The sequence below is a fragment of the Heteronotia binoei genome, chromosome 2, assembly GCF_032191835.1.
Source record: "Heteronotia binoei isolate CCM8104 ecotype False Entrance Well chromosome 2, APGP_CSIRO_Hbin_v1, whole genome shotgun sequence".
NCBI classification, from domain to species: Eukaryota; Metazoa; Chordata; class Lepidosauria; order Squamata; family Gekkonidae; genus Heteronotia; species Heteronotia binoei.
The window spans coordinates 87,669,351-87,741,439 of NC_083224.1; the positions used below are offsets into that span (position 1 = coordinate 87,669,351).

At 42.1% G+C, this 72,089-nt stretch overlaps 2 protein-coding genes across 4 annotated transcripts; one reads left to right on the top strand and one right to left on the bottom strand.

Moving 5' to 3' along the window:
• Positions 1–11,535: 11,535 nt before the first annotated feature.
• MTCH1 (mitochondrial carrier 1) lies at positions 11,536–31,889 on the bottom strand. Of its 2 annotated transcripts, XM_060231523.1 has the most exons (13): positions 31,692–31,889; positions 30,744–30,828; positions 28,857–28,963; positions 26,741–26,818; positions 26,241–26,298; positions 24,171–24,222; positions 21,475–21,538; positions 18,772–18,803; positions 17,912–18,005; positions 16,699–16,746; positions 15,207–15,274; positions 14,421–14,496; positions 11,536–12,824 (listed from the first exon to the last, which is right to left on the bottom strand). In XM_060231523.1, the coding sequence occupies exons 1-13, from the start codon at positions 31,848–31,850 to the stop codon at positions 12,753–12,755; spliced, it is 993 nt and encodes a 330-aa protein (XP_060087506.1). In that variant the 5' UTR covers positions 31,851–31,889; the 3' UTR covers positions 11,536–12,752. The 2 variants fall into 2 exon arrangements, with proteins under 2 accessions (XP_060087506.1, XP_060087507.1); XM_060231524.1 differs by lacking the exon at positions 18,772–18,803 and having other exon boundaries at positions 21,479–21,538.
• A 6,328-nt stretch (positions 31,890–38,217) lies between these two features.
• On the top strand, positions 38,218–59,656 carry FGD2 (FYVE, RhoGEF and PH domain containing 2). Of its 2 annotated transcripts, XM_060231527.1 has the most exons (15): positions 38,218–38,536; positions 39,518–39,598; positions 40,778–40,926; positions 46,229–46,385; positions 46,957–47,095; positions 47,671–47,729; positions 47,842–47,988; positions 49,930–50,022; positions 52,541–52,620; positions 53,088–53,118; positions 54,489–54,581; positions 54,917–55,051; positions 55,323–55,469; positions 57,794–57,937; positions 59,358–59,656. In XM_060231527.1, the coding sequence occupies exons 1-15, from the start codon at positions 38,285–38,287 to the stop codon at positions 59,568–59,570; spliced, it is 1,920 nt and encodes a 639-aa protein (XP_060087510.1). In that variant the 5' UTR covers positions 38,218–38,284; the 3' UTR covers positions 59,571–59,656. The 2 variants fall into 2 exon arrangements, with proteins under 2 accessions (XP_060087510.1, XP_060087511.1); XM_060231528.1 differs by lacking the exon at positions 59,358–59,656 and having other exon boundaries at positions 57,798–57,932.
• Positions 59,657–72,089: the final 12,433 nt, after the last annotated feature.

Consider the following 72,089-nt stretch of genomic DNA (forward strand, 5'->3'; position numbering starts at 1 on the left):
GGGTTTTCATGGCAATAACTGCGGTTAAAAAAACTTGAGATCTGTGATCTCTGTTCCATCTAATTTGACCCTATCACACTACAATGATAGTCAAATTCAGAAGTCATGTGCATGTTCAAGTAAGAAAACAAATAAATCCTTTTAGAACAAATGGACGTAGGCTTATATATATATTGAGGGAGGAAGGGAGAGAGTTAAAGCATAAAGTAAGGAGGTTTCTTTTCCCTATTTAGTTTGAACATGGTTTTGCACAGTTTTGTTTACATTGGCGAATTGCTTTCTTTTTAAAATGCTGATTTATTTGCCAACTGTATAGATCAACTAAAGTTCATTCTTCAGAAGACTGAACTCCTTGAGAAAATTTAGGGCATACTGTAGGACTAGGTGCAAATTTGCTTTCCTTTTCCCTGACACCTGTTTTTATAGGACTTAGATAACCTTTTACCCCCAACGTATTATTGCCAATTTGACTCAGTTCAGATTATTTATTGCCTCCTTCATAATTCCTATCCCCATGGAAAACAGTTCTTATTTAAAAAGGAAAGAAAAACAATGGCCTTACAAGCTGTTGTTTGTGCCATGTGCCATTCTATTCCAGCTATGCCCCCCAAGCTGCTCAGTGCGAAAGTATCAGGCCTGACTCCACCCTCCCCCTCCAGCTGGGATCTGCGGTCTTCTTGTCTACGTGCTGCCTGTTCTGGCACAGTACAACAGGAGCAGAGAAAAGCAAACATTCCTATCGCTCTGGGCCAAGGGTGTGCTCCATAGCCTCAAGAATGGCTCACCTGGGCAGTGCATCATCCTCAGTCCTGTTCCAGGACTGGGTATAGATTAGCCTACATAGAATAGCACACAGGTTGCTTGGGCACCAAATGATCAATTTTGAGCTAACTAGGTACTTTCCCGTCATTTGCTTAGAATGCAACTTTAAAGAAAGTGGAGAGGCTGGGATCAAAACAAAATTTTACTCCCTGAAAATTTTGCTTAGTGAATTTTGATGTTGAATAGTCATCAGATGATTTCTAAATATTCAGACATTTTTTGAAAACATCTGACAACACTTGAAAATTTGATGTTGATGTCCCTGATATTTAGCATTTGATAATTAGGACATTTTAATAAAGGAACAGGGCTGCATTAGAACGATTCAGGAAAAAGTTTCAAGACAGATAGGACTGTGGAATATACTACTACTACGTATTGTGTTGCTGTACATTTTTATCTTGCTCTCATTACATTTCTACCTATGTTATAGCATTTCTAGCATTAACATGTGATGTTTAGTACTTCTGCTTTGTTTTGGATTTTTGCAGATGGAGTCCGAGTGCATTGTTTATTAGCTCTTTATTCTATTAGTTATATTCACTTACATTATCTATCTATCTATCTATCTATCTATCTATCTATCTATCTATCTATCTATCTATCTATCTATCTATCTTATCTATCTATGACTTGTATCCCGCCCTTCCCACAAGTAGCTCAGGGCGGCTTCCAGCAATTGATCAACATAAAAATTAAACAATATTTAAATATATAAACCATTAAACATTTAAAACAGTTAAAACCTTAAAAACCAGTAAACGTTCCAAATACATATAAAACATAAAACAGAAGTCTGGCAAGCTACATTGAGTTCTCATCTTAGCTAGGTGTAGGCTAGCCGGAACAGGGTCGTCTTACAGGCCCTGCGGAACTGGACAAGGTCCTGCAGGGCCCTCACCTCCTCCGGCAGCTGATTCCACCATGTAGGGGCCATAACGGAGAAAGCCCTTTCTCTGGTGGATTTCAAGCGGGCTTCTTTTGGCCCAGGGATAGTGAGGAGATTTTGTGTTCCCGACCTCAGTACTCTCTGGAGAACATGTGGGGAGAGACGGTCCTTCAGGTAGGCAGGTCCCAGGCCATATAGGGCTTTAAAGGTAATAACCAGCACCTTGTACCGGACTCGGTATATCACTGGAAGCCAGTGCAGGGTCCGAAGACCCGTCCGAATGTGTCTCCACTTTGGGAGACCCAATAACAGCCGGGCCGCGGCATTCTGCACCAGCTGCAATTTCCGAGTTCGGGACAGGGGCAGCCCCATGTAGAGGGCACTGCAGTAGTCCAACCTCGAGGTGATCGTAGCATGGATCACTGTTGCTAGGTCGTCGCGCTCCAGGAAGGGGGCCAACTGCCTTGCCCACCTAAGATGAAAAAACGCGGACTTGGCAGCAGCTGCTATCTGAGCCTCCATCTTTAGGGAAGGCTCCAATAGCACCCCCAAGCTCCTGACCCTGTCCGCCGCTGTCAGCGGCGCACCGTCAAAAACTGGTAGGGGGATTCCCCCTCCCGGCCTGTGGCGACCCAAGCAAAGGACCTCTGTCTTCACAGGATTTAGCCTCAGCCCACTCAGTCTGAGCCACTCAGCCACGGCCTGTAGTGCCCGATCCAGATTTTCCAGGGCGCAGACCGGCTGGCCGTCCATCAGTAGATAGAGCTGGGTGTCATCAGCGTACTGGTGACACCCTAGCCCATACCTTCGGGCAATCTGGGCAAGAGGCCGCATGTAGATGTTGAATAACAACGGGGAGAGAACCGCCCCTTGGGGCACACCACAATCGAGTGTGCACCTCCGGGATAGCTCCCCCCCAATTGCGACCTTTTGTCCCTGACCTTCCAGGAAAGAGGAAAGCCACTGTAAGGCCAACCCCTGAATCCCCGCGTCGGCGAGGCGGCACGTCAGTAGCCGATGGTCGACCGTGTCAAACGCAGCCGACAGGTCTAACAGCATTAGCACCGCCGAGCCACCCCGATCCAGATGCCGTTGAAGGTCATCCACTAGGGCAACCAACACCGTCTCCGTCCCATGTCCCGGGCGAAAGCCGGACTGAAATAGGTCAAGGACGGAAGCGTCCTCCAGGAAAGTCTGTAACTGCGTCGCCACTGCCCTCTCAATAAGTTTGCCCAAAAAGGGCAAATTTGAGACCGGCCGATAGTGTGCCAATTGGGCCGGATCCAAAGATGGGTTTTTTAGGAGGGGACGGACCACAGCCTCTTTGAGCGGCGTTGGAAAATGCCCTTCCGTCAGGGATCTATTTATGATATCCCGTACAGGATATCTGAGATCCCTCTGGCAGGATTTAATAAGCCAGGAAGGGCATGGGTCCAATTTACAAGTTGTTGGGCGAGCCGATAAGAGAATCCTGTCAACTTCCTCCAGGCTGAGGGGGCTAAAGCCATCCAGAATATAATCCGAAGACAGGCTCGGGGCCTCGGTTTCGCGAACTGTCTCAAAACTGGCAGGGGGGTCGGGGCGGAGTGACGCGATTTTATCTGCAAAAAATTTCGCAAAAGCCTCACAGCCTATTTCCAATTCAATAGAATTTGGTCTGCCTTATGTAATCTGACTTGAATCTCAGTGAGAAAGGCAGACTGTAAGTAACAACTAAATAAATTACTAGAGGCAGCTGAGGTAAATGGGGCAATTAAACCCCCCCCAACCTCTGAAACATTTTCAAACAGGTTGAACCCCAAATTATACAGCTTTAAAATATAACCAATTTTGACATCACAGCTGTGACTTGAAAGTGAAAAAGTACTTCAAGTGATCATATGGATCAACACATGAAGTTACTTGCATACTATTGCTGAAGCGTGCCACTATGTACAGGAAGCAGGGTAGGTGCAGCTGGTTCTAAGTTATAAGCCTATGACTATGGATTGTTTTCTCCTCACCATTTGTACCACAGAGATTTGTAAGCATATTGCTAATAACTGGTATTTAGTATCTGACAGTATGCAACAGCATTTAATATTTTATCCATGATAGCTTGTAAGATTCTATATATACAGCAGCTGTCCAAAATTTGGGTTTTTTTGGGTGGGGTGGGGTAGAGAGAGAATACTAGTTCTTGGATGTTGAAGTTACTCTCACGGTCAGATTTTAAGTTTTCAACTGCACATAGCAAAACTGGAAATGTGGGAAATTTCAAATATTAAGTTCATCTCTCCTCTGGCTACCTTGAAAAACATAAATCTACTTGTGCCTATTTGGTTTTGTACAGTCTTGGTAATTACCATGATAACTTTGACATATGTATATTGGCTATACTCTTAGCATCCTTTTCAACATGTACAGACAGAAGCTGTCAATGGGAGAAATACTGATTCCAGATAAGCTTCAGCATGAGGGCTATGGAAAAAAAAGATGTTAACTAACCTGTGTATTTTTTGACAGTTAAGTGAATGAGTCTGTGTTTGACTTTCTGAGAGCAACTAACATGCACATCTTTCATTGTACACTAGGCCCATTTGACCCTTTATCACCTACAGAGAATAAAGGCACATCTATTGAACTGTGCACTGGAAAGTATCCAGGGGCAGTTGTTCTAATTCTGGTTACAAACAAAAGAACTGCAAGCTGTCACAACTGCAGCAAAAATGGTAAAGTGCAATATTTCTTAGCTACAGCCTCCCGCAACACAGTTGCTCTCATCGTGCTGGGGGTGGGGGAGAAGAGCGAGAGAAGCCATTTGCAGTGCGAGATGATCTGCCATGTACTTCATCACCAAACGGAAGTGGCTGCCAGAACCAGATACAAAAGGGGAAGGAAGCAGATACAAAAGGAGAAGAGTGGAGGCTGCTGTCGTCTCTAGAGGCAGACCATAGAGAGCCAACATTAGGATATGAATATGGAAAGAAAAAATTGCATGCATTCTGTTACATCAGTTCCACAAACTTTAGTTCAATATTACGGAGGGGAGGGGAGGAAAAGATGCTTTCCTTTTACCCTGCTCCCTAGTAAACATGTGGGGATAAAAGGTAAAAGTACTCAGCAATTTTGTTAGAAAGGGATCTCATATGGCACTCAAGCATGGTCATCTGCTCAAAAATATGAGGTGAAGACTGCCTGAAAACTACATTTTAACTCTTCCTGTGCCCCTTATGCCCAATAATGCACAGGTGGTTTTCCACAACAAAGCTATAGATAGGCACTATAGGAAGAGTATATAAAACAGCCTTATACAAACAGTCCATTTGAAACAAAAAATTGTCAGATTTCCTGACCCCATGCTCCTTTAACTGAAGATACCAGTGACTGTGCCTAAGCATTCATTGATGCAAGGCACTGAGCTATGGATTTTCTTCAACAAATTCAGGGAATTTCACAAAAGAAGGCCTTGCTATCACCACAATGTTAATGGTTTTGCTGACTAGCTAACTCATCATCAAGTCACCAAGAAAGAAACAAAGTAGCAAAGGATCTCTGGAAGTTTAGGTCAACTACTCAAAAGTTGGCAGTTTTCCACATTGGACCATTTACAAAGGAAACCCTTGAACAAAACATGTCCCTGGTGACCTAGATCCATGATACAGTAACATCAAGACTACCCTCCTGTAATGCACTCTATGAAGGTCTCCCCTCAAAATCAACTTGGAGAACCAGTTGGTGTAGAATGCTACAGCTCAGGCAGAGCATGCATATTAGCCCCATTCTGTAGTCACTTCTTTGGCTGCCAATTACTGGGTTCAATATCAAGGCATTGGCTATAACATTCATAGCCCTACATGGCCTTGGACCCTCAAACCTGCAGGACTGCTTCTCCCCCATGCTCATCTGTGACAAGCTTCACTCATCTGGGCAGCAGGACCTTCTGAAGCTGCCACCAAGCAAATGACAAAGATCAATAACTTGTCTGTACAAGGGAATTCTCTGTTGGGTCCCCACCCTATTGAATTCTCTGCTTGATGAAGTCAGGAAGGCTCCCACTCTCCTGACATTTTACAAATAATCTGACTATTCAGGATGGTATTTTTGCAAGGGTAGAAGATGAAGAAGAAGATATTGGATTTATATCCCGCCCTCCACTCCGAAGAGTCTCAGAGCGGCTCACAATCTCCTTTACCTTCCCCCCCACAACAGACACCCTGTGAGGTGGGTGGGGCTGAGAGAGCTCTCACAGCAGCTGCCCTTTCAAGGACAACCTCTGCCAGAGCAATGGCTGACCCAAGGCCATTCCAGCAGGTGCAAGTGGAGGAGTGGGGAATCAAACCCGGTTCTCCCAGATAAGAGTCCGTACACTTAACCACTACACCAAACTGGCTCTCCTGAGGGTAACGGCCTTATGGAAGTGATTCAGGAAGAATGTTTTAATAAAGTGAAAGGGAGTGGAATACTGTGTACAGTGTGTACTATCTGTCCCTTATTCCTTTATTCTATACTCATGCTCACAGACCAATGGGTCATAAGCAAACATTCGTTATGGGACAGAATAATACAATCTAATGATACAGAATCTCTCTCTCGCTCTCGGCTTGACTTCGCGAATGAAGATTTAAGAAAGGTGCAGTAGTCCACGTCTGCTACAGGCTCGCTGGTGGCTGACAAGACCAATGCGGGACAGGCAGGTCTGGCCAGTGGCTGCAGGGAAAAGTCTGATTTGGGGTTGGTGCTGTAGCAGTACGATTCTTCCTCAATCTCCTTTTGTCCTCAAGACCAGCTATACGTGCGTTCTCAAAGGAAGAGACAGCCTGGTGGATGGTGTGCCTCCATGCTTTGCGATCTGAGGCTAGGTCAGACCACTGGTGATGGTTAATGCAACATGTACCAAGGGATTTCTTCAAGGAGTCCTTGCACCTCTTCTTTGGTGCCCCTCTATTTCGATGGCCGGTGGAAAGTTCGCCATACAGGGCAATCTTGGGAAGGTGGTGGTTTTCCATCCTGGAGATATGCCCTGCCCAGCGCAGCTGCGTCTTCAACAACAATGCCTCGATGCTTGTAACCTCCGCCCGCTTGAGGACTTCAGTGTTGGTCACAAAGTCACTCCAGTGGATGTTAAGGATGGTGCGAAGGCAGCGCTGATGAAAGCGCTCAAGGAGTCGCAGATGATGACAGTATAATACCCACAATTCGGAGCCGTAGATGAGGGTTGTCATCACAACCGCTTTGTAAACATTGATCTTTGTGCCTTTTTTCAGATGCTTGTTGCTCCACACTCTTTTATGCAGTCGGCCAAATGCACGGTTTGCCTTTGCCAGTCTATTGTCAATCTCCTTGTCGATCTTGGCGTCTGAGGAGATGATGCACCCCAGGTAGCTGGACTGTCTTCAAAACTGATTCACCCACAGTGATGCAAGGAGGGTGATAATCTTCCTGGGGTGCAGGCTGGTGGAGAACTTCTGTCTTCTTCAGACTAACTTGGCCGAATAGCTTGGCAGCCTCTGCAAAGTAGGACGTCATATGCTGCAGAGCTGATACCGAGTGGGAGACAAGTGCAGCATCATCAGCAAACAGTAGCTCTTGGATAAGTTTTTCCATTGTCTTGGAGTGGGCCTTTAGTCGCCTCAGGTTGAACAGGCTGCCATCGGTGCGATAGCGGATGTAGACACCATCGTCATCATCTAAATCTACTGCGGCTCTTTGAAGCATCATGCTAAAGAAGATCATAAAGAGCGTTGGCGCGAGAACACAGCCTTGCTTTACACCTGTGCCTATTGGGAAGGGCTCCGAGAGATCGTTGCAGTGTCTAAGTTGGCCTCGCTGGTCTTCATGTAGCTGGATGACCATACTGAGGAACCTTGGGGGACATCCTAGACGTTCCAAGATTTGCCACAGGCTGTTCCTGCTAACGGTATCAAAAGCTTTGGTAAGGTTGACAAAAGTCACGTATAGACCCTTGTTCTGTTCCCTGCATTTCTCTTGGAGCTGCCTGAGAACAAATACCATGTCGGTGGTGCTCCTGTTAGCTCTGAAGCCACACTGGCTTTCTGGGAGGAGTTCTTCTGCAATGGTGGGCACCAGTCTAATGATACAGAATAATATAGTCCAATAATACAGAAAATAACCAAACAATCAGGAATTCTAAATATAAAATATTCCATTAAGAAAAAGAATAATTAAAAACCATAGATAAAAATTTGCCTCAGCAAGTGTTACACTTGGACCAAATGCTTTGAGACATGTCCCCACTTCAGAATATATACTGTAATCCATTTTTCTCTAGTGAGTTCATGCTTCTTACAATCCATAAAAAGGTGCCAAATAGTGTCCAGATTTCCTGATTTACAGTTGCAAAAGTGTTCAGAAAAGGGAATCCTTAGGAACCAGCCTGCTAACTCCCTCAGTGGTAAAACATTTAATCTGTCCTTAGTAAGTAATGTTCTGTATTTGAGGACAGTTAAAATTTTACAATAGGCAGAGTCTTTAGAATAGGGAGATCCAGATACTACAAAAAGGACATCCTTGGTGCTCTACAGCTGGTGCTCCATTTGTCAAAGCATAACATTCTGGACTTAATCAGTTTACATGCAGAGGAGTATTCCATTTGCTTTAAAGTTTCAAAAGACAAACTCAGTCTCTACAATCTATCATCAACTAAATTTTGCCAAGAACTCCAGAAACCATCTTTAACAAGTAAATGTAAATAACACTCCTCTGAAGAATGAAGGATTTTTAATCTAAAAATAAATGTGCAATCCAGGTTTTAGCTTCTAATGATGGTTCTGCAAATTCCAACCAAATTGCTGGACCAAAGGTACACATTGGTAAATTAGATATGGTGTGCAAAAAGGAAATTAAACAAGAATCAAATTTCTCATTAACGTTAACAGTGGAACTACCTTAGCTTTAAATAACAGCTGGCAAATAATTGTCTCTTGGCACCCAAAAGAATCTCAGGAGGGCTGCTGAATGTACAGATGCTAACTTCATGACAGCAGTCATATGGTCCATCCATGACATGTTATAAGAGAAAAGGACACCTAAGTACCAAAATTTGTTAACCTTCTCAATAAGTGGCCATCCATATTCCATGAGGTGACAAGATGGAATACCTTTACAGAATGTAACGTGTCTTTTGATAACAGTAGTGTGTACAGTACGTACTATCTGTTGTTGTATGTATTATCCTCTAATGTAATTTCTCCATAATTCAATATGTCGAGTTAATACTTTAGCTTTATTTCAGCTTGTTCCAAATTGTTACTGAGTTTTAATTTCTGCATCTTAATCCTATTACACTGCTTGTCAGATGTGGGGATTCAGGGGTCCGCCTTACAGTGGTTGGCCTCCTTTCTCTAAGGTCGGGGACAAACGGTGGTGATAGGGGAGGAATCATTCCAAAGGCACCCACTTATATGCGGTGTTCCACAGCGTGCTGTTCTGTCCCCAATGTTATTTAACATCTATATGCGCCCCCTTGCCCAGATTGTCCAGAGGTATGAACTGGGATGTCACCAATATGCAGACGACACCCAGCTCTATCTATTGATGGGTGGCTCTTCAAGCCGTAGCATCTTGGCTCAGGCTGAGTCGGTTGAATCTGAATCCAACGAAGACCAAGGTTCTCTATCTGAGCTGGGGTGGTCTGTGGGAGGGGGGGGGGAGATTCCTCTGCCTGCTCTTGACGGGGTGCCACTAATACCGGCCCCTAAGGTCAAGAGCTTAGGTGTGCTCCTAGAGCCCTCTCTTACAATGGAGGCTCAGGTAGCAGCCACTACTAGATCTGCCTTTTTTCATCTTCAGAGAGTGCGGCAGTTGGCCCCTTTCCTGGAGCATGACAACTTAGCAATGGTGATCCATGCTACGGTCACCTCAAGAATAGATCACTGTAATGCTCTCTACATGGGGCTACCCTTGACGCTGACTCGGAAACTACAGCTAGTGCAGAACACTGTGGCACGGCTGTCAATGGGGCTCCCTCGATGGGGGCATATTCAGCCAGTGCTGAAAGAGCTGCACTGGCTACCTATTGTGTTCCAAGTTCCTTTCAAGGTGTTGGTATTGACCTTTAAAGCCCTCTATAGTCAGGGACATGTCTATCTGCGGGACTGCCTTTCTCCACATGTTCCCCAGAGAGCACTGCATTCAGGGACAAAAAATCTACTGTCCATCCCTGGACCAAAGGAGGCTAGGTTGCGTTTGACACGGGCTAGGGCCTTCTCAGTGGCAGCACCAGAACTGTGGAATGCTCTCCCAGAGGCCATAAGGGCCCTGCAGGATCTTTCTACTTACCAAATTGTTCCAACAGGCCTTTGATATCTAGCCGGGAGAGAACTGCCACCCCACATCATTATAGAGTCACTATGTGATCACCATCAGAAAAGAAGAACTCGCTTATATTGCAGTAGTACAGCACCACAAAAAGGTTTTAATTTGTAACTATGTTTTATTAGTTTTAACTTATAAATATGAATGCTGTTAGCTGCCCTGAGTCCGCTTGTGGAGAGGGCGGGATAGAAATTTAAAGTAAGTAAATAAATAAATGAATAAAATAAATAAATAAATAAATAAATGTTTCATCCTGTTGACTACATTGACTTAAATAGCATAATCTACCTTGAGTCTCAGTGAGAAAAGAGGACTACACTAATAAATAGAATTATGCTAAAAGTTCTTGTTGGATACAAGCCAGTGACCTGTCTAAAGGTCAAGGTACAGACAAACTGTGGATCAAGGCTAATTCCCAATACAAACGACTCTAGCAGCTACTTGGAACACCATCTTGAGGAAGGTGGTGGCACGGGCAGAAGTAACAGATGTGGCTTGTACCTGCTGTAATCTAGATCCAAGTTATGTATGTGCATGGGGGGGGTGTGAGTCACTGTCCTTCTGAGTCCTGCCTTCCAGCAGAATTTGAGGAGGCACTGCCTACTTACTGACTTGCATTTCCATTGCCCATTCCTGATGGTTGCCCTTTCAACTGTAAGCTGTACTTATTACCTCCTGATCCATGCTGCTTGGGACTTGTTTGAGGTGGAAAGTTCCATTAGCAGCCCCTGCTTCAGATTTACAAGCTCACAAAACATTTAGATTGAAATCCTATGCACTCTTCCTTTGAAATTTCTATATCAGGGGTGACAAACGGTAGCTCTCCAGATGTTTTTTGCCTACAACTCCCATCAGCCCCAGCCATTGGCCATGCTGGCTGAGGCTGATGGGAGTTGTAGGCAAAAAACATCTGGAGAGCTACCCTTTGCCACCCCTGTGCTATATAAATCAATGGGATTTACATGTAAATATGCGTGTAGGACTAAGTAGCTAGCCCACTGCATTACACCAACTCTCACTTGGTTGATCATTATCTCTGCAGCCTGAAGGTTATGCTGCAATTTGTGTACTTAACTAAAGTTGCTATTTATAAGCTAGCCTACATTAAAGCTGTGTATTAAGGCTGGAACTAATCGAAACATTTAATGGCCCTGAGCAGCTAGCAATTCAGAAAAAATTACTAAAATAGAATGTATGCCTATTTCATAATGTTTGAAAATCCTGCCCAGATTGTAGTAGTAGAAAAGGAATCAATAACACCCATTAAATATAAGAGGCTGAGGACACTTTCATCTGAATGAAAAGAAGTCCTCCGACTGCATCCAAAGTACCAGTTTCAAAGTTCTGCTCATGTAACAGAACTTTCTCCCTTTTTGCCAATTGTGCCTCCCCAAAACATTACCCAAGGAACAGCCTCTCCTCCTCCTGGTACAGCATTGGCAGTGTGGGGTAGAGTCCTAACTAGTGGGATTTGGCTCATAACATGACATTAGAAAGGTCAAGAAAAGTATTTTCATAATTTTATTTCAGAGTAAAGTTGAATTATCTTGTAATTAAATCCATTACAAAAACAGACCATGCATTTACCTTTAACATAAAACAGCATCAAAGTGATGGTGAGTTAAAGGGTTAAAGAGACAACTATTACCTCAGGTTCCACAAGAGTTATTTCACAATCTGCCCAATACGTGTGCATATATGCTATACAGATGAGATCTCTAAGGTTCATAACAAATTTATCCAGTTAAGTGTCAATGTCCAGAAGCAAAAAGACTAGGGATACCAAATTTGGAAAATGTGACCACATTCCTTTAAGGAATTACTGCAGTTTTCCAGATATAAAGTGCTGATGACAGTTTCTTCTTGGGCCACCAAGAATGCAGAAGAAAGGCAAGGCAGTTATCTCTCACTTAACTGTATGCAACATTACTAAATTTAACACACTTGCTCGGGTCCCAGAAAGCATTTCCAAGCTTTGTTGAAGTTAAAACAAATGCATTTAGAGTTATTGTGTAATACATCCACAAGTACACATAATACAACAAATAAACACCAGGGTGAGTAGGATGGGGCAAATCATTACACATCTGTTCATAGCAGCACCTGAACCTGTCTGATTGTGTCACAACCCTGTTAAGACATTCCCCATAGTATTATAACTACAAAAAGCTACTATACTTCAGAAACCATCACTGATCATCAATTGTGGGATCTTTAGTTCATTTAACTGATGAAAAGCACATCTAAAACATGCATTTAAAAGCTGAGACAACAATATTCTAGGATGGATTAAAATGCTGCATCAATACAGCTCATGTATCTATCAAATTTCCTTCTAGAATAGCAACATACATGATCTATGATACAGAGCAGAATCATCTGGACAACTATGCCCCTTGTCTCCTAGAGACAACTGCTCTCTGTTCCTGAGGCCTGACTGCTAATGGAACAGGTGCACAGTCTTGTCTATTGCTTCCCCAACTTGCGCCTCCACTACCCCAGGAGAAAGGTTAAGTTCTAGCTAAGAAAAGCTGCCCCTTTCCTCTGACTGGCAAAATCTTACAGTTATATGGTTGCCCCAGTGCAGTTAGAAAGCCAATCCAACCTGCTGGGGAGAAGAAAATCTTGATCTTCATATTTGACTTCAAAAATTAAAAAATGTCAAAGCAAGTTTGTAAGTGTTTCTTCTATATCAGTTTGCTTGCCTCCCCCATTCCTGATGAGATTAATCAAAAAGGAAGGTAGCTGATGGGGATGCTCTACGGAAAAGCAAGCTGGAGCCTCTGAACAGCTGCCCCTAGGAAAAGAAGAGGAAAAGATTTAGGGGAACTGGTTACAGATATCTATCCCCAAGAGTAGTCTCCCAACTGATGCTACAATCTGAAGCCCAAGGCTTAAGCAACTGGACTCAGGTATGAAAGTCCAAGGCCCTGTATGACTAAGTGAAAATCAAAATCTGCAACTCTCAGTGGATTAATGGACCAAAGCAGATACATGATTGTATTATGTTATCTACTGGAGACAAAGATGTTAAGAGGCAAGCATTCCCATTTATATAATTAAGCTCTTCATGTCAAGCCCAAATGGAAATTAAGAGTGTCAAATGTTCTACACCTTTCTTCAGCCGGTTTCTACTTCATTGCCTTCACCTAGACCACTTTTCAATATAGCTCATCACATCAGAAGGCCAGCATTCATTATTCAACAATTACCTCAAGCGAGACTAAGTCTCATAGATCTTCTCAGCAAATTTATCCCTAGCAAACAATAAACTAACAAGAACTTGTACACTTAGAGTGAGTAGATATCATAGTCTGTATTGTAGTTCATTCCCAGCAATTACTTTGAAACCCTCTGCATAAAGCCTATGTTAGGAAAAATCAGTGACTCTGCAGTCACTTTACTTTACACAAGTTATTTTATTTTAATTAAAAATTTATTCAGTAAGAAAAAGTTGAATACAAAGCTTTACAAGTTCATTTCCAGTTCTATAAACAAATCATATAGATGTTAATTCCTCCATGCTAGTCAAAATAAAATTCCATTTATCAAACTGATTTGACTTTTTACCTTGCAGCATACATGTTAGATTACTAAACTAGAAAAGGAACATAACTTCAAGTAAAGAGGAGGGGTTGGAGAAACTAAAGGAATGACTACAGTTCATGCAATAATTGTACTGTTAATCTGTACTGCTAACAAGACGAACAATGAGCCTTTGTTATGCTTGAAGGACAGACCTGGCACTCTATGCCAACAAAGTGCTGCAATTTTAGATGGTCCTCAGATAAGTGCAGGAAAAAAAGCAAAAACAAATCCTTACAAAAGCAAGAAGCATAGAATGTCCTCCCTCATGTAGTAGAACAATGAACTTGGCTTTGCTATTTTGCCTCATGACAACTGAACATCACCTTTCATTCAAAGGAACTCTGCAGTGACAAAAGAACACAAGCTCTGGAACACTGCACTTACTTCCTTTAGTATACCAGTGTCCCTGTCATCATTCCTGTATTAGAAAAGTTGATGTCCCACATGCTAGGTGACAGAGTGGACATGGGAGAGGTCAGGAAAAGATCTGCACTATGGAGTGGGATACAACCCTTGGAGATATGTAGGATTATTATGGATTTGGGTGAGGAAGGAGACTCACTTTGATTTTAAAAAGGCAAAATAAGGGAAACCTGTTGGGCTTCACATCAGTAGTTTCAGGAATATTGAAATGAAGGGAAGGAGATGATCGCTTACAAGTACAGATGAGAGAAAGGCAGCTTTACCCACATTTGGGATTAATCTAATACTACAAACAAAAAAAGCCAACATGCTTCTTCCCTCCTCTTACAGGAGACATGATCGTCAAGACTCCCTTCTCAAAGTAAAAATTGTTGCTGCTCACCTGAGCACTGAAATGTCTCCAACAATGAATCCAAGAGGAAAACACAGGAGCATATGGAGGGAGGCCAGCACGTAAACTACACAGCAAAAAGAGAGCAGTCAAGTAGAATACACAGAGAAGAGCTTACTAAGGTAGCAAAGAACAAGCAGTGTATATAGAATACTGAGCATAACAGGATAATTATCTACCTCTAGATACTCATTTATTCAATTACAAGTAAAGCACAATGCAGATTAAGTTCCTGCACTAAGAAAATATTAAAACAGCAACCAACACACACTGCCTGACTGTTCCACAAACTACAGATTCTTTACAATTGCTGAACTTAAAACTCATCCACCAGCTGTTTTTATAAAAAACCCCAAGGTTGCTAAATTCAGAAAGACACATATAGCCTGCTTCATATTTATTAGGCTAAAAATGCAAGCTGTGCTAATAAAAATATCTGTGGGCTATTTATATATATATATACATACAGCAAGCCTGTCATCCTCCTGAATCCTTCAGAGCTGTGCCTTATAATGCATATAACCTTCCAGTTTGAAGGTATGTTTTCTTTTTTCATTAAAGTGAACTATTTATTTATTTATTTCCTTCCTTCCCTCCCTCCCTTCATACCCTGCTTTCTTCCCAGTTGTTCTTACATTGTTCTCTTCTCCTCCATTGTGTGAAAATGTTATGATCTCTGGTAAGGAAAAACTATAGGTGGACTCTACCAAACAGGAAACAAGTTGCTATATTTCCATTTAAGAGACTGGAGGTTGGGGAAAGAGCAGAATCACATACCCACAGTTGTTCACTGCCATGAGATCTCCCACAAGAAGAAAAGGGTATGTCAGCATGCTCACAGCAATCTGAAACAAAGCAGTTTTAAGGCTTTTTTTTCTGCGAAGTTGAATACAAAATGATCAGGCAGAATCCACACTATTGAAATGAAACTAAAAAAGGACAAACATGTATTGCACCCTCCAAGAGCAACCTTTCTACCAGAGGCAGGTTAACTGGAAAAGACCATCAGAATTATGGAAAGTTCCAGTAGTAACATCTCTGATTGATAAACTGGCCTACAGTACTGGCCTTTTAACTATTTTATGCTGGTTTTTATTTTTATTACATTTATAACCCGCCCTCCCCCAATGGGCTCAGGGCGGCTAACAACAGTTAGCTATTTAGTATTCTTTTGATGGTCATGTTCAATATCTTTTAATTCCAATTTTTATTATCTTGACTGGGGAAGGTGGAAGGCACCTCTAGGAGCCAATCTGGTTGACAGCATAAGCTATAAATGTTGTAAATAAATGTTATTTACTTCATTTGTACTCTGCCTTTCTCCCCAGTGGGTACCCAAAGTGGCTTACACAGTTCTCCTCTCTTCCATTTTATCATCATAACAACCCTATGAAATAGGTGTGTGTAATTGGCCCAAGGTCATATTACAAGCTTTCGTGGCAGATGGGGGACTTGAACCTGAGTCTCCCAGATCATAGTCCAACACTCTATACCACACTGGCTCTCAATATTCAGATTCATCAATTTCTATTTAAAATATGGAATACCTGGAAAGAGACCCACATATTAAAAGGGTAGGAAGATTAATAGCTGGGTTTCAGCCTAAATGTTGCACATTGTTGATTATGGGTTTATTTGGATCTGTACTAGCAGTACAGCTGCTTCTCAAGCTTTAGCACTCAGAGGCCATAATAGTCAGCAGCATTTGGATGTAAGAATGATTTGCAAATGCAGATCTTTTAAGTCATCTAACGTGAAATGTGTCAAGATGGCCAGGTTTTAAAGAGCAAACAGTTGCTCCTTTTATAAAACCCAGACCTTTTAACGTACAAGTGGAAGAGTTAGAGATGGCTGGGGCCACTTTTGAAAAAAAGCAGGAGATTCAGGCAGCCTGCATATTGTACAGAAATAGTTCGCACAAGTCTGACTCTCTGAAGGCTTCGGGCTAGCAGCAAAGTTAAGGGAGTAGATCATATGGTAACATGCCATAAACTGGTATTCTCTCATCTTTTGTAGTTAGGCACACTTAACAAAAAACACTGGCAAGTATGCCACCAGTCCCAAGTATGAGAAATCAGAAAGCACTACTTTAAACCACAGTATCAACACTTTAAACATCTCAGATCAGAATTCCCCCCCCCAATAACTTGTTGCCACTTATTGTTTAAGCCAGAGTATACATGAATGCACACAGAATTCATCCAAGTGGCTCATACAAGCGAGCCACCGAACATCTGGAACTGCACAATGGGAATACTTGTTTACATACCCCCATCACAAACTTGGTGTAACTCCGGATCACAGAGGCTTGGTTGAACTGAAAGAACGTAAGAACATAAGAGAAGCCATGTTGGATCAGGCCAATGGCCCATCCAGTTCAACACTCTGTGTCACACAGTGGGCAAAAAACAACAACAACCCCAAGTGCCATCAAGAGGTCCACCAGGGGGGCTAGAAGCCCTTCCACTGTGTCCCCTCCCCAAGCACGAGAATACAGAGCATCACTGCCCCAGAGAGTTCCAACGATAAGCTGCGGCTAATAGCCACTTATGGACCTCTGCTCCATATGCTTATCCATTCCCCTCTTGAAGCAAAAGAAAGAAAGCGAGAGAGAGAAAGAGAAAGAAAGAAAGAAAGAAAAGATTGTCTGATGCCTAGGCCACTGTACAGACTAAGTGAACACAGGAAGATCAAGTGATCCATACGGTTATAAAGAGGCAAACACAAACTGGCAGAGGGCTTCCCGCAGCTCTAAACTGACTTGTGCAGGCAGCAATGCAGTTTTGGTTTCTCAAGGAGTACCCATGGAGCTTGGCCTTTTGCAATTACAGCTTCTCTAAAAGGAAGGCCAAGATCCCAAGGTCATTGCATTATTCTATGCAGGTCAGCCTACTCTTTCACAGAATGAGCCTTTGGTCACACTCCACACCTAGCTTAATACTTGAGGCCATGCACAACAGAGAATAGATTTCATGAGCCATGCTAAAAAACAGCTTTGAGAAATAAGTTTGAGTCCTTTTGGACTGAGTATGTTGTACCTAATAACAGAAAATTACGGTAATCTGAGCAAAGCAATGCTATCCAAAAGAAACCTTGAGCACAGGCCAAAAACAGCTGGATTCTTTAATAGCAAGGCATAGATATAATCAAAGCAAAAACTGAAGCATAGATACAATCAAAGCAAAATTGTTATTCTGATTACTTTTGTCATCAATCTATATTCATTTTAAATGGTAGAAAGAAAAAAGATTATGGCTCATTTAATTCTGATGTCATACACTTTCAATTGAGATAAGGTTAATAAATCTTCAACCAGGTTCCTAATAAATCAGTGAAAATTTATTTCTTCTATCTCCTTTTACTGCCAAATGTCTTATTTTTTTAATTCAACTATTAATTAGCCTGCTAACATCGTCAAAGTCACACTCATGATATGAACAAAAAACCCTAGCCCCCCAAAGTTTAAAAAAGCTGCCACTTACGTTGTCATCTACTGCATAAGTGTTAATGAAGTGAGCCAGAAGGTTGCAGCACCATAGGAAAATAACATCACCTAGAATATGTGGAATTAAACCTCTGGGGGGGGAAAAAAGAACTCTTCAATTAACCTCAAAAGATTTGTAGATTCCACAATCATGCCTACAACATTATAATCTCATCTTTGTATTTAGAAGATAGAACTCATATTGGAGATACAAAATGCTGAACTAAAGTATTAGATCAAAATCTGGGCCAACAACATATACAAAAGGAACAATGTGAAGTTTCTCACTTCCTTATAAACTGTTAGTCCTTCAAGGGAGAAAGGAGAAAAGGAGCCCAGACTAGATGTCTGTGCACTGAAATGCAGAACTTCAAAGAGATAGCACAGCAAGTGTTTTTGGAGGAATAAATCATTTCCAAGAGGTAACCTATCATGGGAAGAAGGAAAGGGTTTGTTTTCACAGTATTCACCTACATGGCAAGAAAAATATTACCATGCTACCAGTATTATATACTTCTCTGTATTCAACAACAGTATAAATAGAATTATTTTTAAAAGGAGTCCACAAATGTTAACAACAAAACAAGTTTGGAAAAGGCTTGCTTAAGTTACAGGAATATCATCCTTAATTATCATTATACCTCCCAAATGAAGTCCATTTTTTTAATGGAAAAAATTGGACAGGAAAAAATGTGATTTGCTTTGGAAGAGGAATATGTAAAATTTCCACAAGGAACTCTATGATGGAACATAGATCAACTTTAAAAAGATTACATGCTTTCTTTATATTAAGTCCTTGTACTATTACGGTGGTACTAAGAAGTCATTAAGTCCAGCAATATTATCATAATCTATTACCTGGAATGATACATTTTTTCTTGGTGGAGATACTACCAAATGAAAACACAATGCTATCCAATTCAACCTAGTTGTTATTTGTTTAAAACCAAAAAGCTATTAAGCTTGTATTAGATGAGACAAGGACCAGTTATTCCAAGGGAGGCCGTATCAATGGGACAGTGTTCAAATTAATCTACACAGTCACAGTAATAATGGTTATATTAAATATTTTCCATACCAGGAAACAACAAATTGCGCAAACTTGTAAGATGTATTACAGGCTACCCAGACAAACTAAGATACTTGTAACATCTTTATTTAGATTATGGAACAAAATATCTGCACCACTCAGTCCAGTATTAGATCAAGGATATCTTTCAGTACCATTGCGATGGGAGCACTATTTAGGACACATCATATGATACAATGTACAATCATTTCAATTTTCCTTGGTCATAAATACAAAAACATTCATCTACTAGTATTCTAGAGTATTTTCCATTGAGGGATGATGCAGATGTAGTCTTACACTCAAGTCTTGTAAATGTTTTTGGAGTAGGTAATCTTTCAGATACTTTTTCAACATTTAATTCAACAATACATTATAAAGTAAAAACAGAAATTCCACAACTGTTGGTCTTTACAATTTCATATTTCCAGTTAAAGAGTAATATTATGTCTAAGAATGAAGGAAAACTGAAATGAGAAATGACAGTATTTTAATTGCTGCTACATAATATGAAGGACTGGAAAGAAGCATTGTCAAAAATGTATAATATGTTAATAGGTATGAAAAATGTGTTTGATAACAACAAACTGTAAATGAAAAAACATGTTGAATACCCTAATTTCAAATGTAATATGACAAATTATTTGACTTGAGATGTTGCTCTTCTGTTACATATAAACTGGAGAAAGCAAGATTATAAACTGATGTAACTATTAGTATTTAACAGCTTATCAATTAAAGAAATATTATCAAAATGGAAGTGAAAAGTATTGGTGCTTGCAAAACGTATAGTTAATGCATTACAAAATTAAAATGTTTTGGAAGAAAATGTTAAAGTAATTAATAATAAAGTATATTTTACTACCTAATCCACTAAATATCTTAAGGGTTCTAGTATTGAGAACTAACTGAGAATTTGGTTGTGGCTAAGATCTTGATAGCAAATAAATGAAACCACTATAAGTGGACCACTATGGTCCCCAGACAATGGAAGAAAAAAGCAAAATTTGGAAGATTTCTTATATGGCAAAATTAACTGAATAAATCTCTCAGGTATACAAGAAAAAGTGCAGGCTATTCGACCATTTGTAAGATGTTCGAAGTTCAAGAGTCAGTTTGGTGTAGTGGTTAAAAGCAGTGGACTCTACTCTTTGATTCCCCACTCCTCATGAAGTCAGCTAGGTGACCTTGGACCTGCCACAGTTCTCTCACAGCCCCACCTACCTCACAGGGTGTCTTGTGGGGAGAGGAAGAAAAGGCGATTGTAAGTTGCTCTGGGACTCCTTTGAGTAGTGAGAAGCAGAGTATAAAAACCAACTCTTCTTCTTCAAGTGTCCATGAGGACACTATATCCTTTTCCTTGACTTACGTACATATTTTAATATATTTAAGTAAAATTTGCTCTTCTAGACAAATATAAAAAGAATTTTTATTATTTATTGGGCTCAGGGCAGGTAACAACAAAGTTCAAACATTAAAAACCAGTTAACCATCTTAAAACAGCTATACAATTTAAATCAACTAAAAGATGGCAAAAGATAAACTTACATCTAGAAGTTCATTTTTAATGTGCTCCCAATTAACTGCTACTACTAATGGCATTCATTGCTAGCAGGGAACAGAACCACTGCCTAAAGAACTAATGGGGTATCATGCTTCCAACTGCACTGTGCCAATCACAGAGATCATTCTGTGTTTCAATTGCCCAAAATGATTAACATCAGTATATCTGTTATACTTCTTTTTCAAGCACCTCATTTTTTCAATGGGCAAAAGACCACCATTTTATGGGATTATTTAAGAATTCATAAAAGTTTCACCAGGTCACATTGGTGAGTATCTTTGTCAATTCTTGACAGCTTTTAAAGGTTTTTCTCATGTTATGAAGAGGGACATCAACAGTATATTTGGATTTAAAATTGAACCACCACTGATAATTTGATGACGCTATGAAACCGGGCTGGAAATTTGTTATCAATAGTGAGTACAAAATGGGATTTTGCTCCACCTCTAATCTAGTATAGATCTCTACATCCTGCAGTTCTGTGAATCACCAAGGACAGCACTCAGTCACTGCAAAGTCCATTAAATACTGACTGCAATGATACATTTTAGCCACCTTAGTGTTGATCTAAAAGCAATCACAGATAAAGATTTGCTAATCTCCTTATCATTATTTTGATTGAGTCAGTTGTAGTAATTCCTGTTACTTAAATAAGAAGCCTTGCATTCCTTTTCTCTGTAGGCTCTGAGTTTATGAAGAGAAAAGATTCTGGTCAAATATGCACTGCACTCATATTTTTACTTGTCATAACAGGCAAAAGCCTTTCCTTATTCTATCAGATGAACATTGCTGACCTGAACTATGACAGTGGAAACAGTAACCTCCTCTTCTGAATTTGAGGTCACTTTGTATATGTAATGCTTGATCACTAAAAGCAACATAACAGGTTCAAGTTAAACACTTTTGATAGGAATTTAGATAGACTCACGTACACGAAGAATCCCGAAAACCCTTCTTCTTTCAAAATTGTCCCAATGGAACTCAATATACCCCTGTTGAAAAAGGGAAAGGCTCAGGCAAAGGCTCTCATACCCCTCTTCAGTTTTCAGATTACTGCAGTTACTACCAGCATCCTTCCACATGGAAAAGAAGAATAATCTATTTCCTAGACATAATGCACCTGCAAATTCTTCATGAGCAAGAACCAACAGTCTGATAACCTCACTGCATGGACCAGGGAAGGAAGTAACAGCAGAAGTGTTTCAAGTCTTGAAATCTCTGGTCACTTTAAAGTAAATTCAATGTATTCAGAAGTGAATAAACATCGTAGCAGAGAACCATTTACTGGTAGCATTCTTAGAAGCACCATTTTTAGCCTAATTCTGCTAAGATTAGAAGCCTATACTTCTTAAGAGAAGAGTGATAAGGATAACCATTGTCCTAGTTATGTAGCACAGAACAGATATTTATTCAGAAGTTTTATGCAAATAAAGCTTAGAAAATTATGCTTATATGGTATTAAGAGATATTAAATTTTTTGTTGACCCCACAATGTATAAAACCCCTATTACTGTGTAAGTCAGAAGTGTCAAACTCATTTGATACGAGGGCCGAAACTGACATAAATGAGACCTTGACAAGCCAGGCCATGTGTGTCATAAAATGTAATGCCAGGTAGCAGAGATATAAACTTTATAAAGGACACAAACACAATTAAAGATTTTAAAAAAATTAAAAGTAAAACATGCTTAAAACTTTAGCACTTGTTGGTCTTAAAGGTGCTTTCTTTGTATCTCTCCTGTACGATCCAGGGAACTGGGCAAAGGACGCGCTGGCTCTTTCCTTCCTTCCCTAAAGAATCAGAAGGGGGAGGAGCCTCAGCCAATAGAAGGAAGAGAGGCTTAGCTCAATAGTTCTGCTGTGCAATTGAGAGAGCAAGCTATTCCTCCCCAACTGAGGAGCCTCAGCCAATGGAGAAAATAGAGGCTTTGTTCTGTAGCTCCAGTGCAATTGAGCAAGCCTGGCAAAGCAAGCTGAGATGCAGAAGGAAGCAAGAGACAGACAGAAGGCAGCAGATAACAGCCAGTTATCTGATAGGAGCCCTCCGGAAGCCTGATGTGGCCCTGGGCCACATGTTTGACACCCCTGGTGTAAGTGTTGACATGGTACATTTATGGACATGGAGCCATGCTGCATTTCCATCAAGTCTCAAGTCTCACCATAGTGTGGAATGCACCTAAGTGGCATGACACTAAGGCTAGCCTTTCAACATTCTATGGTTTGAGAGTCAGGTTATCTTCTTCATATAAACTTGGTTTCCATGCACAGTGCTTACTATCTTCCCTGTGTCCTCTCCTTTGAGTTTCCTGAACATGTGTGTTTCAGTCAGGGTTGCCACTAAATTTTTATTTTTCATTTCCCTGACTTTCCCTGACCAACATTTGTCAATTTCCCTGACCACGAATATAACCACAAGTTAAAAAATGAATAGGTCATGTTGCATTAATGCAAGGCTTAATGAAATGTTCGCTACAACTATACAAGCCTCAACTGCAAAAATATTTGTCAAAGAGATTTAATATCAGCTTCTTTCAACATTAACTGGAGCAACATCTGTTTTGCAATTGCACCAAAAAGTACACCAAGATACAAACTTCAATTCAAGTAAACTCCGAATGCTAACAAGTAGGAACTTTCCAAAGCTGGGAAGGTTTCACTTTCACTTTCTGGTTTCAGAAAGTGTAATGAGCAGATCAGCAGCAAGAAAGGAGGTGGAGTTACTACAATCTAGAGAAGCAGACAACCTTCATCTGTAACCTTTATGCATGGGAGAAGCCAGGAAAGAGGGTGAGAGAGAGCTGGTACTCTGTAAACTCCAGCAGGAACAAAAGTTACTTTGCATGGTGCAGAGCAGAAAGTGATGGAAATCCAACAGCAGCAAAACTCATTTGAAACCCTGTGCTAGGTTTAGCAGGAGACAAAATGTCCATTCTATACACAAGCATGACCCAAAAACATGCTTATCGTTATAAGTTAAATGCAGTACTAGCAGGTAGGGATGAAAACAGATGTTTAAAGTTTGTATACTTTGCTAAACATTTAAATTAGCCTTGCTTTGCAAATGCTACAGGCAGACCTGGGAAATCATGCAGGAACAGAGCTCAACAAACACATTAGGCTGGTCGCTGGGGGTGGAGCTGAGAAAAAGGTGAAGCTGGGAAAGAGCATCATTAAGTTTTACTTGTATTCTGCTACTTCTCTATTCCAGTTGCCACAAGAACAGATCATGCTCTTGCAGCAGCAGGTCGAAAATCCACTGCCTAAATATATTTTAATCACAATTTCCCTGACTTCAGATCAACTTCTCTGTCTTTTCCCTGTCCATTTCCCTGACTTTTCAGAAAGTGGCAACCCTGTCAGTACAGTATATTCTGAAATGGTATCACAGCTTATCATCTACCCATATTCTGAGGGGGCTATTTACACAATGTGTGTGATATCTGGCATTTCTAGATTCAAGTGTGGGAGGGGAGAGGAACAGGGGCAAAGATGCAGCTGACTATGGAAACTGTGTGAATATCAATGTTGAAGTTCAGCAGTTTATACCGATAAAATGATACACCTGACAATTCTTCTTAGCCTTTATTTTAAACATCCAACTCAAGAACACCAAGAGATTCTCACCCATATTTAACTTCCCGTCCTACAAACTGGACCATACAACGCATAGAGATTACTGTGAAAGAGAGAAATGAACACAGAAGCAGAATTTGCCATTGCACAAAGTTCTGTGAACACGGCCACAACACAAAACCAGCAATCATATAAGATACAGTTCTCCACTCATTATTCTGAATCAAGGTACAAAAGCCTACTTCAGCATTCCTCCATCAACAAAAAAGGTATATGATTTATACCAATTTCTCCCTCACTGTTCTTATACTGTACACATTTGGTTCAACACAAAAATGAGATAAACAGCAACCATTTTCAATAGGTAAGCAGTTGGTCCTACTACTTACAAACATTTTTCTTGATACTTTCTGTAGCAAGAAGCTCTCCACTGCTGAAGGCCTTCTGTGCTCAAGAAAAACTGCCAGCAGAAAAATTTCATAGGGTCCAACCTTTAGTCTTGAAAGGACTTATTGTGTTATTACATGGCCTCCTGACTGAAATCCATAACAATAACATATTCCAAATAAATGCTACAATATTGTAACTCTTAAGATGCAGCAACTAAGATTGGGGAAAATAAAGTTTTTCTATGACAACATCCAATTCTTAAGTGGCAGTCCAGATGAAGTCTGAATAAGCATTTCAAACACACAATCAAGTGCCTGGATAGAGTTTTTGCAGACCTGCTGGTGGTTTGGATCCCACGGTGTTTTTCCACCAATGGGAAAGAAGAGAAGATACTAATTGATTTGCCTCTCATGCTGTTTCTGCGGACACCTTATCTCCCATGAGCAGCATTTCAGGGAGCATTTTGAATGGCAGTGGGAGGAGGGGAGTCTAGTAAGGTCCATTCTGCTGATGGAGATGCTTTCCATTAGTAGAGATTTACCACAGGATCCAAACCAGTGAATATCTGGTACAAGATGTTATTGTTACTGGTTCACTCTGATATTTATCACACTTTTTTTTGAAGGCTACTGATTATGATTCTTCTAAAATTACCCAAATATAAATCGGTTTACTAAATACCATTTTATGTTCCAAATCATGCTAGAGTATCACTCCAGTATTGCATTTCAAGAAAGACTGATATTTTGTGTCCATTTATCTCATGTCAGGCATATATATTAGACCACTGGTCCATCAAGGTCTGTAATGTCTACTCAAACTTGCAGCAGCTCTCCAGGGTCTCAGGCAGAGGTCTTTCACATCACCTGCTGACTGATTCTTTAAACTGGAGACATCAGGGATTGAATATGGGACCTTCTGCATGCCAAATAGATGCTCTTATCACTTAAGCCACAGCCTTTACAATGTTTTCAAATTCCAAGTGCATTGTTCAATTAGACATGATTATTTATTTTATTTATTTATATATATTAAGATTTATACCCCGCCCTTCTCACCTAAGTGTCTCAGGGCGGCTTACAACAGAATAATTCAAACAACTTCAGTTTAAAACATTTAAAAATACAATTAAACCATAAATTAATAAAAACAAGATAGAATAAAACCGGCGGCCTATAGATACATTTTGTTCCATCCAAGATATTTTTCATTGTCAGTTAATGTCATAGGCCTGCCGGAAGAGGACTGTCTTACAGGCCCTGCGGAATTGCCCTAGATCCCGCAGGGCCCGCACCTCTTCCGGCAGCTGGTTCCACCAATAAGGTGCCGTTATTGAGAAGGCCCGATCCCTGGTGGATTTTAGACGGGCCTCCTTTGGCCCGGGGACTACCAACAGGTTTTGTGAACCTGAGCGTAGTACTCTCTGGGGAACGTGTGGGGAGAGACGGTCCCTAAGGTAGGCAGGTCCTAGGCCATATAGGGCTTTAAAGGTAATGACCAACACCTTGTACCGGACTCGGAATATTACTGGCAGCCAGTGCAGACCCTGGAGCCCCGGCCGAATGTGCTCCCGTCTTGGGAGCCCTAATAACAGCCGGGCAGCAGCGTTCTGCACTAACTGAAGATTACCTTCAAGTGACACAATAAAAACCAATGGTTCTTGACCAGGCTACAAGATTAATGTTCAAGCAGAGAAAGGAACTGAAAAAGAGCAAACCCTGCACAGCTCACCATGCAGTGGATGGGAGATAACCCGGGATACACACTGCATCATCATCTCATGGGAGGTCTAATAAAATATAAACACAACACAAATCACCTTCTGAGAAAATAGCATCACATCTGGCTGTCAGTTGCATGGGGAAACTCATTTTAGTAGAACACATCTTATTTTCGAATGATAACATTATTTGCTTGACTACTTAGAATGCAACAACTTCCACTCTCTTCATTTTCTTTGACGTTTTCAAGCCTTTTAGCTTCTTATATACTCTTTAATTAAGCAGTTTTACTTCATTTCCTGATGCCAAGTAAGTTAACCTCTTAAGCAAATCAGACTGACCCCATTAATTAGTAGAAAAATGTAAGATATAAGTTCTATGCTTAACAGTCTTAACACTATCACTCTCTCAGCATCAAAGGGACAACAAATCAACCTCCAAATGGAACACCCTGGATGATTCACTTGCTCCTATCAAGTACAAGATTTTAAAAATCTTTGTGCATTCCACCTCTTTCACCACTTTCCTGAGGGAAGTTTTCACATCATCCTTGTTTGAAACATGCTCCATATCCTCCAAAGGAAAAGCCTGCAGTATAAAAGAGAAAACACAAAGACAGTAAACTAATTTCCCTCCACATACCTTTCTATGATTACCAATAGAAGGTGATGAAGCCAAGAAAACACAGAGACAGTAAACTAGTTTCTGTTCACATGTCATTATATGATTACCAATAGCAGGTGGTGAAGCTGTGCAAAAACAATCAGATTTTTGGACTGAGAGGCATGGAAATTTGAAGCAAAAATATATTTTACACTTTCTAATCAAATCTAATTTTTACTGCTTTAACAGCACAAAATGCATATAAATACAATTTAGAAGTTAGTTTTCTAGTAACGTAGTTTTCTAACTTTTAGTTGACATTTCCTACAAGCAAAACTGTGAATACACCAAATATTTAAGAAAGAGAGCAGCATCTGAGAGGAACAAAAAAAGTTAAAATTAATAGAAATAATTTTTGTAGTAAACAAATGAAAATGTACTACTGGAACAGAAACAGTCTCATATAGACACATATCTGGACATGACATTAAGCAAAACACTGAAAACAACAAACTCTTCTATAATGTATTTTCGTATATGCAGTAGCTTATTAATTAAACAAAATCAGCTGCTTGCAAACACTGTATATTTGAAAATTATGTTATGTGTGTTTATAAAAATTATCATTTAATGCTGAAAAAAACTTTACATAGAAAAAAATCTTTGTACTACATATTTAAAAATGCACTTCACTCAATCCAAGAGAAAAATATGTCATACGAGTTTTTTTCCCCAGAGCTCCCCAAAATCTCCAGGGTTTTTTTTTTTTTAAACAGAAGGCAACCCTCCCTTCCCCCAGTTTTCCCCATCTCTGAACACAATGCCTAACCAGAGTACAGAACTCTGGCATACTAACAAAGTGCAAACAGTGGTCAAGAGCCCTGTTTAAGCAAGATGTGGTGTGTATGCAATAATCTATGGAGAAGAGGGACAGGTTATCACATCCTCCCTTCCTCCAAAGAGCTAAGGGTTGCATATATGGAGCAAGATCAGATCATCCCAGTTATCCTTAGAATGAGTCAATGCAGTAAGATAAATGTGAGACAGTGACATTCCCAAAGCTATCCAGTGTGGCCAGTGGTGGAGCAAGGATCTGAACTCAGGCAACCACAGTTATATTTGCACCCTCTTCTCAACTTCCTTCCTTCCCCACCATGAATAATTCCTTCCACTTTCCAGAAACAAGGAAACTGCTGTACTCTTCTGAAACCCTCATCTGGGAAATATGTATGGGTCTTCTGTTGATCGCTTGAAGTAAACCGTGGCATTAGAAAATTTGCACCCCAAACTCTGAGGAGTTTGCATGGACCTTTCCATCCCCCATACTTCTGAACAATGCATAGAAGGGAGGGAGGTGGCAACCTGCTGACATTTCTTAACTATACATTAGAGCAGACAGTGCTGAGCTGCCTTGCTTTCAGAGCTTTCTTGTACACAGCAGGAGGAGACAGAGTGGAAGGCAGCCAACTTATCTTGGCAGAAGACAGAATAGCACTTCTCCCATCCTTAATGAGGAGCTGTCACTGAAGATTAGAAAAGTGGAATCAACAGCACCACTGTCAGAAGCAGAACAGGCCAAGAAGTGTCAAACTAAAACTTTCACAGAAAATAACAGGTCACTGTGAGAGGATCAGTGCCTCATTATTTTAGCGAGTTTGAAGGCATTCAGACATACTTAAAACCATTTGATGGTGACTTAATTAATTTAAAGTATGGTCCAGGTGTGCCATCAGCATTTGATTGTGATCAAAAATGCTCAGGACTTGGGAAAGTATTCACAAAATTTAACGTTAAACCCATGTATAGAAAAGCTCCATTTACCATGAGGCCAGTTGCTGAAAGGTTTACAAAATGATTCTCTGTCTTTGGTTGAAGGAGAGAAGCCATTTATCACAACCCTAAGCAGCCACTACTGTTCTTGATCTCAACTCCTTCCAAAGCTACCTGAATTTTTTTTATATTTTGGAGCCATTCATAAGTAGCATTCAATAAACGTGATTCTGGAGGACAATTTGATCCTTACCTTCTTTATTCGCCCTCGAGTTACAGTTGATAAAGTGCTAGAGATGATTCGAGGTGTAAGGCCACGGAACAAGCCTTTTTTCCCATCTACTCTCACAATGTGTCTGGCTAGGAAATAAAAAATAGTGGTATCACTCCATCATTGCGTTTCTGGACTGCTAGCTTTGAACTGACCAAAAATCTTCCTAAAATGCACAAGTCCTACAGCTTGTACAATGGATACAACCCCTCGCCCTTTCAACAAATCTACTCGACTATAGTCAGCCTGCCTGAATTATACTGGATTTTATTGTGTAAGGTCAGAGTGGGAAGATTCCTCTAACTCATACTTTGTGCTGCATCCTTCTACCCCAAAAGGTTCAGGTTATAATCTGTAAAATATTTTGAAAGGGATTGTATAGAGCCTAAATTATTATAAGCATCAGTTGGTCAGAAAAGGGAAAAACTCAAAGCATCTCTACTGTAATTAATATACTATAACATCTCTGAAGTTAGCTGCTCCAGTACTAAGATTGCCTCATCCTTTTTTAGCCTTTGAGGTCAGATGCTACCGTTTTGTTTGCACTTGGATATTCTTCAAGTACAAACAGTCTTCTACTGATGTACAAAACCCTTGCATTGATGCAGGAGCTTCTTATATAAGCACACTGTTCTCTGCACCAAAGAAACATGGTTGTCAATGGAATAAAACTGAAGGATCCAGCCCTTGGAATACCAGACTACAGGCTGCCATGCTAAGAAACAAATGAGATAACATGATCTCTATTAAGCAACTATATTATTCAGTCCTTCAGCTAAGGTGATGTTAACTGTAGAAAGCTATGACAATTAGAAAGCAGTACAAAATATAACATAAATTTCTAGCAAAATCACCAGAATATAATTACAGAGATCCAAGAGCAAGAAATCAGTTAGCAAAACAAATCATCCCTTACACAGAGAAACAGATTTCATACCAACCCCCCCACAACAATTCATGAATCAATCAGTGATGGACATAAGTAGCTTGTTACTCTACTGAATATGTTTCTATCCTTGATTATATTTCTACCGCTGTTTAAGAATACTTCACATTGTGCAATATAGATTGCTAATGGATTTTTAAAAAAGAGACGCCGAATGTTTCTTTTGGGGAATTATATAAATGGCATGATAGTAGGATATGTGTAATATCCTCAGCCACCACACAGGCTTTGGATATGTAGCTTTCAGATAAAGGGACTCTTAACATGATATGAGGGCATGGTTTTATCTTTCAAAGTAATATATTTTTTATAACTAAAGGATGATCATTGTGCATCTTAAATTATGTCTTAAAATAAAATTATGTCTTAGAAGTAAAAATGCTGTGTAGTGGCACAAGACACATTTAACAGCTTAGATATCATTTACACATCAATGAACTGTACAATTTCTGAAACCATTGTTCCACCAATCACATTAAGTATTCCCCATTTTTATTATAAAATCAGAAGCAGAACAAAACTGCAGAAAACTACAGGCAGCAAGAAAAGGATAAGCAAATTTATCTATCACCCAACTGGAACCCCTCAAAATGTAGCTTGTACTCATAAGCTTGCTGGCCTCTTACACTCATCCCCCCTTCCTTGTTTAAGATGGCACTGATTGTGGATTTTTACCACAGTAAAATTCCATTCATCAAATTATAACAATCCAGTCATTGTTGAAGAGGTCAAGCAGAAAATAACAACCAAAAACTCCAACTACAATAACATGGCTATATCTAATGCTTGTTTCTATTATATTTAATTAAAAATGGAGCTCTCTGTAAACATTTCTTAAAATCAGAGAGATGTATCTGAATCACATGAACTCTGCATACTAAGAAATTCCCAAAACCTTACTTGCATTAGTAGGATATGCTCACCATATGTAAAAAAGCCGGGTAGGTATAATACTTTTCTCCCCAACAAGTTTCTCCCAATGGTTGGAGGCAAAGGTTCATGCCCGACCTTTAAAAGAAATATCAATCAGGCAACCTCTCCTTACAAGTGTTCTCTGGAAAGTCTGATCTTTACGTGTAAATTTATATCCTGTATGGAAACTTAACATTTTCCATTTGCTCTCAGTTGCAAAACAGAAAGACTGCTCAGTTTCTCTCATATAAACAAAACTCTTCATTTGCCAGCCCAGAATCCCACTAAACTTTCTTTAGTATTCTTCTTTGTATAGCAACTCATCCATACACAACTGAAGGTTCAGTTGAAGCCACTCTGGGGGACAGTATACCACACTAGCATTCCACAACTACAGTCTTCATGGAAGGAAAAATTGCTTGTGGGAGGCTTACTAGAAACCAGCACTACTGATCACAAGCAGACCTAACTGTGAGATAACTTAAAAGAAATCTAGAGCTTGCTATACATTTTAAATAAAACACCTGAATGTGATCATCTAACAAAAGCAGCAATGTGAACAGTGCAACAAAACCAAGAAATAGACGCCTAATCAGCAATAGTATATCGAAAGAGCATCATTCCTGGAGATACTCTGGGACATTGCAGAGACCCCTCCCACTACATTTTACTGAGAGGCAAATTAGAGTTGCCCAGTATGAGCGGCCCAATGTCACCTACCAAGCTTTACACCCAAGGGGCGATTTGTACCTATCTCTCCAGTCCTAGTTCAACCTTTTAATCACTACAGCATACTGATGCTCATTTCCCATTGGTCAGGAACCAATCTCTCGCGATTTTAGGATTCTGTCTCACTATTTCTGAGAACCAGGGAGAGGCAATGGCGCAAAGAAACACCTCAACGGCTTAAAACCTTGCCTACGCGTTATTGGCAACCTGGGACTCTGAGTCAACTGCACCTGGACAAGGAGCTTCACATAGAGCAGCGGATGGCTCAGGGACGTGAAACCGGCGCTTAATGCCACGAAGAGCACGTCCGCCCCCTCCACTGGGCCTGGGCCTGCTCCCGGCCCAACTGCAGGGGTAGGCAGCCCGGGACCAACAGAAGCAACCGCCATCCCCAAACCAACAAGGAAGCGTCCTTCCGTGTATAACTATCTGCCCTTGTCACATGACCAGATCCGTCGGGTCATGGAGTTTGTACGTAATACGTCGCACTTGGCAACGGTCCCCTTAAAGAGCGCCTCAGCGACATTTCTAGACTAACGGCCAATGCAAAGTATGAAGCGGTATTATCACGGAGGCTTTAAGGGGTAGTGCGTCAATGATGAAAACAGCAGGAAAAGAACTCGTTTCTCCCACCCTCTTCCTCTCCAACAGTTATGTGTCATTAGGCGATACCATTTTGGATAGAGTGGGAAGGCACAGAGACGATGTGAAACTAAAACTAGAAAACTGCCAGTTACCATTCAATCGTGTGTCCTCCTGACGGTTCTTAAGACGACCCTAAGCCTGTAGAGTGTTATTGCAGGGAATTCCTGCAGAGTCGCGGGGGAGTTCTGTGACAATCGACCCCCTCAGAATTATTTTGGAAGTTGCCTTTCGACTGGTGTTCTGTGCAGTAGGCTGCTGGCGCCCTCTAGCGTTCGCCTCCTCCGAATAGGTGGTTGTGTAAAAGCTAGAAGCGTTCTAATTAGCTATTGCTGTTCAGCAAACGTTACATACATGTATGCTCCAAATAAAAATGAAGACAGAGGCAAAGTTAAATGAAAACAACGAGTTAATAATGCAACGAATAAATGAATACATTATTCAGCCTCAAATGCTTGTTGAGGGAAAATTAATCTCGGCTTGACTTCGCGAACGAAGATTTAAGAAAGGTGCAGTAGTCCACGTCCGCTGCAGGCTCGCTGGTGGCTGACAAGACCAATGTGGGACAGGCAGGTCCGGCCACAGTGGCTGCAGGGAAAAGTCTGATTTGGGGTTGGTGCTGATTTGGGGTTGATTCTTCCTCAATCTCCTTTTTTCCTCAAGACCAGCTATACGGGCGTTCTCAAAGGAAGAGACAGCCTGGTGGATGGTGTGCCTCCATGCTTTGCGATCTGAGGCTAGGTCAGACCACTGGTGATGGTTAATGCAACAGGTACCAAGGGATTTCTTCAAGGAGTCCTTGTACCTCTTCTTTGGTGCCCCTCTATTTCGATGGCCGGTGGAAAGTTCGCCATACAGGGCAATCTTGGGAAGGCGGTGGTTTTCCATCCTGGAGATATGCCCAGCGCAGCTGCGTCTTCAACAGCAATGCCTCGATGCTTGTAACCTCCGCCCGCTTGAGGACTTCAGTGTTGGTCACAAAGTCACTCCAGTGGATGTTGAGGATGGTGCGAAGGCAGTGCTGATGAAAGTGCTCAAGGAGTCCAGGTGATGACAGTATAATACCCACGATTCGGAGCCGTAGATGAGGGTTGTCATCACAACCACTTTGTAAACATTGATCTTTGTGCCTTTTTTCAGATGCTTGTTGCTCCACACCCTTTTATGCAGTCGGCCAAATGCACGGTTTGCCTTTGTCAGTCTATTGTCAATCTCCTTGTCGATCTTGGCGTCTGAGGAGATGATGCACCCCAGGTAGCTGGACTGTCTTCAAAACTGATTCACCCACAGTGATGCAAGGAGGGTGATAATCTTCCTGGGGTGCAGGCTGGTGGAGAACTTCTGTCTTCTTCAGACTAACTTGGCCGAATAGCTTGGCAGCCTCTGCAAAGCAGGACGTCATATGCTGCAGAGCTGATACCGAGTGGGAGACAAGTGCAGCAGCATCAGCAAACAGTAGCTCTTGGATAAGTTTTTCCATTGTCTTGGAGTGGGCCTTTAGTCGCCTCAGGTTGAACAGGCTGCCATCGGTGTGATAGCGGATGTAGACACCATCGTCATCATCTAAATCTACTGCGGCTCTTTGAAGCATCATGCTAAAGAAGATCATAAAGAGCGTTGGCGCGAGAACACAGCCTTGCTTTACACCTGTGCCTATTGGGAAGGGCTCCGAGAGATCGTTGCAGTGTCTAAGTTGGCCTCGCTGGTCTTCATGTAGCTGGATGACCATACTGAGGAACCTTGGGGGACATCCTAGACGTTCCAAGATTTGCCACAGGCCGTTCCTGCTAACGGTATCAAAAGCTTTGGTAAGGTTGACAAAAGTCACGTATAGACCCTTGTTCTGTTCCCTGCATTTCTCTTGGAGCTGCCTGAGAACAAATACCATGTCGGTGGTGCTCCTGTTAGCTCTGAAGCCACACTGGCTCTTTGGGAGGAGTTCTTCTGCAATGGTGGGCACCAGTCTGTTCAGGAGTATTCTAGCAAGGATTTTGCCTGCGATGGAGAGCAGGGTTATCCCCCGGTAGTTGGAGCAATCTGACTTTTCCCCTTTGTTCTTATGTAGAGTAATGATGATTGCATCGCGAAAATCCTGTGGTAGTTTGCCTTGTTCCCAGCAGGTGACAAGTACTTTGTGAAGTGTGCTATGTAGTACTATGCCCCCATGCTTCCAGATCTCTGGTGGGATTCCATCAACTCCCGCTGCCTTGCCACTTTTCAGTTGCTTGATGGCTTTAACAGTCTCTTCTAGGGTAGGGATCTCATCTAACTCTGTTTTCACTGGTTGAAGTGGGGTGAGGTGGATTGCTGAATCTTAAACTACGCGATTGGCACTGAAGAGAACCTGAAAATACTCCGACCACCGGTTCAGTATGGATGCCTTGTCTGTGAGGAACACTTGGCCGTCTGCACTACGCAAGGGACTCTGAGCCTGATATGATGGACCATATACTGCCTTCAGGGCTTCGTAGAACCCTCTTAAATCACCAGTGTCTGCACACAGCTGGGTTCTCTCTGCAGTATGTTAAAATTAACTCTCCAGTGATGCGCGAATATGTTCGAGGAAAGTGCACGAGCTATTTGCGCAGCAAGTAATCAGAGGTCGTTTTCGCACTCACCTCCAGCCGGCGCGACCCCCCTCTTCACCGCGCAGGATCTGCGCGGATTTCGCACTAAATGCCGCGGAGCAGCCTTTTGCGCCGGAAACTCCCGGCGCAAAAGCCGCTCAAACGTAAATCGCCAAAAAGCAGTTTGGCGTTTGCGCGGCTTTTGCGACGGGAGTTTCCGGTGCAAAAGGCTGCTCCGCGGCATTTAGTGCGAAATCCGCGCAGATCCTGCGCGGTGAAGAGGGGGGTCGCGCCGGCTGGAGGTGAGTGCGAAAACGACCAGAGTAAAATACTACACGAAGATCAGAATTGGCATACTCTAACATTTAAAGGATAGGGGAAAATCACACAGACCTATCTAAATATAGTAACGTTTTCAAACGTTAGTGAAAATAGTAAATGAACCCAAGGTTCTCAGGTGTAGATAATGTACAATAGTTTTGCAGTTTGCACCAGAAATAATTTGAAAACACTACCTCAAAGAGGGAAGTAAGTAAAAGTCGGATCTACACAGATCTTCATGAATTCATGACTTTTACATTTAAATGAAATAAAACCACCATCATACTGTGGATCATGACTTAGACTATAGGCAGCACGACAAAAATCATGCCTCCACAGATTGGTGGCGCCACACCAATGCAAAGCATGGTGTGGTTCCATGGGTTCCAAAGCATGGATCCTTATGAATTCATATGATCTTTACGCTGAAATGAAATCAAAGCACCATCATGTTGTAAGACCATGTCTTAGACTAAAGGCAGCAACAGAGAAATCATGCCTCCACAAATTCATGGCACTACAACAGAGGAAAAACATGTTTCCAAAGCACAAATCTTCATGGATCACTATGATTTTTGCTTAGGATCCCCCAAAACTCACCTTCAATTTTTATATAATGTCCATGGGCAGAGTTTGCGCCACAGAAATTGTGGATCCACAGGTTCATGGCAGCACCATGGAGCAAAAACATGGTTTTGAAGAATGGATCCTCACAGATCCTCAGGGTTTTTGTATCAGGTCACCCAAAGCTCCTTCTCAAATCACATATTGTCCAATGGGCAGAGTTTGCACCACAGAAATCGTGGATCCATGATTTCGTGGCAGCACCATGAGGCCAAAATATGGCTTAGAAGCACAGATTCTCATGATTTCTGCATTGAGTCACCATAAGCTCACCATCCAATCACATATCATATCCAGGGCTTTTTTGGTAAAAAAAAAAAGCCCAGCAGGAACTTATTTACATATGAGGCCATGCCCCTGATGTCACCATTGTTTCACATGGGACTTTTTGTGGGTAAAGCCCAGCAGGAACTCATTTGCATATTAGGCAGCATCCCCTCACACCAAGCCAGTTGGAACTGCGTTCCTGCTCAAAAAAAGCCCTGATCGTGTCCATGGGCAGAGCTTGCACCCCAGAAATCACGGATCCACGGCTTCATGGCAGCATCATGGAGCAAAAACATGAGGATCCGCGCTTCAAAACCATGGAACAAAAACATGGTTTTGAAGCATGGATCCTCATGATTTCTGCATCAGGTCACCCCAATTGCACCATGAAATCATATGTCATGTCCATGGGTTGCGCTTACAAACCAGAAATCATGGATCTGCAGCTTCATGGCAACACCATTTCCGACTTGTATCTATACAACAATATTCTAGTGCTGATTTTTTTTAAAAAATTGCAGAGGCCCCAGTGGCACAGGGAAGGGGATGGTTGCTGTTGGAAGACTGGGGCAGGGATAACCTGCCATGTAGGAGCCCCAGTTGCTGCTGTGCTTTATCTGCAGCCACACCAGGAATGGGGAAACCATAAAGTCTTTCCCCTGATTGGAAGACATCATGGAAACTCTACTACTTGACCAGATTGACTTTTTCAGGCCTCAGATTCAGCAGGAGTTCACAGGAGCACAGCTCCTGAACCTTTCTGATGGTTCTCCTTCTTCCTCCCCACCTACCTTGTCCATTGAACAGTAGGTGCACCTGCGTAACAATCCACGGATTAGGAGAGTGGGCAGCCAGCCACCAGGAGCTTTGCCATACCCCCAGCAGCCCTCATTAAACTCTGCAGAAGCCCATGCCACCTTTTCTCCACTTCTTATGTGATTTTGGGCAGCAGGTGGCTTGCTGGCCTTTTGACTGGGTGGGGGGCAGCTCAGGAGAGCCCCAGGTGAGTGAGGCCTACTTGTGCTGGCTGGATCTCTAGCCAGCCCAAGCAGGACTTGCTTGCCCGGGGCTCTCTTTTCTTGCATCGGTTTGCTTTTGGCTGGTGCGGGGGAGGCAGCATATGATAATGAGTTGTACTAATGAGCTCTGTCGCCTATTTTTCTACAAAATGACTCCTGGTCTTTTCCATTTCCTTTGTGGATTCAGACAGAACAATGGCTCTTTAGCAAGGCAGCCATCAGACTGATTAGGCCTGCTGCCGTCACAGGATGCATCTATTTACTTTGGGGCTGTGGTTTATTTTTTGAAAGGTGAAACTTTGTTTAGTAAGAGGAAATAGAAGCTGACTTTTGGACAGAGAGGGAAGCTTTGGGCATCTTACAAAGGAACCGAAAAAAGGATTTAGCTTCAATTGCAGCTCTCAATATGAGAATAGAAAATGCGTAAATTCCTTTCTCTGCTCAGTTCTTGGTATCTGTAGGCCAGCCTTATGTAAAAGAAGCACAAATAGATGATCCAGCAGTGCTTCAGTAAAGAAGGAAGGTAAGCCATGTTTCTGAGAGACCCTAGCAAAGACACCTTGGGGATCAGTGAGCTGGTTCCCCCTGAATCCTGTTCATGCATGCAGGGACAAAGCCTTTGTTATCCACAAGGTGACTGTATGTAAATACTTGTGTTTGGGAACAATTGCTGCTGCTGAATACTTAAGGCTAGAGCATTTATGAGGTTTTATGAGAAGTCCATGTTTCTATTACATTTTAGACTAATTGTAAGTCTAATCAGAAGTTAGTACAGAGCTAAAATCTTAACAGTCATTTGTGCAAGAGGATCTTTTCCTCCCTTTCTTTATTCCTTTTACACATTGGAGAAGCAGAACTCTTAAGGTTGCTAACTGGCCAGGAAAAAAATTGCTCAGTTTGCTCCTTTGCTTTTAGCTGTGCCTTAAATGTTCAGAAACCAGTGGATATAACTTTTCTCAGCATGGATGTAGATATTATCCCTGGCAGATGTCTACACAGTGACAAGTTGATAACTTAAGCTACCACACTGGCCACAGATTTGCATTTCCTGGTGTCTCTCCATTTGGGTGTTGTGTGTGGGTGAGTATAAATTGTCCTTACCTTATGCCTTAACTCTGCATTTAATTGAGTTACTGTGTTATTGAATTTACATAATATATGCATGTATAAGGATGACTATAATGGGTGAATGCTGAAAAGGACCTCACTGCTGTTTTGAATTATGGGAATTATTGTTTCGTAATGTAGTGTGTTTTGCAGAAACAGACTGAATAGAGATGATTCCTGAAACAGTTTTGCCTTTCTTTGGCCAGGGCACACAGGAATCCTGAAAAGGAACAGACCTATGTTTAGTCTGGACTCCATCTGACAGCTCCACATCCCATGGTGCCTTATTTGCATCCTTCTTCAGCAGGTGGAAAAGCCATGAGTGAAATCAAGGGTACATCAGTACAACACAGCCAGAGGCCCACTAGTCTGGAGCCAGTGAGGGTGCTGCCACAAGGTCACAGAGGACTCACTGTTAAGTGTCTCAACTCTTTCCGAGGCAAGATCATTGACAGCAACTGGAGATCTCAACAGAGTGCAGATTCTCAGCCAAATATTAGGACATACTCTGGACCCTGCAGAAATCAGGTAATTCAGAATCAGGTTATTGTGGAAGTGCACATGGAGAATACTTGCCAACAGCTGTTGTATTGATAGATGCAGCCCTGGTACTCATCAAGAGGAAACAGGAGGCTGTCCCAATTCTGAATACTTATTCCATTAGTTCAGTGTTATTCCAGACTCTGTTATTAGGATGTTGACATGAAAGGGAAGGGGTGTGCATATGCATAGAATTATTCTTTACCCTGGAAGCTTTGGGGGAGGAGCTGTGGTTCATTGGTAAAGTATCTGCTTTGCAAGCAGAAGGTCTAAGGTTTTATTCCTACCATCTCCACTCAGAAGGATCAGGTAGTAGGTAATGTGAAAGACCTTTATCTGAGACCCTTGGAGAGCTACTATCAGTCAGAGTAGAAGATCTCAGAGCAGCTTACAATGTCCTTTACCTTCTTCCCTCACAACAGACACTCTGTGAGGTAGGTGGGGCTGAGAGAGCTCTTACAGCAGCTGCCCTTTCAAGGACAGCTCAGCAAGAGCTATGGCTGACCCAAGGCGATTCCAGCAGCTGCAAGTGGAGGAATGGGGAATCAAACCCGGTTCTCCCAGATAAGAGTCCATGCACTTAATCACTATACCAAACTACCCCAGTACTGACCTTGATAGTCCAACAGTCTGTCTCAGGAGATCCAGCTTCTCCTCCCAAATTCTAGGTCCAGTAATTGGATTGCCTGATATCTGAGATGTATAAAATGCCAGAAGATAAAGATGCAATCCAGAGACCGCATACTGTGGAATAATTACTGTGGCTCTCTCAGGTTGCATTCTACAGACACCTCAAAAGTGCATGGGGCTTTTAGGTTTCCAGCCAAACAGGCTGAAATTACTTAGTAAGCAGTCATGCTGATTTGCATTATACTCATTAAAAGAAGAAATGGACCTGTCCCATTGGGCTCATGTCCATTGTTAATGCACTGCATTATCAAAATTGTTTTCTTTACATTATACATGCAGGACTCAGAGGAGAAAAAAATAGCTTTGGAGCTGTTGGAAACAGAGAAGGCCTATGTCAACCGCCTTCATCTTCTGGATCAGGTAACTCGCCAAAGAAATGTCTCTGCCAAAAAGTTAAAAGTAAAGAATCTGCATAATTGTTTCTGTACTGAATGCCTCATGAAGATATCCTGAATTGCCCCCTGGGGCATTTTGTGCCACTGCTGGGCAACTGTGAATTTGTTGATGTTCCCTTATTGTATGGTCAGTTATTTTTACATGATCCCTTAAGGGAAAAAGCCTTTGTTTTAGCTTTACTTGTGTTGTCATGAAACTCAAGAAAATAAAAAAACCTGATAATTACTGTAGGAACCACTATGGCTAGTCCAATAAGCTAACAATACATGAAAAGAATGAATTTTGCAGCAGGAGTGACTCTAGGTAGCAGGAGTTGCCAGGTATTCCCTGGTCACCCTTGGAGAATGGGGGGGGGGGGTAGGGTTGCCAGCTCCAGGTTGGGAAACTCCTGGAGATTTGGGAGTGGAGCCTGGAGAGGACAGTGGGATTCCTTGGTCTCTGTACTCTGGAGATGAACTGTAATTGTGGGAGATCCCCAAGCCTCACTGGAGGGCTGGCATCCTTCGTCTTTAGATAGATTTTAATTCCCTCTGCATTGTGATTCTTTACCACTCGCACCATTTTTCACAACTAGTGCTAATGTCACTTCTGACTGCCTTACCTGACTGCTGCTGCTTCCTCCCCCAGAAGCAGCACGTTAGCCTTGCACTTGATCTGGCAGGTGAATTTGTTAGGTTAGGCTAGACCAAGCCTAAGCTACTGTTGGTTGATGTCACTGTAAGGTAGTGTCAGGGAAACTGATATATCTGTGTTAGGATGAGGCATAGCAGACAAAGAACCACTAAGAGGCAGCTGAATAGCTGGAACTAAAGTATAATGTGAAATGAACAGTGATGGTACAGTCCAGTTTTGCAAATACAATACTGCACAAGGATTCTTAAAACATGGAACAAAGGTATTGAGAGGTGTGAACCCACTGTCAGCTTTCCTGAACATCCCATTTTATCAGCTATGTCTGTCACTAGATTTTGAGGGCTAACAGTATAACATGTTTCCTGCATCTGGGTTATCTTGCTGGAGGCGCCCCATTTTAAAACAAGGATTCATTTATATTGGGAGACACCCAAAACGTACAAGATATAAAAGCAAAGGAATGTTATCTGAGCCTTTACTTGACACTTGTTTGGGAATGTTGTTTTCCAGATATTTTTTACAGAGCTGATGAATGAAGCCAGAAGTGGAAAAACTATCCCAGAAGATGTGGTGAAAATGATATTCTCCAATATCTCATGCATATACCAGTTCCATTCCCAGTTTTTTTTGCCAGAACTGCAGAAACGTATGAAGAACTGGTGAGTGATGGGCATCAGATTACATTCCTGGAAAGGGAAGTGAAAATGGATGACTAAACTGGAGGCATGTTGCAAGACTTGAAATCCACACTGTGAGGATATTTGCTTAGACATTTTGAGCTAGTAGTGATATGGGTGTGCAAATACAAAGACATTTGTTCAATTTCTTTTGTTATTTTAAAATGTGTTAACTTCATTTATTTAGTTAATTGATAATATGCCTTTTATGCTGAAAGCGTTATAAAAACAATGCAATCAATTCCAGTATATTACATACACTAAACACCTTGCCACCCTGGATTAGACCAATAAAGAACAATGAAATAAAAACAGTACAATACTTGCAATAAAATCTTGTATGATGGTGCAAAAAAAAGGAAAACTGCCTAGAATGTTCAGTCAACAAAAATTGTGTCAATTACCTTTGCAAAGGTGTTCTCCTGCAAATCTCTATTTTACCTCGTCTCTGTTCCCTTTGTAAAAAGGCCCTCCTCAAAAGTTACATTTTACCATTCTAAGAAATAATAGAAATATGGGAACCTTCCTGGCCTCATCTGGCAGGCAATTCCACCTGGTGGGAGACACAACAGAGAAAGCTTGATTATGGGCAGCTGTTGATCATGTCCCTTCTCAGAGTGGCTCAGATGAGCAAAGCTCTTGCAGCAGAGTATATAGAGAGAAGTGGTCCAGTAGATATGAGAGTCCTAGGCCATGGTGGACTTTGCAGGCACCTTGAATTGAACCTGAAAACTGATTAGGAACCAGTGGGGTGACTGTAGAATAGGTGTAATGTGTACTGTCTTTAATATTAACAGTCATATTAAGAAATCAGTCTGATAGCCATTTGCAGTGATTTCATTGGATAATCATCTGTGAGAGTCATTCCTCCTTCACACATAATTGGGATGAAATTCTTCGCAGCAGAACCACTTTACCAACAGATTCTTCTTGTTGAAAGTATCCCATTTTTTGAAGCCATCAAAATCTGCCTTGCAAAGCAGGCACTAAGAGGCTCAAACAATCTTGGAATGTGAGTTAATTTTTCTTCCTTTCCTGGGATGCCCAAGCAGCATGTGGTGGTGCTTGTCTATGGGGAAAATGAACTAAACTGACATCCTTCCCCTTTACCTCAGTGTATTCTAGCACTTGCAGCATTTTTAATCCTCTCCTGGCTAATTTCCAATGCAAAAGCCTGGTTGGAAGAAATGCTTCAAATAGTGGAATGCAGATGTGAGAAGGTTAGCTGCCCTCAACAAACATATTTTTGTTTTATAAATAGATGTCCTTCATTGCTTTGTATAGAACAGATGTTTAAGTTTTTCCCATGGCAGCCTCTGTTTTCATCCCCACAGTTGACAGATGAGGTATATATTATGGGAGTGGCATGGGGCAAGCTATGGGTTAAACTGGGAACGTTTTTTATGCATAAACTGATCTGCACAATATCATTACGTTACGAGCAAGCTTTCTAACTGGGCAAACCAGGCACAGAGCCAGGTCTGGAAGCCTCCTGGACCCTACTCATCACAGCCTACAGACCAGTGCAAAGACAGGGTTGTCACTTTCTGGGAAGTCAGGGTAATGGAAATTGGTCAGGGAAAGTCTGAGAAATTGAACTGAAGTCAGGGAAAGTCAGGGAAATTGTGATTAAAATATATTCAAGCAGTTTCAAATGAGTTTTGCTGCTGTTGGATTTCACAAACAACTAGCACTTTCTACTCTGCACCATGCAAAGTAAATTTTGCAAATGTGATTGCTTGAGTTTACAGAGTACCAGCTCTCTTACCCTCTTTCCTGACTTCTCCCATGCATAAAGGTTGCAAATGAGGGTTGTCTGCTTCTCTAGACTGCAGAAACTCCATCTCCTTTCTTGCTGTTGATCTGCTCATTATACTTTCTGGAAACAGAAAGTGAACATGAAACTTTCCCAGCTTTGGAAAGTTCCTATTTGTTAGCATTCAGAGTTTACTTGAATTGAAGTTTGTATCTTGGTGCAATTTTTGGTGCAATTGCAAAACAGATGTTGCTGCAATTAATGTTGAAAGAAGCAGATATTAAATCTCTTACTTTGACAAATATTTTTGCAGTTGAGACTTGTGTAGTTGTGTAGTTGTAGCATGGAACATTTAATTAAGCCTTGCATCAATGCAACACTACCTATTCATTTTTTAACTTGTGGTTATATTTGAATGGTGGTCAGGGAAATGAAAAATAATATTTTAGTGGCAACCTTGAAAGAGGGTATGGAAGGCACATTCTCACCCGCAACTGCAAAGCGCTGTCATGTGTTCCCCCAACCCTAAGGAGACTCCCAGCTGGATCACCTGGACTGCCGAGCCTCTGAGTGCCCTGTTTGAGAACCCCCCGTCACTGATATCTGAGGATGCTTTCCAGCTCAAAAATCCCTTCAACTTGTGCTTTTTCCTGCCTTCCCAGTAAGGGCCTAACCAGGTTTACCAGGCCTATTTATGCCTTCCCCTCCACCCCAGACCATGTGAAGCAGGTGAAAAAATGTCCTCCTTGTGGCCAACGTTACTGATGTAACAAACATGAATTTGAGCAGACTTCCGAGGATGGTGGAAGACAGGAGGGCCTGGCGTGACTTTGTCCACGGGGTCGCAAAGAGTCAGACTCGACTATGCGACTGAACAACGACAACAAAAAATTCCTGCTAACTAGTTACTGCTGAAACACTCTCTCCCCTTGCTGCTGCTCTTACTTCCTGCTCCTCAGAGAACATAAGAACATAAGAGAAGCCATGTTGGATCAGGCCAATGGCCCATCCAGTCCAACACTGTGTCACACAGTGACCAAAATATATATATACACACACTGTGGCTAATAGCCACTGATGGACCTCTGCTCCATATTTTTATCTAACCCCTTTGGGTGAAGAAATACTTCCTTTTATCCGTTTTAACCCAACTGCTCAGCAGTTTCATCGAATGCACACGAGTTCTTGTATTGTGAGAAAGGGAGAAAAGTACTTCTTTCTCTACTTTCTCCATCACATGCATAATCTTGTAAACCTCTATCATGTCACCCTGCAGTTGACGTTTCTCCAAGCTAAAGAGCCCCAAGCGTTTTAACCTTTATTCATAGGGAAAGTGTTTCAACCCTTTAATCATTCTAGTTGCCCTTTTCTGGACTTTTTCCAATGCTATAATATCCTTTCTGAGGTGCGGTGACCAGAATTGTACACAGTATTCCAAATGAGACCACACCATCGATTTATACAGGGGCATTATGATATTGGCTGATTTGTTTTCAATTCCCTTCCTAATAATTCCCAGCATGGTGTTGGCCTTTTTTATTGCAATCACACACTGTCTTGACATTTTCAGTGAGTTATCTACTATGCCCCCAATATCTCGGTCAGTCTCTGCCAGTTCACACCCCATCAACTTGTATTTGTAGCTGGGATTTTTGGCCACAATGTGCATTACTTTGCACTTGGCCACAATGAACCTCATCTGCCACGTTGACGCCCACTCACCCAGCCTCAACAGATCCCTTTGGAGTGCCTCACAATGCTCTCTAGTTCTCACCACCACCCTCAATTTAGTGTCATCTGCAATCTTGGCCACTTCACTGCTTACTCCCAACTCCAAATCATTTATGAACAAGTTAAAGAGCATGGGACCCAGTACTGAGCCCTGCGGACCCCACTGCTTACCGTCCTCCACTGTGAAGACTGTCCATTTATACTCACTATCTGCTTCCTATTAGTTAGCCAGTTTTTGATCCACAAGAGGACCTGTCCTTTTACTCCATGACTCTCGAGCTTACTAAAGAGCCTTTGATGAGGAACTTTATCAAAAGCTTTCTGGAAGTCAAGTTAAACAACATCTATTGGGTCTCCTTTGTCCACATGTTTGTTTGCCCCCTCAAAGAACTGTTATAGGTTAGTGAGGCAAGATCTTCCCTTGCAGAACCCATGCAGAAATGACATCAGATAGTGAGGCACCAGAATAGTGATCAGACTGAAAGATTTCAACCTACTCTCAGATATCAGAAACTATTCTATTTCATTGGAAGCATTCACAGTACTTATAAATAGACATGATTTGAATTGAATTTTGATTAATAAAATTCCAATGGCATATTTCTAGTGCCTTGTCCCATTATGAAATAGCCATTTATAGATTATGTTTTATGATACAACAAAAAACTGACTGGTGTAATCAGTATCTTTCTATTCCTTTCATTGTAAGCAGAGGCAAGATTGGCATTTTTGCAAACAGTTATCAGTATGTGGTATATAACTCTCTATCAGGGGTGTCCCGATATCAGGGGTGTCCTCTCTATCAGGCCCCCAAGCAACTGGCTGTTATCTGCTGCCTTCTGTCTCTCTCTTGCTTCCTTCTGCATTTCAGCTTGCTTTGCCAGGCTTGCTCAATTGCACAGGAGCTACAGAGCAAAGTTTCTATTTTCTCCATTATCTGAGGCTCATCCCTTGGGGAGGAAGGGGGGAAGGAGAGCTTGCTTTGTCAGGCTTTTTCAGTTGCACAGCAGAGCTACTGAGCCAAGCCTCTCTTCCTCCTAATGGCTGAGGCTCCTCCACCTCCTGGTCCCCTGGGGAAGGAAGGAAAAAACCAGAGCTTCCTTTGCCCAGTTCCCTGGATCCCATGGGAGAGATACAAATAAAGTCCCTTTAAGATAGAGTGCTAATGTTTTAAGCATGTTTTATTTTAAGATTTTTTTTTAAAAAAAATATTTAATTGTGTTTGTCTGTGTCCTTTATAAAGTTTATATCTTTCCTACCTAATCTTAAATAGGTACACATAAGGCCTGGCATGACTTGGCCCAACAAGGTCTCATTTATGTCACATCTGGCCCTCATAACAAATTAGTTCAACACCTCATTCTATATAATAAATGTATTTAATAAGTGTTTTGTGATTCTTTTGCAATTATCAGTGTCCATTGTTGAGAAGGTACTTCCATAAAATACACAATTAGAAGATCTACTTACCAACTTGGCTTCCTGGAAAAGGCCCAGTTTTGGAGCAATTAATTCAACTTGCTAGTTTTTATTTTATGAAAGGTGTTAATAAACAAGGACAGCCAATGTTATTTGTGTTGTGATGCATTCTTGAAAATGCGGGTGGCTGCCTACTAGGAGCTGGGCTGCAATCCATCGGCAAATTTTGCAGATGTCACCATACAATGCAAGTGATGGCTAGCCAAAGCTGGTTGATGGAGACATACAGATATTTGTCCAGGAAGCTTCCCTAGCCAATCTAGGCTGTGTTTTCAGAGATGTCAATAGCAGACTTGTTCTCTTGGCTTCTGACTGCAGGGATTCCAATTCCAGGATTGGGGACATCATCCAGAAGGTAGCTCCTTTCCTGAAGATGTATAGTGAATATGTGAAGAACTTTGACAAGGCGGTGGAGCTGATCACCACGTGGTCTGAGAAATCCTTGCCATTCCAGGAGCTCATATCAAACATCCAGGTTCAGTGGTCTCACAGCTTCTTATGCAGGAGTGTTTTCACCCAGACTGGTTCTTATTAGGGAGGAAATCCAGGGTATCAGGATGTGTAGATATATGTATACAGCAAGGGATATAGGCATTTTTGTGTATTAAGCAAAGCAATGAAATGGCAACCCCTTGCCCATACCACACTTTCTCCATCCATTTTGCATAACCCTACAACTGACTTCCTTGTGAGCCAGCCACTCCCTTCTTGAATATTCGACTCTACAATCCTTTCTGTTCTATGACTCTTGGAGAACCCCTGGGTATCAGTAGGCTGATTCAGCTCATTACTCATGTCACACATTAGCTCTCAGCAGAGGTATCCCACTGTCTTCTTTTCATTTGGCCTCAAACCTTTCACTGCTGTTCCAGAGCTTTGGAAGACCTTGCACCAAGGCATTGTCCCTTTCATCAGTTACACTGCTATCAACACACTTCCTAGCAAATAGTCCGGGGCTGCTAACTGGTGAGGCTGGCCATAACATTTGTGTGCAGGTGTACCACAATTTGTCTTTCTCTTTCTTGTATCTTTATGGTGCTCTCTAGAGACGAGAGATCTCTGCCAACTTAAACTTGCAGCATCATATGCTGGAGCCAATACAAAGAATCCCCAGATATGAACTCCTGCTGAAGGATTACATTCAAAAGCTACCTCCAGCATCACCAGACAGGGAGGATGCACAGAGTAAGAGCCCCATTTGGTCCTTTTTGGAGTGGGTGCAAAGAAGGAAGGTGCCATTTTATCTGTCATGCTAAAGGAGAGTCTGCTTTCACTATGTGATGTTCCCATACATTCTAATTAATTTTCAGAACTGGGGGGAGCAAATGCTGTCTTCAATCGTCTCTGGTATAAAGACTGTCTTCCAAGCTTGTCTCTACATCCTCCTAAGTTCCATTCATGTGCTGTAATATTTGCAGATTATGGGAGTAACAAGGTCACCCATTATATGAAGGTCACTATAGTCAACTCACCTGTGAGCTTTTGTTCATTTAAGAACTCTGAATATAGTAGAAATTCCACCAAATGCATCTTTTTGCTCCACACAGTGTTGCATGGAGGAGAAAACCCCTTTTCTTTGCTGAACATCACCTGTACTGTTTCATCCTGGGTATGCAAGAGAAAACCCTGAACCCTTGAAGACAAAGCACCACTTCAGGGCTGCTACAGCATCCTGTAAAAAATGCAGCCAAGAGCTGTTTAAGGTTATTTTGTGAAAGAGCCCTGCAAACTTAATAGGTATTCTCTGCTGTTTCTTGTAGAAGCTCTGGAAATGATTTTCATTGCTGCCAAGCATTCAAATACTGCCATTGCAGAAATGGTGAGTGCCAACTTCATTTAAGCACCCAGCTGCCTTGCTTACAGTCCAAGAACTTAATAGTTGGTCCCCATTTCAACTATGGTTGTTTTTTTATTTTTGGGTGGCTCTCCAGGAACGTCTCCAGAACCTTTGGGAGGTTTACCACAGACTAGGGCTTGAAGATGACATTGTTGACCCTTCAAATGAGCTAATTAAAGAGGGGCCCATTCAAAAAATTTCCTTCCGTCACAACAGTACTTCAGAGAAATACTTGTTTTTGGTAAGATGCATTAAGTTTGGGGCTGGTGGAAATGAAAGTTAGTGTCACAGGTCAGGCAGGGCCAAGGGTGGGTTCTTGGAAGGCAGTCAAAGTGAGGGAAAACAAGTCAAGAGTCTAGACCAGGAGTTCAGAGCCAAGTGCACTGTTGCCAAGGGATTGTCCAAAAGGCATGGTCAAGTAGTCCAAGGGTTACTCACAAGCAGAAGTCAAGCAGAGCCAAAGAAACATTGTCATAAGCTGGTCACACAGGCAAGGCCTGTGTCTGTAGTGTCTTGTAGCCTGTGTCTGTGGTGCTCAAAGGGTATGGGTAATGCTGGAGGGCTGGGAGTGATTTGCTTAGTTTCACCTGTAAACTCAGGGCTGGAGTCTTATAGTGGCTCTGGACCAGCTGCTGGCTCTGACTCCTGATCAGTCCACAATTCCTCCTCCTGCTTGCAGGCTTCTGCTGCCTCAGAGCTGGCTACACATGGCTCCTCTTCTGAGGAGTCCTCTCCTCGCAAGGAGTCCTCACTGAGCCTTGACTGACCCATTACAGCCTTAGTGGCGTGTTGGACATCTGTATTCTTTTAAATATTCCATAAAAGCTCTGTGATAAAAATCAGTTACATTTTAACCCCATCCATCCAGGGAGCTCAGGGTGAAATACATGACTCTCCCATATTCCAGTTTGCTTTCACAATAATCCTGTGAGGCAGGTTAGGATGGGAGTGATTGGTTCAAAGTCACCCAGTCAGCTTCATGACTGAATGTGGACATAAATTTAGGCCTCTCGGGCTAATGCTCTTAATTTCTACATCACAGTGGCTCTCTTAAAAAGGACATAAGGAATACATAAAACAGCATGGGATAATGTAATAGCATGACAACCTGACTCTAAAATATCCACTCATGTACAACATATGATCCCCCAACCCAAACTCAGTGCACCAGCCTTGTGGTGTGCAATAAAGCTGTCCTTGCTTTATGCCCAGAACTACAAAAACAGATGGTTTCTTAGCATTTGGCAGGCCGCAATATGTGGCAAAACACATTCAGTGTGTTGGGTCCCAAGTTGTGCAGGCTTGCACTACTGTAAAGTAGTCCTGATAGAAATTTCTCATGCTCAGGTCAGTTATTGTACAACTCTCTCTCTCTCGTATGCTGTCAAGTTGCTTCCAACTTATGGCAGTTCTATGAATTAATTACCTCCAAAACATCCTATCATTAACAGACTTGCTCAGGTCTTGCAAACTGAAGGCCATGGCTTCCTTTATGAGCCAATCCACAGCTAGGAACATGGCAACTTTGCCAGGAAAAGAAATATCTTTAGCTCAATCACAGCACATGCTGTTTGCTTTATGAACTCATGAAGCCACATTATATGGAATTATACAATTGATCTATAAAAGACAGTATTGCCTACTTTGTCTGGCAGTTGGTTTTCAGGGTCTCAGGTAGAGGTGTTTCACATCACCTGATACAAGATCCTTTTAACTGAAGATGCTGGGCATTCAAAACAGATGTTCTACTACAGCCACAGCCTTCCCCTTGATGTGGACCAAGAGTATATCAGAAGGAGATGAAGCCTGCTGTATGGAATGGAAGTACTAAGATAATGTCAGAGGTGTGTGCCTTATTAGGTCCTCCCAGTGCTGCACATTAAGGACTTTTGATTGGGTAATATTTTAAACCTAGCCTGGACCTTCTTTCATGATCACACAAAACAGTGGTGCTTAGACCACGTTCTTTCCTTATGACTCTTATAGGATTATAAAAGCTTTCGCTATGTCCTTGTTTGAAAAATAATTCACATACTTTTCAAAGGGAGGGGTTATTTGGGGCACGTAGTCCTATCACTGTCTGGTCCATTTAGTATTGACCCTTTTTACATTAGATCCTGGTATAAATTTGTCCACCTTTGTTCAAACATAACTTTTCCTTTCCACATGTTATCTCCCCCAGTTTAATAACCAGCTGCTGTACTGTGTGCCAAAAGTCATTCATGTGGGTGCAGAGTTTCAGGTGCGCAGTCGGATTGGCATGGAGGGCATGAAGGTCAGAGAATTGTATTGCTTATTTATCCTGCATGCGTTTGAAACATTCCTCTTCTGCCCTGTGTTTTTCACACAGTGACCATTTCTGGATTAAAATATGGCAGCTGTTCATTAAAAAAGGAAGGGGAAGCAGGATGTCCAAGAGATATAAAGCAAACAAAGAATTTGATTTGAGTTTAGAGGGAGTAGTAAACCATGTACAGCATATTTATTAATATGTTGAGACTTTTATGTATCTATATAGGAAACATATTTATTTTATTTAGAAAACCTTTATGCTGACCTTTTAGAGCCAAGTAAAAATCATTCCATAAAATTATAAAATAATAATAAACTATCAGCATAAAACCCAAACATTAATTTAATTACAATAGATTGTTTGTTTTATTCAGGGGTGGGAACAGCAGTCCAGTTAACACATTAGATAAATGGAGTTTTACCATTATCCTGCTAGAAGGTTTTCCAAAAGAAACTTAAAGCTTAGATGAGTGCGATGGGATGCTTGTGGTCAATGGATGTTTGGAGTATGAATGAGGTACTTGTGGTACTTACAGATTAACCTGTGGAAACTGTCAAGGTTGAGCTTTTGTGCTATGTTAAAAGTAAACACTTCATACATTGTCACACCTTATGTTCACTTGCCAATTAGACATTATGCACTCACATTTTGCTTTAGTCTTTCAGCAGCACACTTCTAGTTCTTAACTGTAAGGGAACTTGATGAGAGGTCAAAACAAGCTGATATCAAGGGGCACTAGAGGATTTTTTTTTATTATTAGATCTACATGACGATGTTGTGTAAGCTGATATTTGCATTACACATTTTTTGTCTGGTTACTAAACCTTTGGAAAAACAACAAAACCTAGGGTGCTCTGGGTACAGAAATCATGCTGAATAAGAGGTATTTCTGAAGGCAACCAATTGACTGCTGTAAGAAACAGGATGCTGAACTAAATAGGCCTTTCATCTGATCCAACAGGATTCATCTTACTATTTTTTTTGCATGCTTATCGGACCAGATCTTTGTATACTCCCTTGTTGTTACTGAACAATTTACTTAATCTCTAAAAACTCTACTGAGGAAGGGGATAGCGAAGATGACTTCCTAATTGTCAGGAGGACACGTCAGATGGTGGTGCTTTGCCCTTTGGCTCCAAAAGAAAGAAGAAATTTCCCATGACAGCCTGGAGAGAAATTTATGTAGCATAGCATAGCATCACACATCACACATCTCACAACACAACACACACACCCCACACACCCCACCCCCACAACCACCACCCCCACCCCACACAACACACCACACACAACATAACACACCACACACCACACACAACATAACACACCACACATAACACATAACATAAGCCATGTTGGATCAGGCCAATGGCCCATCCAGTCCAACACTGTATCACACAGTGGCCAAAATACACACACACAGTGGCTAATAGCCACTGATGGACCTCTGCTCCATATTTTTATCCAATCCCCTCTTGAAGCTGTCTAGGCTTGTAGCCCCCACCACCTCCTGTGGCAGTGAATTCCACATGTTAATCACCCTTTGGGTGAAGAAGTACTTCCTTTTATCCATTCTAACCTGACTGCTCAGCAATTTCATTGAATGCCCACGAGTTCTTGTATTGTGAGAAAGGGAGAAAAGGACTTCTTTCTCTACTTTCTCCATCTCATGCATAACCTTTAATCTTGGCAATGTTGGTGATAGCTTGTATAACGATTGCTAAAAATTGGAAACCCCCACGATTGAAATGTGGTTATGAAAAATTATGAGACCAATACGTAATGGGAAAGACAATGGATAACCCTTTCTTTGAAAATGATACTGATCTACATATAGATTATAATTTGCTTTGGGCCCTGGTTTTGGAATTCTTTGGAAATATTTCCTTTTCTGCCTAATAGAAAGAATTATAGCCTATTTCTTAATTCTTAATACTTAGCATATTATGTATTGTTTTTATATATGCATCCAGTAATCTAAATTGGGTTCTCGTATGCTGCATTTATATTTTTATTATTTATTTTCCCTGTGCTTCCCTTTGTATTAGATTAGATTCAATAAAATAAAACATTTTTTGTTTAAAAAATGCATGATCAGGGAAGGGAAGGTGAGGATACCCAGAGTGCCTTCACAGCACAGAATTAGTGGCCATCCACAACTCACCAGCCACTTGCTGGCACTAAGAGTTAAAAAGCACACCAGTCCTATCGTTTGAAGCTACTTTATCCTAAACCAGATCAGCAGTCCATCGCAATCAGAACTGTCTACTGACTGGCAAGCAGCTCTCCAGCAGAGAAAGCTCTATCCTGTCATATACTGCCTGATCCTTAACTGGAGATGTCAGGGATGGAACTTGGGACCTTCTGCAGGCCATGTCTATGCTAAATGCAGTGAATGCACATCCATAATGGGTTCACTGCTAAAGCCATTTGTTTTTGTAGATATCCTAAACAAAAAAATGTTTTCTCTAACATCAGTGCTTTTCCTTATCTGAGTAAGGTTCGAGAACTAAATGATGTGGAATTTCCTTATGCTTTCCTCGTGTCAGGGAAGCAGCGGACTCTGGAACTACAAGCCAGGTAACAACTGAGCAGAAGTTTTCGCCTTTCTATTAGGGATAGCCTAGAACTAATTGAACATATGAAGCTGCCTTATACTGAATCAGACCCTTGGTCCATCAAAGTCAGTATTGTCTCCTCAGACTGGCAGTGGCTCTCCAGGGTTTCCAGCTGAGGTTTTTCACACCTATTTGCCTGGGCCCTTTGAGTTGGAGATGCCGGGGATTGAACTTGGGACCTTCTGCTTACCACTGAGCCACCATTCCTCCCCTAGTTCTCTCTAACAGGCAGGCTTCAGATTCAGTGGGAGCTCACAGGAGGAACACAGCTCCTGAACCTTTCTGAGAGTTCCTCCTCCTCCTCCTGAGAGTTCCACCTCCTTGTCCATTGAATAGTATTGCAGCTGCATAACAATCCCTGGATGAGCTCCACCACCTATTTTTCTATAAAATGACCCCTGCTAACAGGTGATTTCTTTTTCTCTATAGGTCCCAGGAGGAGATGAATGACTGGATAAAGGTAACCTATCCTGCAGTACCATCTCATTGTCTGAACCCTAGGTGATAAGAAGACTATGCTCTAACTCTCTGTATCACAGGAAGAAACTCTTTCTGTCATACAGATACAACTGCTATATTGGCCCTGTTGTCAGTTTTATTTATTTATATTTATTTTGTGGTTTTATAGTCTGCCCTTTCCCATAATGGGCTCAGGGCAGATTACAACATAATAGAACAGTTTAAAATCCAGCAATAAAACAATTAAAACAGATAAAACAAGCAGATAAAACAATGTGGATAGTGTAAGCACATTTTACAGATTAGGACATAGATGTCATAGGTGTCCTAAATATCAGAGATGTCGGCCTGATCTCTAGCAGTCAGGATGGTAAGTCAGTGCAGGGAGGCCAATTTGATGGTATAATCAATAAAATGAGATGAGGACGTCCGCTTGCCTCAGACAAAAGCCTGGCAGAATCAAGGTCCAGGATTTGATGCTTCCTCTTGGCCTTGTGTGACTTTGACCTCTCTCGAGGCCTTTGTCCAGCTACCTTGGATTATTTACTTTCTGTGCAGTCAGGAAAAGTGGTTGCTATTTACACCTGGACTCTGCCAACCAGATTAAAGCTGGCTACTCATGCTCTAAGGCTTCTGCTTGGGAATTTTCAAAATGGGCTCCAGGCTCTAACTGCAGATGGTGAAAGTAGACCCCTTTGTTTAAAGCCAGGTCTGCTTCAATCATGTATAATCTTGTTGAGCCTGTTGCCATTTTTGGACCTTTGGGAACATTGAGGGGATGCCACCACAACATGGCTGCCATGGAGAGTGCTGCTAATCACAAAATGGCTGCCATTTTGGTCTGGAGCCGATACCAAGAGGTTTCAAGCCAAGAGTCTCAATGGCAGTTTATAAATAGGTGCTGCCTGCAGACTCAAAAGTGATACCTCCTTGGTTCTTCTTGAAGTGGTTCCTGCTCCATTGAGGTGCAAGAAAACCAAGATTGAGGGAACCAGGAAATATAATGATTACCATGATGCACCACACTGGGGGATCACAGATGTGTGTGAGTGGTGTCTGATTTTAACATCAAACAGGCTATGGCAGGGGGCTAATTCCTTTTCCCATTTGTGGATTAGCTCCCTACAGCCCTTCTTCTCAGGTAATTTTCTCCTACCCATGCTCACTTCCAGAATCTAAACCTTGGAGGGGAAACATTGGGAGTCTGCCTCTGGAAAAATAAGCTTGTTGTAAGTGTGTGTAGGGGACGGATTTATCTCACTGTCCCTTAAAAATCAGACCTCTTCTCCCCACATAATACATAATTGGGGACAGATCAGGATTTAAAAACAGCCATCATGTGTAGCTTGAGACATAAACTTCTTTTTTCAGGCTTTCCAGTCTGCCATTGACAAGAAGGAGAAGAGGAATGAGAGCTTCAAGTTAGCCATCCAAGGGCCTGAAGGAGAGAGCCAAGACTTCAGTGTAATCCTCCTGACAGCCATTCACACATCTATCCTGGAACTGTTTTCAATCATTTTCTGCCTTAAGGCCAAGGTTTAATTTTTTTTAGACTGATAAAACCTGTAGCTCTGTACAAAGAACTACAGCAAATCGAAAGGGCTAGAAATGGTGTGATGAATGGGGGAGAAGACGAGGGGAGTGGCGGGACATATAGGAAAGAAGTGATTCTAGAAAGCTTCTGCTGATGGTGCCTGGACACAAGCCAGAAGCATTTGTCATGTCAACTTCTATTTGTTGCTGAAATGACCAAGGAGGGCATCACAAGGATTTCTTTATTCTTGCTCTCTTTTCCTCAGCACTGCCCGTCTGAGGAGCTGGGCAAGCGAGCTCCACAGTGGGTGAGAGACAAGCTGGTAACCATGTGCATGCGTTGTAAGGAGCCATTCAATGCTATCACACGCAGAAGGCACCACTGTCGGGCCTGTGGCTATGTGAGTAAGCCTGAATGCCTCCTTTGGGTAGGGTCACCATGGCACAGAGCTTCATATGGTCCCAAAATGCCAGTCTTGAGAACTAGCAACATAGACAGTGATAGATGGCTCAGCCATATTTGGGTGGTGGGGAGAGATATTGAACTTGTCAGCTCCCAAACTCCCAGCTCCTAAACTCCCAGCTTTAGTTTAAGGATTATTAAACAGGGATGGGATTTCCTTTCCAAACCTATCCTTCAGTATCTCTTTCTTCCCTCTCTCCTGGAGGCAGGTGGTATGTGCACGGTGCTCTGAATACAAGACTGAACTTCAGTATGACAGGAATGGGCCAAAACGTGTCTGTATGAAGTGTTACATTTTCCTGACAGGACATTTACTGCCTGATGAACGCCATGGGAAGAACAAAGGGATTCTAGAGGTGACATGCCTTCTTCATGTTTTTATTAGTGATCAGCCCACCTCTGTCATGTTTGTGATTTTTACCTCAGTGATCACATAATTGCCCTCAATCTGTGATGGATTCCATTGCTTTGGTACTCTGAAGAAACTTCACAGTTTATGTGGCAGCCAGGCTGTGCCAATGTTCTCCAGTGTGAACACATAAAATATGAAGAGGAAATGCACATTCTTAAACATGCAGTGCACACATTGGAGATTCATGGTGAATCATGGTTCCCAGGCACATTCCTGAGAATTTATAGATGTACTTTTGCCTCCCCCCCTCAAAAAAAAACAGAGGGAGGAAAGGGGGGGGAGAGACTCTGTCCATGGTGCTGGAAGATTAGCAGATGTCTAGAACACAGCTTGCTGGGGTGTGGGGGAAGCATAGATGACTGGGAAAGGCAATGGCAAACCACCCCGTAAAAAATCTGCCATGAAAACATTGTGAAAGCAACATCACCCCAGAGTTGGAAATGACTGGTGCTTGCACAGGGGACTACCTTTACCTTTTTAGAACAACCTAGATCTCCCAATCTTTACATCCTTCGCAAGATACTTCTGTAAAGGATTTTTTTAACTTACACTGCAGTAGCTTTGAACATAGTATCTCCAGTTGTCTGTACTATCCTTTTAATTGTTAAGCATCTCCTGTGTACAGTTCTTTGGATGGCCATAATACAGAAAAGTGGAATTGCTTCTAGATGTTTTGGAATATTCATTTTTCCAACACTGCTTAGAGATCTGCATGCTCCAACTTAACCTTTAAGACCAAATAAAAAGGAAACCCTTCTACCAATCCCATTGATGTTCCACTATGTTCATTTTTGGAAGCTATGTTTTGGGTGCCCCCACCTTCCAAGATTAGAGGGGTGGCAACCTGGGAGAGCGCCTTCTCAATCATGGCACCAAAGCTCTGGAACTCTCTCCTCAGGGAGATTCATCTGTCCCGTTTAGTTACCATCTTCCACCAGTGGGTGAAATTTTTTTCTTTTGTTTGGCATTCCCTCAGTGATCCCTCCTTCCTATCCAATGTTTTGATTGCTATTTTTATGTTTTGTAGGTATTTTAACTCAATTTTTAATTGTCTTAATTATGTGTGTTTGAGGGCAGGTTGGAGTAATCATTTAGTGTGTTGTGCTTGGATCCTGGTTCAGATTCCTGTATTAGTGATGAATTTCTTTGGTTGGCCTTGAGCAAGACAACTATTTCTTAGCAAAGCCTATTTAACAGTGTCTTTGTGAGGATAAAAGGAGAGGGCCGCAAGGACACTGTATTGAGTTCTTTAGAGGAAGGACAGGATAGCAGTGTCATAAAACATAGCATAAAATTGTTAATAGTTTGGTTTGTCCAGAAGTTATGCTTTTGTAAAGGGTATTCATGATACCAAAACAAACCATCTTGTGGGGGGTGGGAAGCCTCTGATATCAGTACAGGGCAATGTACTGTGGCAATGTAAGGTGCATGCTACAAACAGTGTATTCACTCCATTAGTCCTTCTCCCTGGAATGGCAAGGGCTGCTTTCACATGGGATTATTCTCCATTGTGATCTCATTGTCACTGAAGGATTTTGAGGCATATACAACAGCACTGGACTCTCCACATGGAGATATTGTCTGTACTTTACCTCCATTTCCCGTTTCCTTCTCCTACTGCTGGTGTACTTTTTGCCAGCTTTGAACAAAATTGGTAGTACATATATCACTCATTTTGTGATGCCATAGCAATGAACATATGGTTACTAGCCCCAGCTTCACACCCAGGCAAAAAGTCCACTGTTGATGGGGAGCAGGGGATAGTAGTAGTAGAGGAAATGGTGCCAGAAGTGAGCCAGGGAAGTCAGAAAATCCATAGCTTCTCATCCACATGGTGGCCAAACTCACTTTGAGCATCATTTTCCAGGAAATATTGTGCTGGAGAAGGTTTAGGAGATACACTACGAGGCAGCAGGAAACCCATAAGGTAGACAGTTGCATGATGTCATGTAGGAAATGAAAAAAACCCACCACAGTGTGTTTGTGTGGGAGGGTGGAAATATTAAGCTAAAAGTTCATCTGGAAGCAGCCTGGCTCACTATTCAATTGTGCCACAGATTTGGAAAGACTGGCTCAGCAGCGGCTGGCAGTAATTGATGAGCTTCACGTTTTCCTGGTTCTGTCTTGCTGGTTTCCCCCAATAATATCTGGAGGTGACAGGTTTGGTACTTTAGCTCTGCCCCTCTTGCTAAACCAGAGGAGAGCCAGCTGAAGCCTAAGGGCTGAGGAGCAAGAGTTGAATGGTTGTGATGCTTGTATCTTTGGCAGAAAGAATCTGCAGAAATATCTGGCAAGAGCCTGATGTGCAGTTTTCTCCAGATGCTGGATAAGAATGGAAAGGGAAGCATGCGGGGCTGGTGTGTGATCCCTCAAGATGACCCTCTTGTGCTATATGTTTACGCTGCACCTCAGGTATGTTTCTGTTTGTTTTGCCTTTTGGTGGGAGCGCAAAAGCCTTGGAGCATGACAAGTCCAATCCTAAGCAGGTTTACCCAGAACTATACTCAGGTTTACTCAATGGAGCTTCCCCCAAGAAAGTGTTATTTGGAATGCACTGTGATGTTAAAAAGAACAAAAACACCTCTCTGTTTTGATGTTGTAGTTCATACTTACGGCTTCTGCAGTAGTCCACTCAGTCCTGTAAGGAGAAAGAAATTAGTTCCTGAGATAAAGTTTGTTCTCAGGCCCAGAGAACTCAATATGTCAGTATGGTGGAATGACTAGAGTGTTGGATCATGACCAGGGCCCACCAGATTCCCATTCTGCCACAAAGCTGACCTTGAATCAGCCAACACTAGCTCCTAGGGTTGTTGGGTAGGGAGTGTAGTATCTACTGTACCCGGCTATGTAGAGGTAGGGTGGGTTAAAATGTGTGCGAGAGATGTGATATTTATTTTGGTCTGTCCTTCTGTTGATTTTTCTCTTTTTAATTACATGTATACTTGAAAAGGTGCAAGTTCAAGAGGAGGAAAGGAAAAGGTGTTTAACCCTTTGTTCTCTGGCAGTGTTGCCACTCAAAATTGGATCCCAGTGGTGCTTGCCCATCTGAGTGGGGTACTCACATGATTCACCAGTTTCACCATGATGAGAAACACAGTGGGAAAGGGAGGGAAAATGACAAAGAGTTCAACAGCTCCTTTCCTCCTTCCCCCACCATTTCTCTGCTTAAACTTTCAGTCTCCTAGGGCTGGTTTAGTTAAGAAAAAGGTCTGGAGAAAGGTGTGTGCATCTGCATGTAATGTTTAGGTGGACCTCAGGCACTGCAAAAGTTGCCTATCTTGTCCATCTAATTGCAAAACATAGAGTATATCTGAATTGATTGGTGGGGGGAGAGATCAGTTTTGGCACATGTGTTTAAAAATTATACAGGAGTCCCATGACACCTTAAAGATTAACAACATTTATTCCAGCAGAAGCTTTTGTGAGTCTGAGCTCACTTCATCAGATGCATAGATGTGTCCATTCAAAGCAGCTAAATGTATAACTCTTGAATTCCTACAACAGACTCTCATGGCTGCTCCTCTGGAATTGTTACTTATATCTGAGCCAGTTTGGTGTAGTGATTAAGTGGGCAGACTCTTATCTGGGAGAACTGGATTTGATTCCCCGCTCTTCCACGTACACCTGCTGATGTGACCTTGGGTCAGCCACAAGTTCTCTCGGAGCTGTTCTGGTCTCAAGAGCAGTTATAGGAGAGCTCTTTCAACCCCACCTACCTCACTGGATGCTTGCTGTGGGGAGGGGAAGGGAAAGGAGATTGTAAGCCGCTCTGAGACTTCTTTAGGTAGTGCAAGGTGGGACATAAATCCAGTCTCTTCTTGTTTCCCTCCAGGATGCCAAGGCCCACACCTCCATCCCTCTGCTAGGCTACCTAATCAGGGATATGCCTCAGAATGATACCCATCATGTCTTCCAGCTCATCCAGTCCAAACAGGTTTATACACTGATGGCAGAGACAGAAGAACTGAAACAGAGATGGATGAAAGTGATAACACAGGCAGCCCATGGTGAAGAAGAGGAGGACTCATTTGATGAGTTTGAGTAATTGGGACCTTGTCATGAGGCTCTTCCTAGTGTGGGGAAAGGGCATGAATGCAGATCTTGCACCATAAAAAAGGTTAGATCACCTTATATATGTGCTCTATCTCTCATTCTTTCTCCAGATCAACTTCCAGTTTACTAGATAATCTCTCGCCTGTTCTGTGTAACAGCTGTAATTGGTCAGCCATTTTGGAATCTCCTGTAGATTTTCTGCATAACCCATTGTTGGTTTATAAGCCTGTCATGTGAAATTGTGTTGAATGCATCACTCAAGTCCTAAGCATGCCCTAAGAAACTAAACCTTGTACTTAATTTTTTAAATTGCGCTTAATTATATAAGCACACCTATCCCCCCAAAAGATGTCTTACTGTCTTACAAAGAGGATTCAAGTATGTTATTCCACAAGAAATTCTTTTTTTCCTTTGTGATGATGACACACCAGCTCACATGATATACATAATATGCTGGTTCTTTTAAGCTACTACTTGCATCATTTTCTGATGCAAGTAAGGCCATGTCCAAAGGAGGATGGACCAGATCTGGTGTTCCTATGGCAAATATAATAGCAATCTTAAAGCCTGCATTTTAAAGTAGTTAGCTGTTCTCAGAAAGGAAAAGCTGCATATTCACCAGATTGTTTAGTCATGTTACATTTCTACAGAAAATGGCTGCTTGTTGCATGAAACATTTCCAACTGTCTTAAAAAAAAATTTTTTTAAAGGTCTTGGCTGCAATTTTAGTGTTACTTGTGTAGAGTCCCTAGAAGCACCTTTATGGCTTACCTCCTATAGCAATAACAAATCTAAAATTTCCTACCATTTATTTACATTGTTTATAGTCTGCCTTTCTCACAGGGACTCAACATGGATTACACATAGTAAATCAGTACAATCAACAAAATGGGACTAACGCATTTGGATTTTAGAAGTCTGGAACCACAAGAAAGAATGGAAACATAGCATAAGTAATAACATGACACATTAAGCAGTACAGAAATTATATAATAGGATTCTACTTACAATAAGCTATATGCAGCAGTATAGACCACAGTCTCATTCAGTTATCCAAGTAAATTTGTGAACCATTTGTACAGTGTAACCCTATTTCCTGTGTGGAAAAGCCTTCTAGAATAGTTTGGTTTTGCAGAGTGGGAGCCTTTCTGACCTCTTCAAGCAGGCCATTCCACAAGGCAGGAGCCACAATGGAGAAAACATGTGTATGGGCAGTAGTGTTCCCTCTAAGCTGAGTTAGTGTGAGCTAGCTTACAGTTTTTTAGCCTCCAACTCACATTTTTGTCTTAGCTCAGGAAAAATGGCCCCAGAACAAACTAACTTATGCAGTAGCTCACAACTTTAATGCCAGTAGCTCACAAAGTAGAATTTTTGTTCACAAGTTTACAGGGAGTATTGATGGCAATTGTTGATTTTGCCCATTTGCAGGCTGGCACCTTCAGAAGTCCCTGCTGACATGAGCAAAGTTGATGTGGTGGAGCATAGAGAGAGAGGCGATCCAGCAAATAAAAGGAGCCATGGTTGTGAATGACTTTATATATGATAGCCTATACCTTAAACTGAAGTCAGTACCAAATGGGCAGCCAGTCTGCAGAATGGGAGTAATATGCATGATCCATCTATCTCCCACTAATGTCAAGTCATGGCATTCTGGATCAACTGGAGTTTCCAAGCTAATTTTGAGGGGACACCAATATATAGTGCATTACAGTAATCTAGTCTTGATGTTAGTGTGGATCCTGGTGGCCAGGTCAGGTGTATTGTTAGAGAATTTTTGAGTATATGTACAGGGCCATCTTACAGGCTAGGCTGACTTGGTAGAAAGCCCTTTTTGCAGCTTCATTAACTTGCTTCTCCAGTTATAAAGCTGGATCCAGTATAATCCCAGGGCTTTTAACTGAGTTAGCAAAGGTCAGTTGAACTCCTCCAAATTAACTTTCAGCATACCCTTCATGTCCTCTTTCTTTGTATTCTTTATAGCTCATTCTGAATTTTTTGTCTTTAAAATTCCTATTGCATATTTTATTCCTTTATATAATCTGCAATGGCTTGTAAATGAGGTCGTTTTCGCACTTAGTGTTTGCTCCCCTTATTCCACGGCGCAATTATGTCCGGCTCATTTTCCTCGTTTTCGCACATGGACTCATTTGCGGAGTCGCTTTCCATGAAGCCCCGGCTCAAATCGTTTTCCCACTGGCATCGACTTGAGTTCGATGCCCTGTCAATCATTTTTTTTTTAAGCGCAAGTCTGGTTGCGTAAGGACGTAATAACGTAACTTCGAGCAGTCACAGCTGTTCCTTCCCCTTCTTTTCGTGGACAAACCGCATCACGTGTGCTGCTTCTGCTTATGGATTGGCTGCAGCTGTAGTATCCTCCATAGCCCTTTATGTATTAACAGAAGCATTCACAGTGGAGAATCCTAGCACTAGATTCCCCCCCCAAATTCTGAAGTTGCGAAATATCGCAATAACGAAGAGAGAGAAATCGAGGGGTTTGTGTGTGTGTGTGTGTGTGTGTGGCAGCTTCTTCCTTTCCCAGCCTCGCTCCCTTCCGGGTGGTGAAGCTGGGATTTCCTCCGCGCTCTTCCCCCTCCCCGGCTGGCGCTTGCAACGGGGACCTGACTGATTCCTGCCGCCAGAGCTCCCCCCCCGCCCCATTCTCTCCTTCCCCTTCTGTGGCGCGTGTGAAGAGCGAGCTCGCGTCTATTTTCTAACCGAGCGGAATGTAGCCAGGGAGAAGAATGCAGGACTCCAACTTCCCATTTTATACATGGCGATTTTGTGCAGGTCCAGAAATCCTGGTGGCACAGCTGAGGGAGGCATTGCCTTTTTAAAACACACACACATGAACGCTTTGGCCCGCGCCGGCACTAGATTTCCCCCCCCCCCAACAATGTATAATGTAGTTGCGAGATAACGCAACAGCGAAATAACGCAACTAAAGTCAATAATAATAAAAAAAAATTCTAACGAAACCAATTGAAGTGGCAATTGAGGCTATTCCAGGAGGGTTTTTTTTTTCTATTTGTTAATTTCAAAATATCGCTATTACGCAAGAAATATGAAGTTTAAAAAAAAAAAGGCCGTGCGGGCACTTTTGGGAAGCGCCGCGAACGGCTGATGATTGGCCAAGGGGGTGGATGGGGTGGGAGGACGGAAAGGGAGAGGGTGACGCCCACAAAGCAGTCGATCCGGCTTGGATGGATTTCCCACAGCAAACTCCGAGGAGTGGATCCGGTGTGGATCCGGAGGTTTTCAAAAACTCCGGAAGCATGTTGAAAAACATACTCCGGCGTGAAACCCCTGAAGCGCTGGAGCAAACTGCAGCGCCGGAGCAACAGGTGCGAAAAGCAGGAAAAGATCCGGAGGTAAATGGGGTGCTACGCCGGAGTAAACGCTAGTGCGAAAACGCTCATTATATTTTGTAAGGCTTTATGTCTCTCTATATTGCAGAAGAATTAAGAATAATTAAATATCAGAGGGAGATTTTCTTATTGTTGATTTTAGACCTCTTTTTTTCCTAGATCAAACTTATCTGGAATTGATATATATCTGTGGGATCCTGATCCCAGAGTTAGTTTGTTGTTGATCTGTTGCAGCATAAGCAACCCTGTGACATCTTAGAAGACATGTTAGAATGTTCTGCAATGTGCCTTCTGAACACCAGGGAGCAGTATAAGATATTAAATATACAGACAAAGCCAAGAAGGGGTGGCTGCTGCTGCTATTTATGTGAGGTTAGCAAACATGAACAGAGGGGGGAGGCAGTTAGCATAAAAAACAAATGTCTGGAAGAGAAAGCAGAAGTTTGGTGGAAGAAAGGATTTTGCTTTACATTAATATTTTGTGGACCCAGGAAACAATTGGGAATGAGTTGTAAGAGATGTTTTGGGGGGTTAGAGAGAGAAAAGGGATATGTCAGCAATTATCCTCCTCTGCCTGCTTCTTCAGTTCCATAATAAATTATTGGGGAAAGCAGGTTGACATGTGCTAATCAGGTGCTGCATAGAAAAGCTGCTTGCTCTCAGACTGACCATGAAAAGTGAGCACTTTTGGCAATGCATCATAGAACACACAGCGATTCATAGCCCAGAGAGACTCCCTGTCAGTGATAGGTCTGCTGTAAGCGACAACCAAGGGGCAGAGAGGCCTTCCTTCCATTTGCTCACCTCACATGGTGCAATGGCAGTGGGTTGCAGATAGGGCTGCCAATCCCCAGGTGGGGCAGAAGAAAGGTAAATACCTCGCAAAGAACCAGCCTCAAAAAAGTACAAACTAATAAAGGTTTTATAAATAAAGCACAAAATATCAATGTAAAGTGAACCTAATCACAATATAAGAAACAAAAGCCACATCCACACCCAAGTCTCATAGAGGACGAATCAACATCAGTATATCCAGTGATGAAATCCAGGTAATGTCCAGGTTATGGCAAGAGTAAGTTCTTCAAAGGAGTCCAAAGCTCCAAGATGTCTTCATGGATTTTGAATAAAGTGATTCTGTGCAGGAAGGCACATACAAACCGCAACAGGGTTGTACTAAATTCCCTGTTTCACATAAGAGCTTCTACAAGCTTCAAAGAACCATTATACATTTTTCAAGAGAGCAAAGCTTCAGAATTTCTTGCTCCCAGCTCCACCCCCAAAGTTCCCAGATACCGTATTTCTTGAGTTGGACTTTGCAACCCTGCTTGCAGACTTGTGAAGATTGCTGTAAGCCAGTGGCCCCCAACCTTTTTGACACCAAGGACCAGCCTAGCAATGGGGGTGGGGGGATGTCAGCCTTTAAAGAGCCTGGGAATGTGGTGCTTCACTGTCCCTTCTTGGGTCTTAAAATTGTGAAGAACAGAGGGAGGAGGAGGCGCCGTGGGATGGGGCACAGTGCGGTGCCTCAGAGGGGGACAGCGGGGCGGCGAGGCTGCCTGGGGCGCTACGTGCCCTTGGGCCGGCCCTGCATGGCTCAGTTGCTAACAGGCCACAGACTGGTACTGGTCCATAGCCGGGGAGTTGGGGACCACTGCTGTAAGCAATATTCAATGTATTGCTGCTGTAACAGCCAGATGGGGCAAAAGAAGGTTGCCTGTACTGCAGTTCATACATTCATACCAACACTTGTCATAACTTCTTCCATTGGGGAACATTTTCCTAATTTGCTCTCATTGCTGGTGACCGGGAGAGAAGTATGGTGGATACAACAGGAACATACCCACCATTTAAAATCAGAAATAGATATATTGCTATATCTTAACAACACAGCTATGACTGAGGGGAAACCCTGCAAAATCTGGTAATGGTGGTGGGTGGGAGTGGTGGGCATGAGAAGAAAAGGGGAGGAAAGGGAGACCAATGTGGGTGGGAAGGTATGGACACTAGCACCTAATAAGGTTGCCAACCTCCAGCTGGGTACTAAAGAGAACCACAAGGGTCATTGTGACAAATCACAAACAATAACTTATCAACATAGTATTTTATAAACTAATGCCAAGTGATACAAAACTAAAGCAGAGATACTCAGGTGTGATCCAGTAGAACCACAAAAATATTTATCAAAGTCCTCAGTACAGGAGTGCTTTCTTGCTGGAAAAAAAATTCTTGTTGGAGAATGGTCATCACTTCACTGTCATTCTTCCATACCAACAGGGTGAAAGCATTTCACAACAGACAGCTGACTTGTTATGTTTGTTTCAATGTTAATTTCTTCAGGAAAGGGATTATCCACAATAGAATATTCAAAATAGGGAACAAAGTCTCCATATCTCTGACAATTCAAACTTGGTCTCAAAGTTTCCACAATTTCAAGTTGTCATTTGCTCGCCAGGCTTCAAACAAATGCCAACTTGTAAATAGTGGAGATTTTAAATCCCAGTTTGAATTGTCAGAAATGTGGAGATTTTGTTCCCTATTTTGAATAGTCTATTGTGGATAATCCCTTTTCTGAAGAATTTAAGGTTGATGTTGGGTTTTGCTTGAACAGTAAACATAGAATAAACAAAAGTTTGAGAACCGCAAGACATGAACAAATGTTACACACACACACATGGGTTTTTTTGTAGAAAAAGCCCATCATGAACTTATTTGCATATTAGACCACACCCCTGATGGCATTATTGTTTCACATAGGGCTTTTTTGTAGAAAAAGTCCAGCAGGAAGTCATTTTCATATTAGGCCACATTTCCTGATGCCAAACCAGCTGGAGCTGCGTTCCTGCTAGAAAAAAGTCCTGCACACACATCTTTATTAAAACTCTTAATACTTTCTTTGCACAGAAAGGTAAAATACATATGTATTCACTTTACAGCATGACCATTCTAGAAGGAGACTTTAAAAAAACGCTGGGAATAACAGTCCCCATAAAACCAGCATAGGGTTAGGGAATTATTTTTTGGCACTAGTGGGAGAAGGAAACACACATGTACCATATAAATCACTGACAGTTTACATCATTATGCACAGTGCTTTTTTTGAGCAGGAACACAGTTCTGACTGGCTTGGTGTCAGGGGTGTGTGGCCTAATATGCAAATGAGTTCCTGCTGGGCTTTTTCTATAAAAAAGCCCTAATTATGCATCTCTCTTTGCCTTGACACCAAGGTTAGTAAATACAGCTCTTGTAAGAGCTATGAAACTAAGGGGGGACCACCTTCTTTAATTCCATCCCTTCTTCCAGTGGCTCTCTTGGCTCTTGTGTTTCCTTTCCCCACTCTAGGTCTCCAGGTGATCTCTGTGGTAGAGGAGAAGAGATTGTAAGCCTGTTTATTTCTTTCTCTTTCCTTGCTTCACACATGGCAGAAATAGTCGCTTTCCTATGGGCCAGCACTCAAGAGACTGACTGAGGTCTCAGTGTTCGGTGCACTTACTTGAGAGTAGGCCTGCATTAAGTTCCTCTTTGACCTCCAGGAGCCGCACAGTAAGGATGAAAAAAGCTGAATGTGGCTCCTGAATCACAGTTTGGGCACCCCTAATGTGATGTTCCTAGAATAGGGTTGCTAATCCCCAGTTGGGGGCAGGGGATCCCCTGGTTTGGAGGCCCTCCCCCAGCTTCAGAGTCATCAGAAAGCGGGTTGGAAGAAGGAAAATGTCTGCTGGACACTCCATTATATCCAATGTAGGCCAGTTCTCATAGGGTATAATGGAGGATTGATCCATGGGTATTGGGGGCTCTGGGGGGCTATTTTTTGAGGTAGAGGCACACTTCAGCATAGCATCTGATGCTGCTCCTCAAAACAGCCCCCAAGTTTCAAAAAGATTGGACCAGGGGGTCCAATTCTACAAGCCCCAAAAGAAGGTAGACCTATCCTTCATTATTTCCAAACAGAAGGAAGGCATTTAAAATTTGTGTGGTCCCTTTAAACATGATGGCCAGAACTCCCATTGTATATCAACCATGCTTGTCACAACTTTGCTCCTGGCTCCACACCCAAAGTCTCCTGGTTTCACCCCCAAAGTTCCCAGATATTTCTTGAGTCAGACATGGTGACTCTAATCCTAGTGAGGCCTACAGGCTCCAGGAAGGCCCGTGTGAGAGTAGCTACAGGCTTACATTTTCCAGGACCCCTTGTGTCCCTCTGACTGGGTGGGCAGCAGTTTTGGAGGGAAAACTTGCCCCAAGGGATGGGACCTGGAAGGAAGGGGAAAAAAGACCTACCGTACCTACAAACAGGGAAGTGTTCTCTCTGGAGGAAGGCTGCAGTCAGGAGTGTTCTCTTTGAAAAGACTGGGATGGAGAAGACTGCAGTTGGGGAGAGACCCCTCAACCAAAGGGGGTGGTCAGTCTTTGGCATTAGAGGAAGGGAATATTTAGTTAGTTGCATCAGGGCTGTTATTTCTTTGCATCACCTTTATTGTTTTTACCTTTTACTGTTGCACTAATAATTAAAAACAGTTGTTGTTTTGAGCATGTATAAAAAACTTGTTATTGTTATACTGCCTGAGTCCTCACAACTCTTTGGTCACAGATAAAAGGTGCTTTCTGAGAAGGAAGACGGGTTGGATGCACCAAAATACTGTAATAATGATGTTTTACTGTCTGTTTTCAGTTTTGAAATATATTTTTACTAAAACAGTTAATTTTGCATGTTGTGTGTAACTTCATAATTTGAAAATTATTGATGAATTTATACTTTCCCCTTTCCCTCTTTTCCTTCTGTACCTCTCCCTTTTCTGGGGTGGGGGTGGAATAACAATAAGTATTGCTTTTCTCAGTATTGTAATACAGTGCTGGGGAGTTTCTGCCTGGCATTACAAGCACAAGAACTTTACTTAGGGTTGCCAGTTTTGGGTTGGGAAATTCCTGGACATCTGGGGGTAGAGCTTGAGGAAGGGTCATGGGGGAAGGTGACAGTGGGTCTAATGTCATGGAGTCCATTCTCCACAGCTACCCCTTTCTTCAGACTTTAGTCAGGAAATCAGCTGTAATTCCAGAACTCTAGGCCCCACCTGGAGGTTGGGAACTCTTCATTGCCAGGAAAAAGGAACTCTCCTAGCCACTGGAACTTGGAGAACCAAAGCTTTCTCCATGTATTGATTGATTGTATTTATGTGCTGTCCATGCCTCAATGACTTCTTAGGGCAGTCTACAAAAGGGATAAGACAAAAATAATTGAGCTTTCTAAACAAAATATCTACATATTGAAGCAGGAGTTCACTACCCTTCTGGGGCTTATCCAAGGCTTTTTGGGTAGCAAGAACTCCTTTGCACACACCCCTGATGTAGCCAATTCTCCAAGAGCTTAAAGGGTTCTTCTTACAGGGCCTACTGTAAGTCCTTGGAGGATTGGCTACATCAGGAGCGTGTGGCCTAATATACAAAGGCTACAAAAAAAGACCTGGATTTCTCAGGCCACTGCTGCAACAGCTATGGGAAAATGTAATGAATGCCAGGCAAGAATGACTATGAGCCCCAACATTAGCTCTGCCCACTTAGTTGGCACTTTCCTTCCTTCGCCACAACAATCCCTGAACCTACCCAAGCAAAATAGTAAAATGTGTGATCCCTGTTTTTCAGAGTGAGGAAAAACTGCTTATTTGTTGTGGCACTGCAGGGGAAGCACCCCAAGCTTGGGCTTGCTTCCTGCTAAATGTCATCCTGCATGTCAGAGAAGAACAAAACAAGGGCCAGGCTGTCATTATCCCAATCACAAAATGGACCTCTGATCCTAATAATAGACTTCCTGTTTTACTCAGGCTAATAAACTTGAGAAATTGCTTCCTGGTCAAAGGTCACCCTTCTATTTTTATTACCATTCTGGAGTTCACATCACAGGCTCTGATTCCTTACCACAAGCTGTCTCCCTCATAAGTTTCATTTTCACAGAGCAGAAACAAAGGGGTTAACAATACATTCATGATGTAGCCCGACCAAAAAGTGCCTTGACAAAATGCTTAGATCCACAGCCCAGGCCTCTCTTGGAACACTAGGAAGTCAGTAGTAGAAATGTAACTGTGAGCTACTGGATGAGGCAAGGAGTACATTAAAAACATATACAATAAATAGGCTTTGAATCTAGATGAAAACTGAATTAATATCCAGTTTTTTGTGAAGAAAGTTGTAGAGATACAGTGTATTTTTTAAAAAATGCTGCTTAATCAAGACTCATCATCCACAAGCAGGTGATATCACTCCAAATTTGCATCTATTTGATGGGTTCATCTGTTGTATTTGCACCTTGTGCTTCTGCCTGGCATCAATAAGATGATGCAATAATTCTGTGAGGTAGGTTTGCCTGAAACAATGACCACTGAAGACATTTAGACATCATGATCAACTGGTTTATAAATCATGGATTTGATTTCACTTTAGTTAGCTGTGACATCTGAAATCAAATTGGATTTTCAGGTTAGGAATCACAGATTGCTATGATTACGCCTCCTTTTTTTGCTGTCAAGTTGCAGTTGATTTATGGTGACCCAGTAGGGTTTTCAAGGCAAGAGATGTTCAGAGGTGGTTTGCTATTACCTGCCTCTGCACAGCAAATGTATTCCTTGGTGGTCTCCCATCCAAATACTGACCAGGGCTAATCCTACTTAGTTTCTGAGATCTTACAAGATCGGGCTAGCCTGAGCTAGATCAGGGCTTGTTACGATGTCTGAATTCACAAACAAAGGTGAGTTGAATAGCACCATCCCTTGTGCCTGCCTAACTACAAAGACAGGGGAATAGGGAAGATTTTCTTCCTGCAGGGTCAGGAGAGGACACAAGAATCACCCACAATGGGATTTATTCACAAATCAAACTTGTTGTTTGCATCCAGTAGATGAGTCTGTTGCACCAACTGCACTTTAAACAAAACATGATTTCTTATGTCTGAAAGCAGCTCCAGTGAACTTTTTGGCTGAGGAGAGATTTGAACCCAGGTTTTCACAGTCCAAATACAACATGCCTTCCAGAATGCAACTCTGGCTGTGATGACAGCAAATTCTGTGATCCCATGCTGCAAAAGTTGGGTTAGTGTTTGCTATATGATGGGCTGTATAAAAGCACGCCACATTTCAGGGCTGTAATGTCTGCATGTTCATAAGCAAGGCACAAAGCTGGAGATTTGTCTAGTTGGCTGTGGTTGCCAAATGCCCCATTTCAAGGGACTGTCTCAGTGTTTCTTAAAAATAAAATCTCTGCTCTTCCACTGAACATAAAACTCCCAAGTGCAATGAATTCCAAAGAATAAACATTGCTCTATAGAAGAGACTCAGCATTTCCAAAGAAGTCATTTAATTTTGATCCAGGCACTCAGGCTGAGGTCTGATTGGGAAACTGCATAAATGTCCTCAGGGATTTATAACATGCTGGGGGGAAATCCCTCCCAGGTACACTTTGTGATATGGAGTGAGAGCAAATGTTGAGAGTAGGTGAAAGGGTAAGAATGTGTGATGTGTCAAGAATGAGGCTTGAGTCATCTTGATCTCTCACTGAACTTCATCACCTCTGTGGACACTCGTCAGCAGGCTGTCAGACCAATCAGAAGACACAACACTTTTCCTTGATAAGATTGGAGTCATGACCCCTCCTATGGCCTTTTACAGCTGAAGGACTGAAAGTTCTGTGTGTCATCTGACTTCTCTTCCTCAGCTCTCCAAAAATCTTAAAACAAAGCTCAGAAGATACATGCTGCTGGGTTCAGGATGAGCTAGAAAACAGCTCCCTTCCTAGGAGCCAGTGCTGTTTGCTAACAGGCTGAGAACCTTTAGTTTCTGAGCAGGTCAAGGGCTGTTGCTCTAAAAGATTAGTCCTCAAAAGAAAAGTCTCCAGAACATCCCTGAGGAATATATGCCTCCAGAACATCCCTGTGTCACTGTCTTGTGAGGGGAAGAAATTTGAGGGAGACTTTCAAATGAGGGCAATAGAACTAGAGGGGTTAGCACAGAAGGAGGAAAGGAAAATCATAAGCTTTTAATATATACTGCAAGGACCTGATATTCAGCTAAGGTTAGAGGACTGAGGCCTCTTTCCTTGTTGGGCAGAAACTGAAAACCCCAAAGAGAAGTCCAATAACTTCCTTTTCTGAAGAATGAAGAAGGACTAGTGGCAATTTACTGGAATTCCCCCCTCCCTTCCCTTTTTCTCCCCACGCCTTTTCTTGTAAACTCTGACCAAAATATATTATGAAACTCACATGGCAAGGGAGAGTCACAATGAGGAAGTGGGAGCCGCCTCCTCATTGATAAATCCCTGGCGGTGGAGAGGGAGTCTGCTATGTTGCTTCTTTAGCAAGCACATGGCCTTGCTCTCTTTCCTCCTGATCAAGCCATCACTCTTCCATCCCACTGCAAGTAGAGCTGCTTCCCACATGAGTTTTGGAGGATCTTTTTTTATTGTGTAGATACTACCACCATCACTACTACAACACCTCTATTTTCCAAGGAATGCTTACAATTTATTTATTTATTTATTTATTTATTTGGGATTTATATCCCGCCCTTCCCACAAGCGGCTCAGGGCGGCTTCCAGTGATAGATCCAACAAAATTACAGTACTTAAACATATAAAGGGATCAGCATTTAAAACAGATAAAAACAGATAAAACCATGGTTATCAATAAATATTAATAAATATTAATAAATATTTCAACTATATATAAAAGAAAGAAATCCGGCAAGTTACATTAAAATTCTCAAGCTAGGTATAGGCTAGCCGGAAGAGGGTCGTCTTACAGGCCCTGCAGAACTGTACAAGGTCCCGCAGGGCCCTCACCTCTTCCGGCAGCTGATTCCACCATGTAGGGGCCATAACAGAGAAAGCCCTTTCTCTGGTGGATTTCAAACGGGCTTCCTTCGGCCCAGGGATAGTAAGGAGATTTTGTGTTCCCAACCTCAGTACTCTCTGGGGGACGTGCGGGGAAAGACGGTCCTTCAGGTAGACAGGTCCCAAGCCATATAGCCATAACTATGAAGGATGGAGAAACACAGTTTACTCAGGTACAGAGTAAAATCAATCATGGATAGATTAAACATGCTGATGATAAGATAGTCATACACCACTTCACCATATGCACAAATTGTTATAGGCCTACTATGAGC

Coding starts and splice junctions, on each gene's coding strand:
- MTCH1 (XM_060231523.1), bottom strand. CDS start 31,850: ATGGCGGTTGCTTCTGTTGGTCCCGGGCTGCCTACCCCTGCAGTTGGG. Junction 26,819..28,856: donor CTCGAGGGCGAATAAAGAAG/GTAAGGATCAAA, acceptor TTTATACTGCAG/GCTTTTCCTTTGGAGGATAT. Junction 14,497..15,206: donor ATGGCAGTGAACAACTGTGG/GTATGTGATTCT, acceptor TTTGCTGTGTAG/TTTACGTGCTGGCCTCCCTC.
- FGD2 (XM_060231527.1), top strand. CDS start 38,285: ATGGTGCCTTATTTGCATCCTTCTTCAGCAGGTGGAAAAGCCATGAGT. Junction 55,052..55,322: donor ACTGTCGGGCCTGTGGCTAT/GTGAGTAAGCCT, acceptor TCCTGGAGGCAG/GTGGTATGTGCACGGTGCTC. Junction 55,470..57,793: donor AGAACAAAGGGATTCTAGAG/GTGACATGCCTT, acceptor TATCTTTGGCAG/AAAGAATCTGCAGAAATATC.